General features: G+C 37.2%; 1 annotated feature.

The window, feature by feature from the left end:
- Positions 24,911 to 25,421: an enhancer, noted in NCBI's record as "NANOG hESC enhancer chr9:83279636-83280146 (GRCh37/hg19 assembly coordinates)". NCBI's record gives its function as "activates a minimal SCP1, AML or CMV promoter by ChIP-STARR-seq in naive H9 embryonic stem cells {active_cell/tissue: H9 hESC(naive)}" and the evidence as "EXISTENCE:reporter gene assay evidence [ECO:0000049][PMID:30033119]".

Here is a 72,089-nt window from a genome sequence, read left to right on the forward strand (position 1 = left end):
GAGAAGTTTTTGAGGGAAAGCACACATAAATTTCTTAACCTCAAGTGCCAAAGAATGTCTCCTATTTCTTAGGGATCACAGTAAAATCCTCTTGGTATAAATTCTAGTTGTTGCTTGATGCTAAGTTCAATGTTTACTAAGCACCAGATTTCATTCCATAGAGTGGGTTCAGTAATTCTTAGCTAATTTTTTTGTTGCTATTATAAAATCTTAAGTTGAAAAAACCTTTCAGGTACTGTTACGAAAAGACATGTGAACAGGATGGAGGCGCCTGAAAATTTTACCCAAGATTATGTTTCTCGGAATTGCTAAGAAGTACTTCTTAGCAAATACTAATTTAACAAGTCTTCTAATAGGAAGTATTGCACTACACAATCAAGTTGTTTTTAACTAGGAATCATTTCATTTTGAAATAAATCACAGGTTTACATATAAACACACACACACACACACACACACACACACACACAGCCCACATATGTATGTCAGCTTAACCATATGCAGCTCTGATAGCTCTGATTAAATATATGCTTCCAACCCTATAAACAGCAAGATCCACAGTCGCTTCCATGAAATAGTTATTTCACCGAGACTGGATAAATGGTAAAGCTTTTTCCTCTCTTCCAGCTGTAACCATTCCCTTTCTTTCTGGGATCCTCTGTCCTCCTTCCTTGGAAAAGCACCTTCCATAACATACTGAGAGTAAAGAGTACAGTGCTCTTGTGAAGGCAGAATAAAAACTTGGAGGTACTTACTGAGAATACTAGAGCTGGGTCTGAGAGCTCCATGAATGTCGATGACAGAGCAGGCCACTTCAAATAGATAAAACTGCATTAGTGCTTTTAAATTTGTCCTTGGGAATACGCTCATCTGAAACAATGATTGCAGATACAAATCAGATGAATGCTGCTTTCGGAACTAAATGAATGCTCTAAGAGAACAGCTCTGAGAAGAATACATTGAAGAGTCTGGAAAGTAATTTCATGGAAAATAGATTGGGTGCCCAGTTTATTTGAAGAAAGATGGGAGTAGAAAAAGCAAAAAGAAGAAAATGATTTTAAAGTTTATTTGGACATGCCACAAATTATGCCTATATATGTTTTATGCATGAGTTAAATATCTGACAGATAATTATTGATCACAGAAATTCTATATAAAGGATGTACTCCCAAATTGAATATCTCTACACAGTAAGCTTATGTAATTCAAATCTTTTTCTCATATCATATGTTGTTTGTACATATAAAGGCTTGCATTATTCTGAAAGGGGCACATTAAAAATACAAACTCAGCCAAATGACTGAGAAGAATTTAGGATGTACACACTAACGTTAAAAACCAGTGCAAAAAATTAACTATCCTCTGAATGGGTTATGTTTTCCCATATAGTTAGGCCCTGCTGGATAGTTATTTAGATGCCTTGAGAACTATCTTCATGTCACCCTCAAGACTCAGGCCCTGGGGCTGCAAAGAGCTATTTCATCCCAGGATGATCAGAAATGGGAAATATGAATCAAGGATGATTTCTGGCAGAATTGGGTCTGACTCATGAATGGCAATGCCTTTTTTCTTCCTTTAACTTATCTTTAAAGGATATCCTTTGAAGGAGATAACTTTCAGGAAAATGAGATACTCGTCTATGAAAAAGTCAAATTATTCCAGGTAACAGAGCTCAGAGCAGTCTTCCACAAGGCTTGACACTTCAAAACAAACAATAAGAAATCCACTTAAAATTCCTTAACTTTCCTCTTTCACAGAATGATATTTTACCTCAAGGGTATTTATGTAGCTACAGAAAACAAGGGTAGAGGCCCCAGGCTTCTTTCACAAGGTGTTGATTGATACTATAACTTTCCTGGAGCCCAAGAGGAGAGGACTTAAAATGCACCCATGGGTTCTTGTCTTGGTATCGTCAGAAGAAGGAGCATCTCACTGGTGACAGGGTTCCTTTGGGCAACTTTTTACTGCTCAGAGGTAGAAACAGTTTATCAAGCTACTGTTTCTTGGGGTGACTTGTTCAAAGTTTCCTTTCACGTAATGGGATGCAACATGAGATGAGAAGTGACAGCTGGAAGCTGAATCTTGCATACAGGATAGGTGCTCACATATCTTAGTGTGATCATACAAAACTTTTTGAGGAGTGAGATTGTTTTTGAGGCCTACTGATTCAGCAAAGTGCGCTTACTCAATATTTTAGGTAGTTATTAAGGAAGCAGTCCTGAAAGCACTATAAAGCAATGCATATAATTAAAATGTCTTTGACTCAAGACATGGAACCAACCCAAATGCCCGTGAATGATAGACTGGATAAAGAAAATGTGGTACCTACACACCATGGAATACTATGCAGCCATAAAAAGCAATGAGATTATGTATTTTGCGGAGACATAGGTGAAGCCGGAAGCCATCATCCTCAGCAAACTAACAGAGGAACAGAAAACCAAACACCTCATGTTCTCACTCGTAAGTGGGAGTTGAACAATGAGAACACATGGACCCAGGGAGGGGAACAACACATGCCAGGGCCTGTTGGGATGTGCGGGGCCAGGGGGGTGAACTTAGATGATGGGTCAATAGGTGCAGCAAACCCACCATGGCACACGTATACCTATGTAACAAACTTGCATGTTTTGCACATGTATCTCGGACCTTAAAGAAAAATAAAAGTTTGAAAAAATGTCTTTAATCCATATTTGGAAAAGTCAATGGAATCTCAGGCTCCTCAACCCTTATTCTTCAGAGTTCTTGATGCCCTACCTCTTCTTTGTGGCAATTGTTATCTTTCCATGTATGTGTTACAGGCCCTTCTGTTGTCCATTCAGTAACTAGCATTTACTTAGTATCAGTCCATCAATCCCTAATACTAGGCTTGGTTGACGTCAGTCTAGCTCTTCTCACAACTTCAGGTAGGGCCTCATTCTTATTGGATCTCCGGATGGAAAGAGCCACTTTCAGTGTTCTTTTATTATATGACTGTTCTCTTAGGTCTTGAGGAAACACTCCCTAGGACTATATCAGAGAAGACTCTAGTGGCCCCACTGATTGTTAAAGCCAAGCGTGTCGGGTCTCACCACTGGACTTGTCTCAGAATCCTGTCCAGGGCCTGGATTTGGCTCCATCATAGGCTCAATGCACTGCTGCACACTGTAGTGCTTTCTGCTGAATGTGTGGCTTCCCTTTTTGCTTAAGACCAGACCAGGGTTTCACCGTGGGTTTCAAAAAATCTTACTATGAGCTCACTATATTCTCATTCAGTTAGGATATACAGAAGTAAGGTGGCCTTTCGGCCTGGCAAAGGATACAGATGAGTGATGTTTCAGTTTGATAACTAGTAATTTATAGACCCTGTTAAGAATTGCCAATTAGTATGAGAATAGAGAGACCAATTTTTTTAGCTCATATTTTCTGAATTTTTCTATATTGAACAATTAGTAGTATTTTTATAGGAATTAAGGCCTGGTTTTTCTATACATCTATAACATTCTTAATTTTAACTATATATATATATATGACATTTTGTATTTAACATTTATGTAATTTTATTTTTGTCTAATAATTCAAGATGAATAAAATAAAGAGAACATCTATAAGTAAAAAAGTTTTAACGACTTTTTCACCCATTTACATATTTGATATTAAATTTAATTAATTGATGCATTAGGTAGCTATTTCCAAATGTGTGGAAAATTGATGTGAAATAACAATGAAGTATGTAGGTTTCTGAGCAGCAATAGCAGGCAGGGACTTTGAGAACAGTATTACAATATCTCTACTTGAGGCTGCCTGCTGTTCGGCCTAAAATGAATATGTAATGATAAATTATGCCCAAAATGGTGTATTGATTTATTCAGGGAAAAAGATTTTTATTGTTAACTGGTTCAAGACCATTTCCAAGATGTCTTTGTCATTCCCATGAGGGCCAGCTTAATACAAAGTGGGCAAATGCAAGATATTGGAGTTGATTTTACTTTATTAGATCCATACACAACTCAAGAAAATTAAAGCTGACTTTCATGATGTGTCACATTAAGTTTGAAGGATAAACTCTCAAGCTAGATAACTTCTAGAATTATCAAAAAATTACTTGGGATATAAATGTAGAATAATTGCACTGATATTGTATAAAGAAAAGTAGATTATTTTCTTCATTTCAATTAGTATCAACAATTTTAGTCACTTAGGCTATCAATTGTTAATGGTAAACAAAATTATCATTCACTTTTCTATGGTGATTGAGCCAGGTCACTGCCAAGTTTACATATTTACATTGTGTAAGTTAAACATTTAGTAACACATTGCTCTAAACATCATGTGTCTAAAATAGGTACACACACAGAGAGAGAGAGAGAGAGAGAGAGAGAGAGAGAGGGAGGGAGTCTCACTCTGTTTACCATGCTGGAGTGCAGTGGCACAATCACAGCTCAGTGCACTCTTGACCTCCCAGATTCAGCCTCCCAGGCAGCAGGTGTGAGCCACCACGCCCAGCTAATTTTTTTTTGTATCTTTTTGTGGAGACAGGGTTTCACCACGTTGCCCGGGCTGGTCACCTATTCCTGGGCTCAAGCAATCTGCCAACCTCTGCCTCTTACAGTGCTGGGATTACAGGCATGAGTGACTGTGCCTGGCTGATAAAGCGTTTCTTTCACCAGAAAGAAATCTGCTCTAACATATTAGTTTTATTTTATATAGGCGGAATTGTTTATTAGTCCAAGTTTTAATGTCATTATCTGTCCACATACTTCTGTATGGAAAATGGGTAGACGTTACACAAATGCAAGGGGTTCGGTCTAGGTCCTCCTGCTTGCTGCACAGAACACCAAGCACTGGGACGAGTATTGCCAAGGATGAAGGCTTTAATCAGGTGCTGCAGCTGAGGCAGACCTCCTCAGCTGTTGTTTGTCTCCCAAGCAACTAAAATTGGGGGCATCTATATAGTGGGGAAGGCAGGAAAACAGGAATTAGGGAAAGGAAGGAGGCTGATATGGTTTGGCTGTGTCCCCATTCAAATCTCATCTTGAATTGTAGCGCCCATAATTCCCACGTGTTGTGGGAGGGACCTAGTGGGAGATAATTGAATCATGGGAGTAATTTCCTCCATACTATTCTTGTGGTAGTGAATAAGTCTCACGAGATCCTATAGCTTTATAAGGGGAAAGCCCGTTCGCTTGGTTTTCATTCTCTCTTGCTTGCCGCCGCCTAAGATGTTCCTCGTTCTTCTGCCGTGGTTGTGAGGCCTCGCCAGCCATGTGGAACTGTGAGTCAACAAAACCTCTTTCCTTTATAAGTTACCCAATCTCGGGTATGTCTTTATTAGCAGCATGAGAAAAGACTAATACAGAGGCCCTCATGATGGATAAGGGCCCTGGCAGTCTTGTCTGAATGCAGTGATCTGGGGAGTTCCAGTCCCTTGCCTGAAGTTTGGTTTCCTGAGGGAGGAACTCAGATGGGACAATGTGAATTTCAAGTTTTGAGAACCAGAGAGTCCGTTTCTATGTTTATTTTTTTAATGTAAATATTAGCTCTATGGGACAATTGGACCAGTTTCAGATGGAGACCAATAGCAAGTAACATTTCTAAGCCAACATAAGAAGAACCTAGGTTTTGTTTTGTTTTTAGGATTTTCATCTGTTTGGTGTAATTATGTGTAATGTGTAAACTTGGCTAGGCTATAGTACATAGTTTTTAATCAACCACTAATCTCAGGTGTTGCTGTATAGATAGTTTGTAAATGTAGTTAGCATTTTAAATCAGTTGACTTTAATTAAAGATTATCCTTGATAGTTAAGTGGACTTCATCCAGTCAGCTGAAGGTTTCCTGAGAAGAAAAATTCTACTTCAAGACTCAAAATCAACTCCAGCCTGAGTTTCCAGCCTACCAGCCTGGCCTATAGATTTCAGATTTGCCAGTCCCAACAATTATGTGAGCTAGATTCCTTGAAATAAATATCTTTGAATTTATTTAGGATTAATAGGATACACAAACACACACATATATATTCTATTGATTCTGTTATATGTTATACAACATGATTCTGGAGAACCCAGCCCTATAATAGGTTTTTAAAAATATATCTTTGCACTACTATGTGTGTACTATTTATCCCAATATTCCAAAGTATATATGAGTAGATATAGACATCACTGTATGCAATAGTAGAGGTTAATATCAATAGCTATAATTTATACTGTATACTATATATTCCTCTACTTTCATTCATTTTTCCATGAACAAATATCTTTTGAGAATCTGCCATCTACCAGGCACTAGCCAAGGTAAGTATAAAACGATGAAAGACAATTCTAGAAGACAAGTATTATCTGCCTTGTTTCAAAAATAAGAAAACTGAGCCTTGGAAAGTTTAGGGAATTTTCTCAAGATAACATAACAAGTTAGATGGCGGAGCTAGGATTTCAACCTTTTCTATCCGACTCTGTCACCCCACCCCACCCCACCAACATTGTTTAAGCAGTGGAGACTTAATAAACTTTAGGATTGAAAAAGAGCACTATATGTACATACGTGTGTGTGTATACACTTAGTGTTTTAAGACAGTCTTGCAGATCAGGAAACTGAAACCCACAGAGATTGATGATTTGGGTTAGTCATGAACTTTACAGTACTCTTCAGAAAACTAGGTTCTCAGGACTGTTTGGTTGTCTCTTTAGAGTTCATATTAAGTGTATTTGGGGAGGTAAGAATACAGTGAGTGATTTCTGAAGTAACCGAAACACGTTTCCTCTGTTCCTGCCTTTTTCTTCTCCCTCCTCTTTAGTCAATGAAAACAAATTTCTTTTCTCTTTAAATTAAATATATTATGAATCAAAGGATAAAAATTTGCTTATATACACACACATATATATAGAGGTCATCTATTAGCATCTATTAGTTAACATATATATACATATATAGACAGCTTATATATCTATAGATGATACATAAATTGAATGTAATCCACAAGATATACTGTATATATAATGTGTGTATGTATATATGTATGCACAAAGCTGTGAATATGTTTACACATAAATCTATCAGTATTTAAGTATTGAGGAAGTTTGATTATTACACTGTAGTTTTTATAAATTCTCTGTAAATAGTTTTTACTAATTATTAAAAAGAAAATACAAAGGGACAGCCGCTAAACTTTTTGTGTGTGTGTGAAAATCCAGATTGTTCAAATGAAGGGGCAGCAGTTTTAGAATATAGATTGAACATTCTTAAAATCAATTATTTGGTTGGATTTAGCTATAGCTCAACACAATCCTGGATGATAAATATGTAAATATCTGATTCCCAGGTAAATAGTAGAAAGATTCAAGATGCTGTGGACCACTGCAAAGCAGAAAAACGTAGTTGTATATGTAAATGAATTAGCCACGTTACACAGTTAGTGAGCAGCAAAGCCCAGCTTCCATAACTCCTGAGACAATACTTTTTACACTTCAAAACACAAATATGTTATTTTTTTCACTTGACCAAAGCCATGTGAGAATAGTATTGACTTTATTACCATTAAGATGTTTCTAAAACTCTGTCACACACACACAGACACACACACACACCCAATACATATTTACATGAACTGTAAACTGAATATTCAAACTTTAAGGAAAAGGGTTCTTTTCCCTTAAATTATCCATGTAATTCCCTTGATTTTTTTCCTGTTGACAGCCAATATATCTTGCAAATTCAATTAACTCTCGGTTTTCTTACTCCCCTCAGTTTCCTCTTCCCATTTGATAGTCTTGTGAAAATCCAATCTTTTCAAGATAATAAATTTGATAATCCTCAGAGGTGTCTTGTCATTTGCAGCACAATATTTTTCTTTGTCAATTATTATCAACTTTAGGCACTGTTTATCTATTTTGAGCACAGCAGGAGATGTCCTTAGCTCAGCTAACCTAGGCTATGTACAATTAGATAAGACACAAAGCAGTATTGGTGCTGAGTAGCCAATTTCCTGCCCCTGTTGTGTTCATAATCTTTATAGAATTATACGGTAGTGTGCCCTCTCAGTTCTATTTGTCCATATGAATCTTAGCTGCCCAAGTGTTTAATGCACTATTACCATAGGGTGGATTCCAGAGATTTATAGCATTGTTTACTACTTTCACATAGCATACAATAATTAAAAGGATACAATTCCTCATTAAAGCATACAATAGTGGTAAGAATTATATTTCTTTCCTAGGCAACCAGTATTCACTCTTGATCAACTTCAGGCATAGTTTTCCTTATAAAATAAGTTTTAGTAGGCAGAAAGATAAGTCAGATGTACTTGGCATCACAATCTCAGAAATAATATATGGTGGCTGTAGGAAATGAAGTTTTCAATGGTTTTCTAAGTATTCATTTACAGAGGAAAAACACCATACAATGTATATAGGCTAATTTTTTCTCTGTAATGTTAATCAGGCCTAAATCACTGCTAATAGCTTCACCCATGACAGCATTCTGACATTATGGTGTTCATTTTTGTATTACTTTCTTCTCTTTTTAGTTTTTGAAAAACTCAGGAAATTTGAATTGTTGCCAGTAACTCAACTGCACATTGTAACCAGAGTTTTGTAGGTTTATTTTTATAAAAAGTATTTCTTCAGTTTGCCTTCTCAAACTTTGAATATTTCAAGCATTCACCTCTGAGATATGCATGATGATCTTCAGTGAATTATCCAGACCCCTGGTGTATTTCATTCTAACTTGAATATTGCGCTTGGAAGATCAACATTATTCCATAATGACTCACCTGCTACAGTCCCCAGAGACTATTTCTCCTTCTCTGGATATATAAGTCAATCTCTACAAGAGAAACCTTGGATTACAATTAGCAATTATCATGGTAAAAGTAAGGGATAAAGAAAAATTTTAAAGAAATAGCCCCCATATAGGAAAGGAGGAGGTAAATTAAAGGGATTATATACTGTTAAGTTATTCATTGTATTTTTGTAACTCCCCTAAGAGAAAAGGAAAAAAACAGCATAATAAGGGAATCAAACTTTGTTGCATCTTTCACATCACTCAAATTACAGAATAAAACATGCATTCTAATCATTAACTTTTAATAGCTATGATTTTGGTTTAAAAAGTTGGTGTGTGGGGAATTTGTTGTGGTCATTGATAAAAAATTATACATTACATCAAGCTGGGAGTGCTTAAAGGGAGATTCCATGTGGCCAGAGAAACCACATATCTCTTACTAGAAACATAAAGAGACAATAAACAGCTGTCCACTGTGAAAGCAGTTATATTTTAGCTCTCCTAAGAATTTAGGAGTGGATTATTTAGTCTCCTAGCAGGCCAGAGGTAGGAATTCAGAATTTCCACTTCAAAACGTTGCTTCATCAGGATGAAAATGAATAAATGTGAGGAATGCTCCAGTTCCAAGCTGAAATCCAGGAAATTGCATTCAGCAGGGCTTTCTGAGCCAAGGCCTTAGTCACCAAAACACTTCATGGGAGTCTCCCAGCCAGTCAGGACCAACCTGTTGTTATTGGGCAGAGAAGGTCTCAGCGTTGGGTGGATTTGTATACCTCTATCCAGAGAAAGCTGATTCAGCAGTTGGAAGAAGTCAGGGTTGGACAACTAGGGTCCTAAGTGTTGTCGTTTATAGCAGCATGTTATAACCATAGCAGCATTAAAAGGAGACATGAATGAGTCTGCAAAGAAAGGAGAAAGCTGCTAAAATTAGTAAAATACATTTGTAAACAGTGGGAGATAAAATAGATGATTCTTTCTGAAGTCAATATCACAGATGACTGTTGACCAAGTGTCTACAGTTGCCCATTTCTTACCTTATGCCTTGGATTGACCAAACTTTAGACTTCTTTCGTTAACACAGGGCCCAGAACTTTGGCTTGCCCCCAAATCTGGCAAGCACTAAAATGCAGAACAGTCCCCAGCTCCAGCTTCCCATCTTGAGAATCAGCAGAGCACCGTGAGGAACACTTCCCATCAGAACTCCTCCCCTTGATCACTTTCCCTTGAAAGTCCCTGATTACCCCTTCCTTTAAAAGAGAAGCCTTTGTTTCTGTTTGATTTTTTGAGACATTTGCAGATCTTGAGACTGAGACATTTTCCTTCTTGCCATGGTCTTATTGAATAAAGTCTCTCTTTATCTAAGTTTGGATCTCACATCCTAAAGATGGGAAATGGCCTCTTTTGATTAGAAAATATGCCGGTTCTGTCTGAGTAACTCTGTTGACTTAACATCTATGCTCATTTTGTTTTCTCTCATTTTCCGGTGTTGGAGGCTGGATTCTCTTCCACCTTTTAGTGCCAATCATTCTTTTTGTATGTTATTTTCTTCTGGCTGATTTTGATGTCTTGAGTAATTATATTCCTTCTGAAGAAATCTGTAAGTGCCTGGGGATCCTAACCTTCTTCTCCAGGGTCTGATCATCCCTGAGACGACAAGATTGAGATACTGAGGACCTGAGCTTTGTTAGAGAAGTGTGAAGGGAGACAAAGCAATTCAGCGAAAGGTGTTTGGAGGCAGCATATACTGTTTTACGCACCATCTTATCTGAATTTTGAAGTTGTATGGCCTTGGAATTTTACTTAATCCCCCTAAACGGCCATCAAATAGGAATAAGAACCTCTATGTGCTAAGGGTTTTATGCAGACTAAATGTGGAAAATTGGTGTCCTGCCTATCATAATAGCTGGTACTAAGAGATGGTCAAGCAGTGGTGGGTATATTTAATGAGTTAAGTCCTCTTGACTCAGTGTCCCCTTATTTTCATTTCCCCTGCTGCTGTCTAATGTCTTCCCTCTACTAGACTGACATTAATTCCTTGAAGACATCTTCATCCTTTCTAGTCCCAAAGCCTGGGTCAGAAGAGTCACCCAGCTAACATTTTTTGAATGAAGTTTATTCATGTTTGTAATGTAAAATCAGAAATCAGATTCATCTTTCCTGATACCAGACAGGTTTTACTGAAGTCTCCTCGATTTGATTGCAGAGACACCACAAATATATTATGAGGGAAGTTGTATTAGATGTCCTCTAAAGTCCAATTCAAGACTAAGACTCTCTAATACTTTAGGAAAAAAATGTACTGGGTTATGATAATGTTTCATATTTTCTTACTCCTAAGAGTACTTAGCATCTACACCATTGTTCATATTATATGATGCCAAACAACCAGATGAAAAAGTGAGAAATGCTGTCAGGCATCCAGATATTTTACATAGTTGGTGCCAAACATCTGGGTGTTTAGAAACACTGACTAAATTTTTCACTTTTCACCTGGGTGTTTGGCATTGTACAGACAGAGCAAATGGCAAGCAGACATCTTGGCAGAGCAAACACTGAGACATACGGACGTGGGTGATGGTGTCATAGAATTCAAGCTGTTTGCCACAGAAGGAAAAGTTCACAACGGCATTTTGATCAACATGATATATTTTTGTTATTGAAGGGACTTTTCCTGCAAGAGAGGCTCTTGGCCTGCTTTGGAGTTGTGATAACTCTTTGGCTTTATATCCTTGTAGCCCACAATACTAGGCCGGTTAACCACTCCATTTAGAAAGCTTCCTAAGACTCTGGGAATCAGAAGGAGCTCAATGACTCACTGCTCACACTGAGGCAGTTTTGCTGAGTGACTTGTTCTTATCTTGTTTCCCGTGTGTTTTGGCCTTGCCTGCAGTTTATACTGTAACTAAATCTCTGAAATTTTCTTAACTAACTCTAGAAACTAGTCTTTGCCTCATAATTATAGTAACTGAACTCCAGCTTCTTCCAGACTCCTGAGACCCTAGAATGAATTTCCTAGGCCTATAGGTTATCTTTCCTTACATATACCTGTCTGTGTCCCTCTGCCAGTCACCTTGGCCATCCTAGTTTAAACACTGTGTTAGTGGAGACATGCTAGATGCTGCTGCTGTGATAAACAACCTTACAATTTCTGTGGTTTAAAACAACAACGTTTTCTCATTCACACTATTTACTGGGAATATAGGATATTCTTCAAGGCAAACACTTCTACGTTAGCTAGTACTTTGCTGACCAGGTTTCTGGGTTATCCCCTAGATACAGAAAATCTGGAAGAAGGGTTCCTCTCAGTCTTACAGCAAAAATTAGCCAGACTAACTTCAAAATCACGGACTAATAGAGAGCTGATGTTGCTCAACAACCAACAGACCCCAAATCTAAGGAGAAATGGTGCTTACAGGAAGGAAAATGTGAATATACACTAAGCTGCGGTAGAAACAATCAGAAATGCTAAGAACTCAGCAAAAATAGATGAAAAATATGTGTGCAGTAATAATACATTTTATTGTTTTATTTTAATTTATTTTAATTTTATTATTTTACTTTAAGTTTTAGGGTACATGTGCACAACGTGCAGGTTCGTTACATATGTATACATGTGCCATGTTCGTGTGCTGCACCCAGTAACTCTCATTTAGCATTAGGTATACCTCCTAATGCTATCCCTCCCCCCACACCTCACAACAGGCCCCACTGTGTGATGTTCCCCTTCCCGTGTCCATGTGTCCTCATTGTTCAATTCCCACCTATGAGTGAGAACATGTGGTGTTTGGTTTTTTGTCCTTGCGATAGTTTGCTGAGAATGATGGTTTCCAGCTTCATCCATGTCCCTACAAAGGACATGAACTCATCATTTTTTATGGCTGCGTAGTATTCCATGGGGTATATGTGCCACATTTTCTTAATCCAGTCTATCATTGTTGGACATTTGGGACATTTGGTGTATATGTGCCACATTTTCTTAATCCAGTCTATCATTGTTGGACTTGGGTTCCAAGTCTTTGCTATTGTGAATAGTGCCTCAGTAAACATACGTGTGCATGTTTCTTTATATCAGCATGATTTATAATCCTTTGGGTATATACCCAGTAATGGGATGGCTGGGTCAAATGGTATTTCTAGTTGTAGATCCCTGAGGAATTGCCACACTGACTTCCACAATGGTTGAACAAGTTTACAGTCCCACCAACAGTGTAAAAGTGTTCCTATTTCTCCACATCCTCTCCAGCACCTGTTGTTTCCTGACTTTTTAATGACTGCCATTCTAACTGGTGTGAGATGGTATCTCACTGTGGTTTTGATTTGCATTTCTCTGATGGCCAGTGATGATGAGCATTTTTTCATGTGTCTGTTGGCTGCATAAATGTCTTCTTTTGAGAAGTGTCTGTTCGTATCCTTCACCCACTTTTTGATGGGGTTGCTTTTTTCTTCTAAATTTGTTTGAGTTCATTGTAGATTCTGGATATTAGCCCTTTGTCAGACGAGTAGGTTGCAAAAATTTTCTCCCATTCTGTAGGTTGCCTGTTCAGTCTGACGGTAGTTTCTTTTGCTGTGCAGAAGCTCTTTAGTTTAATTAGATCCCATTTGTCAATTTTGGCTTTTGTTGCCATTGCTTTTGGTGTTTTAGACATGAAGTCCTGCCCATGCCTGTGTTCTGAATGGTATTGCCTAGGTTTTCTTCTAGGGTTTTTATGGTTTTAGGTCTAACATTTAAGTCGTTAATCCATCTTGAATTAATTTTAGTATAAGGTGTAAGGAAGGGATCCAGTTTCAGCTTTCTACATATGGTTAGCCAGTTTTCCCAGCACCCTTTATTAAATAGGGAATCCTTTCCCCATTGCTTGTTTTTCTCAGATTTGTCAAAGATCAGATATTTGTAGATATGCAGCATTATTTCTGAGGGCTCTGTTCTGTTCCATTGGTCTATATCTCTGTTTTGGTACCAGTACCATGCTGTTTTGATTACTGTAGCCTTGTAGTATAGTTTGAAGTCAGGTAGCTTGATGCCTCCAGCTTTGTTCTTTTGGCTTAGGATTTTCTTGGAAATGTGGGCTCTTTTTTCATTCCATATGAACTTTAAAGTAGTTTTTTCCAATTCTGTGAAGAAAGTCATTGGTAGATTGATGGGGATGGCATTGAATCTGTAAATTACCTTGGGCAGTATGGCCATTTTCATGGTATTGATTCTGCCTACTCATGAGCATTGGAATGTTCTTCCATTTGTTTGTATCCTCTTTTATTTCATTGAGCAGTGGTTTGTAGTTCTCCTTAAAGAGGTCCTTCACATCCCTTGTAGGTTGGATTCCTAGGTATTTTATTCTCTTTGAAGCAATTGTGAATGGGAGTTCACTCATGATTTGGCTCTCTGTTTGTCTGTTATTGGTGTATAGGAATGCTTGTGATTTTTGCACATTTTGTGTCCTTAGACTTCGCTGAAGTTACTTATCAGCTTAAGGAGATTTTGGGCTGAGACAATGGGGTTTTCTAGGTATACAATCATGTCATCTGCAAACAGGGACAATTTGACTTCCTCTTTTTTTTTTATTATACTTTAAGTTTTAGGGTACATGTGCACATTGTGCAGGTTAGTTACATATGTATACATGTGCCATGCTGGTGCGCTGCACCCACTAACTCGTCATCTAGCATTAGGTATATCTCCCAGTGCTATCCCTCCCCCCTCCCCCCACCCCACAACAGTCCCCAGAGTGTGATATTCCCCTTCCTCTGTCCGTGTGATCTCATTGTTCAGTTCCTACCTATGAGTGAGAATATGCGGTGTTTGGTTTTTTGTTCTTGTGATAGTTTACTGAGAATGATGATTTCCAGTTCAATCCATGTCCCTAAAAAGGACATGAACTCATCATTTTTTATGGCTGCATAGTATTCCATGATGTATATGTGCCACATTTTCTTAATCCAGTCTATCATTGTTGGACATTTGGGTTGGTTCCAAGTCTTTGCTATTGTGAATAATGCCGCAATAAACATACGTGTGCATGTGTCTTTATAGCAGCATGATTTATAGTCCTTTGGGTATATACCCAGTAGTGGGATGGCTGGGTCAAACGGTATTTCTAGTTCTAGATCCCTGAGGAATCGCCACACTGACTTCCACAATGGTTGAACTAGTTTACAGTCCCACCAACAGTGTAAAAGTGTTCCTATTTCTCCACATCCTCTCCAGCACCTGTTGTTTCCTGACTTTTTAATGATTGCCATTCTAACTGGTGTGAGATGGTATATCATTGTGATTTTGATTTGCATTTCTCTGATGGCCAGTGATGATGAGCATTTTTTCATGCGTTTTTTGGCTGCATAAATGTCTTCTTTTGAGAAGTGTCTTTTCATGTCCTTCGCCCACTTTTTGATGGGGTTGTTTGTTTTTTTCTTGTAAATTTGTTTGAGTTCATTGTAGATTCTGGATATTAGCCCTTTGTTAGATGAGTAGGTTGCGAAAATTTTCTCCCATTTTGTAGGTTGCCTGTTCACTCTGATGGTAGTTTCTTTTGCTGTGCAGAAGCTCTTTAGTTTAATTAGATCCCATTTGTCAATTTTGTCTTTTGTTGCCATTGCTTTTGGTGTTTTGGACATGAAGTCCTTGCCCATGCCTATGTCCTGAATGGTAATGCCTAGGTTTTCCTCTAGGGTTTTTATGGTTTTAGATCTAATGTTTAAGTCTTTAATCCATCTTCAATTGATTTTTGTATAAGGTGTAAGGAAGGCATCCAGTGTCAGCTTTCTACATATGGCTAGCCAGTTTTCCCAGCACCCTTTATTAAATAGGGAATCCTTTCCCCATTGCTTGTTTTTCTCAGGTTTGTCAAAGACCAGATAGTTGTAGATCTGCGGCGTTATTTCTGAGGGCTCTGTTCTGTTCCATTGGTCTATATCTCTGTTTTGGTACCAGTACCATGCTTTTTTTGTTACTGTAGCCTTGTAGTATAGTTAGAAGTCAGGTAGTGTGATGCCTCCAGCTTTGTTCTTTTGACTTAGGATTGCCTTGGCGATGCAAGCTCTTTTTTGGTTCCATATGAACTTTAAAGTAGTTTTTTCCAATTCGGTGAAGAAAGGCATTGGTGGCTTGATGAGGATGGCATTGAATCTGTAAATTACCTTGGGCAGAATGGCCATTTTCACTACATTGATTCTTCCTACCCATGAGCATGGAATGTTCTTCCATTTGTTTGTATCCTCTTTTATTTCCTTGAGCAGTGGTTTGTAGTTCTCCTTGAAGAGGTCTTTCACATCCCTTGTAAGTTGGATTCCTAGGTATTTTATTCTCTTTGAAGCAATTGTGAATGGGAGTTCACTCATGATTTGGCTCTCTGTTTGTCTGTTGTTGGTGTATAAGAATGCTTGTGATTTTTGTACATTGATTTTGTATCCTGAGACTTTGCTGAAGTTGCTTATCCGCTTAAGGAGATTTTGGGCTGAGACAATGGGGTTTTCTAGGTATACAATCATGTCGTCTGCAAACAGGGACAATTTGACTTCCTCTTTTCCTAATTGAATACCCTTTATTTCCTTCTCCTGCCTAATTGCCCTGGCCAGAACTTCCAACACTATGTTGAATAAGAGTGGTGAGAGAGGGCATCCCTGTCTTGTGCCACTTTTCAAAGGGAATGCTTCCAGTTTTTGCCCATTCAGTATGATATTGGCTGTGGGTTTGTCATAGATAGCTCTTATTATTTTGAAATACGTCCCATCAATACCTAATTTATTGAGAGTTTTTAGCATGAAGGGTTGTTGAATTTTGTCAAAGGCTTTTTCTGCATCTATTGAGATAATCATGTGGTTTTTGTCTTTGGCTCTGTTTATATGCTGGATTACATTTATTGATTTGTGTATATTGAACCAGCCTTCCATCCCAGGGATGAAGCCCACTTGATCATGGTGGATAAGCTTTTTGATGTGCAGGTGGATTCATTTTGCCAGTATTTTATTGAGGATTTTTGCATCAATGTTCATCAAGGATATTGGTCTAAATTTCTCTTTTTTGGTTGTGTCTCTGCCCGGCTTTGGTATCAGAATGATGCTGGCCTCATAAAATGAGTTAGGGAGGATTCCCTCTTTTTCTATTGATTGGAATAGTTTCAGAAGGAATGGTACCAGTTCCTCCTTGTACCTCTGGTAGAATTCGGCTGTGAATCCATCTGGTCCTGGAGTCTTTTTGGTTGGTAAACTATTGATGATTGCCACAATTTCACCTCCTGTTACTGGTCTATTCAGAGATTCGACTTCTTCCTGGTTTAGTCTTGGGAGAGTGTATGTGTCGAGGAATTTATCCATTTCTTCTAGATTTTCTAGTTTATTTGCGTAGAGGTGTTTGTAGTATTCTCTGATGGTAGTTTGTATTTCTGTGGGATTGGTGGTGATATCCCCTTTATCATTTTTTATTGTGTCTATTTGATTCTTCTCTCTTTTTTTCTTTATTAGTCTTGCTAGCGATCTATCAATTTTGTTGATCCTTTCAGAAAACCAGCTCCTGGATTCATTAATTTTTTGAAGGGTTTTTTGTGTCTCTATTTCCTTCAGTTCTGCTCTGATTTTAGTTATTTCTTGCCTTCTGCTAGCTTTTGAATGTGTTTGCTCTTTCCTTTCTAGTTCTTTTAATTGTGATGTTAGGGTGTCAATTTTGGATCTTTCCTGCTTTCTCTTGTGGGCATTTAGTGCTATAAATTTCCCTCTACACACTGCTTTGAATGCGTCCCAGAGATTCTGGTATGTTGTGTCTTTGTTCTTGTTGGTTTCAAAGAACGTCTTTATTTATGCCTTCATTTCGTTATGTATCCAGTAGTCATTCAGGAGCAGGTTGTCAGATTCCTTGTAGTTGAGCGGTTTTGAGTGAGATTCTTAATCCTGAGTTCTAGTTTGATTGCACTGTGGTCTGAGAGATAGTTTGTTATAATTTCTGTTCTTTTACATTTGCTGAGGAGAGCTTTACTTCCAAGTATGTGGTCAATTTTGGAATAGGTGTGGTGTGGTGCTGAAAAAAATGTAAATTCTGTTGATTTGGGGTGGAGAGTTCTGTAGATGTCTATCAGGTCTGCTTGGTGCAGAGCTGAGTTCAATTCCTGGGTATCCTTGTTAACTTTCTCTCTCGTTGATCTGTCTAATGTTGACAGTGGGGTGTTAAAGTCTCCCATTATTAATGTGTGGGAGTCTAAGTCTCTTTGTAGGTCACTCAGGACTTGCTTTATGAATCTGGGTGCTCCTGTATTGGGTGCATATATATTTAGGATAGTTAGCTCTTCTTGTTGAATTGATCCCTTTACCATTATGTAATGGCCTTCTTTGTCTCTTTTGATCTTTGTTGGTTTAAAGTCTGTTTTATCAGAGACTAGGATTGCAACCCGTCTTTTTTTGTTTTCCATTGGCTTGGTAGATCTTCCTCCATCCTTTTATTTTGAGCCTATGTGTGTCTCTGCACGTGAGATGGGTTTCCTGAATACAGCACACTGATGGGTCTTGACTCTTTATCCAGTTTGCCAGTCTGTGTCTTTTTATTGGAGCATTTAGTCCATTTACATTTAAAGTTAATATTGTTATGTGTGAATTTGATCCTGTCATTATGATGTTAGCTGGTGATTTTGCTCGTTAGTTGATGCAGTTTCTTCCTCGTCTCGATGGTCTTTACATTTTGGCATGATTTTGCAGTGGCTTGTACCGGTTGTTCCTTTCCATGTTTAGCGCTTCCTTCAGAAGCTCTTTTAGGGCAGGCCTGGTGGTGACAAAATCTCTCAGCATTTGCTTGTCTGTAAAGTATTTTATTTCTCCTTCACTTATGAAGCTTAGTTTGGCTGGATATGAAATTCTGGGTTGAAAATTCTTTTCTTTAAGAATGTTGAATATTAGCCCCCACTCTCTTCTGGCTTGTAGGGTTTCTGCCAAGAGATCTGCTGTTAGTCTGATGGGCTTCCCTTTGTGGGTAACCTGAGCTTTCTTTCTGGCTGCCCTTAACATTTTTTCCTTCATTTCAACTTTGAATCTGACAATTATGTGTCTTGGAGTTGCTCTTCTAGAGGAGTATCTTTGTGGCGTTCTCTGTATTTCCTGAATCTGAATGGTGGCCTGCCTTGCTAGATTGTGGAAGTTCTCCTGGATAATATCCTACAGAGTGTTTTCCAACTTGGTTCCAATCTTCCCATCACTTTCAGGTACACCAATCAGACGTAGATTTGGTCTTTTCACATAGTCCCATATTTCTTGGAGGCTTTGCTCATTTCTTTTTATTCTTATTTCTGTGAAGTTCCCTTCTAGCTTCATTTCATTTCATCTTCCATCGCTGATACTCTTTCTTCCAGTTGATCGCATCTGCTCCTGAGGCTTCTGCATTCTTCACGTAGTTCTCGAGCCTTGGTTTTCAGCTCCATGAGCTCCTTTAAGCACTTCTCTGTATTGGTTATTCTAGTTATACATTCTTCTAAATTTTTTTCAAAGTTTTCAACTTCTTTGCCTTTGGTTTGAATGTCCTCCCGTAGCTCAGAGTAATTTGATCGTCTGAAACCTTTTTCTCTCAGCTCGTCAAAGTCATTCTCCATCTAGCTTTGTTCCGTTGCTGGTGAGGAACTGCATTCCTTTGGAGGAGGAGAGGTGCTCTGCGTTTTAGAGTTTCCAGTTTTTCTGTTCTGTTTTTTCCCCATCTTTGTGGTTTTATCTACTTTTGGTCTTTGATGATGGTGATGTACAGATGGGTTTTCGGTGTGGATGTCCTTTCTGTTTGTTAGTTTTCCTTCTAACAGACAGGACCCTCAGCTGCAGGTCTGTTGGAATACCCTGCCTTGTGAGATGTCAGTGTGCCCCTGCTGGGGGGGTGCCTCCCAGTTAGGCTGCTCGGGGGTCAGGGGTCAGGGACCCACTTGAGGAGGTAGTCTGCCCGTTCTCAGATCTCCAGCTGCGTACTGGGAGAACCACTGCTCTCTTCAAAGCTGTCAGACAGGGACATTTAAGTCTGCAGAGGTTACTGCTGTCTTTTTGTTTGTCTGTGCCCTGCCACCAGACGTGGAGCCTACAGAGGCAGGCAGGCCTCCTTGAGCTGTGGTGGGCTCCACCCAGTTCGAGCTTCCAGGCTGCTTTGTTTACCTAAGCAAGCCTGGGCAATGGAGGGCGCGCTTCCCCCAGCCTGGCTGCCGCCTTGCAGTTTGATCTCAGACTGCTGTGCTAGCAATCAGCGAGACTCCGTGGGCGTAGGACCCTCCGAGCCAGGTGCGGGATATAATCTTGTGGTGTGTCATTGTTTAAGCCGGTCCGAAAAGCGCAATATTCGGGTGGGAGTGACCCGATTTTCCAGGTGCGTCAGTCTCCCCTTTCTTTGACTCAGATAGGGAACTCCCTGACCCCTTGGGCTTCCCAAGTGAGGCAATGCCTCGCCCTGCTTCGGCTCGCCCACGGTGCACGCACCCACTGACCTGCGTCCACTGTCTGGCACTCCCTAGTGAGATGAACCCGGTACCTCGGATGGAAATGCAGAAATCACCGTCTTCTGCGTCGCTCACGCTGGGAGCTGTAGACCCGAGCTGTTCCTATTCGGCCATCTTGGCTCCTCCCTCGACTTCCTCTTTTCCTAATTGAATGCCCTTTATTTCCTTCTCCTGCCTAATTGCCCTGGCCAGAACTTCCAACACTATGTTGAATAAGAGTGGTGAGAGAGGGCATCACTGTCTTGTGCCAGTTTTCAAAGGGAATGCTTCCAGTTTTTGCCCATCCCGTATGATATTGGCTGTGGGTTTGTCATAGATAGCTCTTATTATTTTGAGATACATCCCATCGATACCTAATTTATTGAGAGTTTTTAGCATGAAGAGTTGTTGAATTTTGTCAAAGGCTTTTTCTGCATCTATTGAGATAATCATGTGGTTTTTGTCTTTGGTTCTGTTTATATGATGGATTATGTTTATTGATTTGCATATATTGAACCAGCCTTGCATCCCAGGGATGAAGCCCACTTGATCATGGTGGATAAGCTTTTTGACGTGCTGCTGGATTCGGTTTGCCAGTATTTTATTGAGGATTTTTGCATCAATGTTCATCAAGGATATTTGTCTAAAATTCTCTTTTTTTTGTTGTCTCTGCCAGGCTTTGGTATCAAGATGATGCTGGTCTCATAAAATGAGTTAGGGAGGATTCCCTCTTTTTCTATTGATTGGAATAGTTTCAGAAGGAATGGTACCAGTTCCTCCTTGTACCTCTGGTAGAATTTGGCTGTGAATCCATCTGGTCCTGGACTGTTTTTGGTTTTTAAGCTATTAATTATTGCCTCAATTTCAGAGCCTGTTGTTGGTCTATTCAGAGATTCAACTTCTTCCTGGTTTAGTCTTGGGAGAGTGTATGTGGCAAGGAATTTATCCATTTCTTCTAGGTTTTCTAGTTTATTTGTGTAGAGGTGCTTATAGTATTCTCTGATGGTAGTTTGTATTTCTGTGGGATTGGTGGTGATATCCCCTTTATCATTTTTTATTTGCGTTTATTTGATTCTTCTCTCTTTTCTTCTTTATTAGTCTTGCTATCGGTCTATCAATTTTGTTGATCTTTTCAAAAAACCAGCTCCTGGATTTGTTGATTTTTTTGAAGAGTTTTTTGTGTCTCTATTTCCTTCAGTTCTCCTCTGATCTTAGTTATTTCTTGCCTTCTGCTAGCTTTTCAATGTGTTTGCTCTTGCTTCTCTTGTTCTTTTAATTGTGATGTTACAGTGTCAATTTTAGATATTCTCTTCTTTCCCTTGTGGGCATTTAGTGCTATAAATTTCCCTCTATACACTGCTTTGAATGTGTCCCAGATATTCTGGTATGTTGTGTCTTTGTTATCATTGGTTTCAAAGTACATCTTTACTTCTGCCTTCATTTCATTATGTACCCAGTAGTCATTCCGGAGCAGCTTGTTCAGTTTCCATGTCGTTGAGCAGTTGTGAGTGAGTTTCTGGATCCTGAGTTCTAGTTTGATTGCACTGTGGTCTGTGAGACACTTTGTTATAATTTCTGTTCTTCTGCATTTGCTAAGGAGTGCTTTACTTCCAACTATGTGGTCAATTTTGTAATAAGTGCAGTGTGGTGCAGAGAAGAATGTATATTCTGTTGTTCTGGGATGGAGAATCCTGTAGATGTCTATTAGGTCTGCTTGGTGCAGAGCTGAGTTCAATTCCTGGATATCCTTGTTAACTTTCTGTCTTGCTGATCTGTCAAATGTTGACAGTGGGGTGTTAATGTCTCCCATTATTATTGTGTGGGAGTCTAAGTCTCTTTGTAGGTCACTCAGGACTTGCTTTATGAATCTGGGTGCTCCTGTATTGGGTGCATATATATTTAGGATAGTTAGCTCTTCTTGTTGAATTGATCCCTTTACCATTATGTAATGGCCTTCTTTGTCTCTTTGGATCTTTGTTGGTTTAAAGTCTGTTTTATCAGAGACTAGGATTGCAACCCCTGCCTTTTTTTGTTTTCCATTGGCTTGGTAGATCTCCCTCCATCCCTTTATTTTGAGCCTATGTGTGTCTCTGCACATGAGGTGGGTTGCCTGAATACAGCACACTGATGGGTCTTGACTCTTTATCCAATTTGCCAGTCTGTGTCTTTTAATTGGAGCATTTAGCCCATTTACATTTAAGGTTAATATTGTTATGTGTAAATTTGATCCTGTCATTATGATGTTAGCTGGTGATTTTGCTCATTAATTGATGCAATTTCTTCCTAGCCTCATTGGTCTTTACAATTTGGCATGTTTTTGCAGTGGCTGGTACTGGTTGTTCCTTTCCATGTTTAGTGCTTCCTTCAGGATCTCTTTTAGGGCAGGCCTGGTGGTGACAGAATCTCTCAGCATTTGCTTGTCTGTAAAGTATTTTATTTCTCCTTCACTTATGAAGCTTAGTTTGGCTGGATATGAAATTCTGGGTTGAAAATTCTTTTCTTTAAGAATGTTGAATATTGGCCCCCACTCTCTTCTGGCTTGTAGAGTTTCTGCTGAGAGATCAGCTGTTAGTCTGATGGGCTTCCCTTTGTGGGTAACCTGAGCTTTCTTTCTGGCTGCCCTTAACATTTTTTCCTTCATTTCAACTTTGGTGAATCTGACAATTATGTTTCTTGGAGTTGCTCTTCTCAAGGAGTATCTTTGTGGCGTTCTCTGTATTTCCTGAATCTGAATGTTGGCCTGCCTTGCTAGATTGTGGAAGTTCTCCTGGATAATATCCTGCAGAGTGTTTTCCAACTTGGTTCCATTCTCCCCGTCACTTTCAGGTACACCAATGAGATGTAGATTTGGTCTTTTCACATAGTCCCATATTTCTTGGAGGCTTTGTTCATTTCTTTTTAGTCTTTTTTCTCTACACTTCTCTTCTCACTTCATTTCATTCATTTCGTCTTCCATCACTGATACCCTTTCTTGCAGTTGATTGAATCGGCTACTGAGGCTTGTGCATTCATCACATAGCTCTTATGCCGTGGTTTTCTGCTCCATCAGGTCCTTTAAGGGCTTGTCTGCTTTGATTATTCTAGTTAACCATTCATCTTATTTTTTTTCAAGGTTTTTAACTTCTTCGCCATTGGTTCAAACTTCCTCTTTTAGCTCAGTGTAGTTTGATTGTCTGAAGCCTTCCTCTCTTAAATCGTCAGTCATTCTCCATCCAGCTTTGTTCCGTTGCTGGTGAGGAGCTGCATTCCTTTGGAGGAGGAGAGGCACTCTGATTTTTAGAGTGTCCAGTTTTTCTGCTCTGTTTTTTCCCCATCTTTGTGGTTTTATCTACCTTTGGTCTTTGATGATGGTGACGTACAGATGGGTTTTTGGTGTGGATGTCTTTTGTGTTTGTTAGTTTTCCTTCTAACAGACAGGACCCTCAGCTGCAGGTCTGTTGGAGTTTGCTGGAGGTCCACTCCAGACCCTGTTTGCCTGAGTATCAGCAGAGGTGGCTGCAGAACAGCGGATATTGGTGAACCGCAAATGCTGCTGCCTGATCGTTCCTCTGGAAGTTATGTCTCAGAGGAGTACCCGGCCGTGTGAGGTGTCAGTCTGCCCCTACTTGGGGAGGGGGTGCCTTTCAGTTAGGCTACTCGGGGGTCAGGGACCCACTTGAGGAGGCAGTCTGTGCATTCTTAGATCTCCAGCTGCATGCTGGGATACCCACTACTCTCTTCAAAGCTGTCAGACAGGGACATTTAAGTCTGCAGAGGTCACTGCTGCCTTTTGTTTGTCTGTGCCCTACACCCAGAGGTGGAGCCTACAAAGTCAGGCAGGCCTCCTTGAGCTGTGGTGGGCTCCACCCATTTCGAGCTTCCTAGCCACTTTGTTTACCTACTCAAGCCTCTGCAATGGCGGGTGCCCCTCCTCCAGCCTTGCTGCTGCCTTGCAGTTTGATCTCAGACTGCTGTGCTAGGTATGAGTGAGGCTCTGTGGGCATAGGACCCTTTGAGCCAGGTGTGGGATATAATCTCCTGGCGTGCCATTTGTTAAACCCATTGGAAAAGCGCAGTATTAGGGTGGCAGTGACCCTATTTTCCGTGTGCCGTCTGTCACCCCTTTCTTTGACTAGGAAAGGGAATTCCCTTACCCCTTGCGCTTCCCAGGTAAGGCGATGCCTCGCCCTGCTTCGGCTCATGCACAGTGCACTGCACCCACTGTCCTGCACCCACTGTCCAGCACTCCCCAGTGAGATGAACCTAGTACCTCAGTTGGAAATGCAGAAATCACCTGTCTTCTGCATCGCTCACACTGGGAGCTGTAGACTGGAGCTGTTCCTATTCAGCCATCATGGCTCCACCCACCCTTCTGTTTCATTTTATTGATAAAAGTTAAATGCAGGCTGTGAGTTAGCATAAAAGCTCTGGGAGGTAAAGAAATTGGTAGAGTCTGCATCATCTTGTAGGCTCTTCCTTCACAAAATCTACTGAGTACTCATGGCACAGATTGGAAAGAGAACTAAAAAGTACTTGTGGTGCAGGCCAGGAAAAGGGAGGAGCATGTGCAAGGAAAGGACAAGAAACGCTGACCACATCCTTCTTTCAAACTTCTGCAGTGGAAAAAAAAAAAAGCCTTAATATGTGACAAAAGGAGAACAGGCATTGCTGCAGTTGGGACACTAGTCAAAACTTACTGCAGCCAGAGTAGGCAATAGAAGAACCCTGCCACTAGGATAAGGCTAAGATGATTAATGAAGTCCATAAACAAATTCAGGGCATAGGTGCTAGAACCAAGAAGGCTACACACTAAGACTGAGCCTTGCTCAAAACGACAAAGATTGCAAATCCTTCCAGCCCCCACCACTCCAAATAACTCCCATCACCAAATTAACGTATTTAACAAGTAAAAGCAGAATATTGCTGGGGAAGGGCAAAATGAGTAACAAAAGCATGTGACAAGACTTTCTCTGAGACAGAGTACAAAGAGATGACCTTAACAGGACAATCAGACTCTTACTGTGCTGGTGAATCAACCCCAATGTAAACACTAGGTGTCTCTACAGGAATTGGAATCCTGTGTTGCACTGAGGTTAACCACACCTACAATAAATCTAAAATCTAGGTAAACTCCTCATCGTCTTAATTCAATCTCCTTCATGAAAGACCTAGTGGGAAGAAACTCTTTTTACTATTGTTAGTCTTTGGATAGTTAATTATAACTTGATTGTTCAATTAACCCTAAAATATATCTGTAAGTAGATTTCTGAAATCTACTCATTTGAAGCATCTGGGGTGAATTCTGTTTCCTGCTAGAACCCTGACACTTATATGTGCAGTGGTAAACCATACATTTTACTGTTTCTCAAACTTTTTTTTAAATTTGTACAAATTTATGGGGCACATATGAAATTTTGTTACATGTATTAAATGCATGGTGAACAAGTCAGGTTATTAAGGTATTCACCAACCAAATACATTTTTAGTAACTATAGTCACCCTACTCTGCTATCAAATGCTGAATTTATTTTTTTTTATCTAACTGTATGTTTGTACACTTTAACCCATTTCTCTTCATCCTTCCCTCCCTGTGTCACTCACCCCTAGCAGTCTCTGTTATCTTTCTACTTTCTGCCTCCATGAGATGAACTGTTTTAGCTTTCATGTATAAGTGAGAACATGCAATATTTTTGTGTGTGTGTGTGTGTGCCTGGCTTATTTCACTTAAGATAATAGCCTCCAGATCCATTCATGTTGCTTCAAATGACATGATTGTAATCTTTTATATGGGTGGGTAGTGTGTCATTGTGTGTATATACCACATTTTCTTTATCCATTCATCCATTGATGGACACTTAGGTTGATTCCATATCTTTGCTACTATAAATAGTGCTACAGCAAACACATAAATGCAAGTATCCCTTTGATATATTGATTTCTTTTCCTTTGAAAAGTAATGGGATTGGTGGACAAAACAGTAGTTCTATTTTTAGTTTTTGAGAGGCCTCCATACTGTTTACTAGAGTTGGTGTACTAGTTTACATTCTGACCAAGAGCGTGTAAGAGTTCCTTTTCTCTGCATCCTTGCCAACATCTATCATTTTTTTTTTTTGCGTTTTTAATAATAGTCATTTTAACTGAGGTAATATAATACCTCACTGTAGTTTTATTTGCATTTTTTCAGATGTTTGGTGCTGTTGGCATTTTTTTGTATACCTGTTGGTCATTTGTATTTCTTCTCTTGAGAAATGCCTATTCATGCCTTTTGTCCACTTGATAATGGGATAATTTTGTTTTTTTTCCTGATGAGTTATTTGAGTTTCTGGTGCATTCTGGATGTTAGCATCCTGTTGGAAAATAGTTTGCAGATATTTTCTCCCATTCAGTAGGTTGTCTCCTTCATTCTGTTTATTATTTCTTTTGCTGTACAGAAGCTTTTTAGTTTAATTAAGTACTATTTGCCAACTTTTATTTTCTGTTGCCTGTGCGTTTCAGGTCTTAGTCAAAAATTATTTGCCTAGGCCAATGACTAGGAGATTTCCCTTGGCTTTTTTCTAGTAATTTTGTAGTTTTTGGTATACATTTAAGTCTTTAATCCACTTGGAGTTGATTTTTGTAGATGGCGAGAGACAGGGGTCCAGTTTTATTCTTCTGTGTGTGGATATCCCATTTTCCTAGCATCGTTTATTAAAGAGGGTATATTAGTCTGTTCTCACACTGCTATACAGAACTGCCTGAAACTGGGTAATTTATAAAGGAAAGAAGCTTCATTGACTCACAGTTCCGCATGGATTGGCCGGGGGTGGTGGGGGGTGCTCAGGAAACTTACAAGCATGGTGGAAGGTGAAGCAAACATGTCCTTCACATGGCAGCAGGAGACAGAAGTGCTGAGCAAAGGGGGAAAAGCCCCTTATAAAACCACCAGATTTAATGATAACTCACTATCATGAAAACAGCATGAGAGTAACCACCTTATGATTAAATTACCTCCCACCAGGTCCCATCCCTATCGCAACATGTGGGTACTATGGGAACTAGAATTCAAGATGGGATTTGGGTGGAAACACAGCCAAACCATATCAGAGTATCCTTTCCTTAATGTAAGTTCTTTTCAGCTTTGTGAAAGATCAGTTGACTGTAAATATGTGGCTTTATTTCAGGGCTCTCCATTCAGTTTTGTTGGGCTTTCTTTGTTGATATCAATACTATGTTATTTTGCTTACTATAGCCTTGTAATATATGTTGAAGTCAGGAAATGTGATACCTATAACTTTGTTCTTTTTGCTTAGGATTGTTTTGACTATTTGGAGTCTTTTAAATTCCATATGAATTTTAAGATTGTTTTTTCTAATTCTGCGAGGAATGATGTTGGCATTTTAATAGGAATGTCATTGAATCTGTACATTGCTTTGGGTAGTATCATCATTTTAACAATATTATTCAGATCTATGTGCATGGGATGTCTCCATTTTTTGTCTCCTTTTCTGTTTCTTTCATTTCTCTGTATGGTGTGTGTGTGTGCGTGAGTTTTGCAGAGGCTTTTCACCTCCTTGGTTAAATTTCCTAGGTATTTCATTTTTGGTAGCAATTGTAAATGGATTGCCTTCTTGATTTCTTTCATGGCTATATCATTATTTGTATATAAAAACACTACTAATTTTTGTACCTTGATTTTGTATCCTGAAACTTTACCAGATTCATTTAGCAAATCTAGAGTATTTTTGGTGTAGAGTCTCTAGGTTTTTATAAATATAAGATTATGTTATCAGTAAAAAGGCAATCTGACTTCCCCTTTTCCAATTTGGATGACTTTCATTTCTTATTTATTTTTTATTATACTTTAAGTTCTGGGATACATGTACAGAACGTGCAGGTTTGTTACATAGGTATACATGTGCCATGGTGGTTTGCTGCACCCATCAACCCATCACCTACATTAGGTATTTCTCCTAATGCTATCTCTCCCCCAGTCCCCCACCCTCTGACAGGATCTGGTGTGTGATGTTCCCCTCTCTGTGTACATGTGATAGACTGGATAAAGAAAATGTGGCACATATAGGCCATGGAATACTATGCAGCCATAAAAAAGGATGAGTTCATGTCTTTTGCAGGGACATGGATGAAGCTGGAAACCATCATTCTCAGAAAACTAACATAGGAACAGAAAACCAAACACTGCATGTTCTCACTCATAAGTGGGAGTTGAACAATGAGAACACATGGACTTTTATTTCTTTCTCTTGCCTGATTGCTCTGGCTAGAACTTCCAGTACTATGTTGAGTAGAGGTGATTAAAGTAGGCATCTTTATCTTATTCCATTTCTTAGAAGAAATGCTTTCAACTGTTTATTTTGTCTCTATTTTTTTAGTTCTGCAGTAATCTTCATTATTTCTTTACTTCCACTAATCTGGGGTTTGGTTGGTTCTTGCTTTTCTAGTTCCTGTAGGTGCAACATTAGTTTATTTGAATTTTTCTTGCATTTTTGATGTAAGTGTTTATTGCTATAAACTTTTAGCACTGCTTTTGCTGTATCCCATTGGATTTGGTATGTTGTGTTTCAATTTTCATTTGTCTCAAGATTGTTTTTCTTTCCTTGATTTTTTTCCTTTACCCAATAGTGTACAGGAGCATCTTGCTTAATTTTCATGTATTTGTAAACTTCCAAAGGTCCTGTGTTATTGATTTCTAGTTTTACTCCATTGTAGTCTGGGAAGATCCTTGATAAGATTTTAATTTTTTTTTTTTTTTTTTTTTTTTTTTTTTGAGACGGAGTCTCACTCCATCACCCAGGCTGGAGTGCAGTGGCACAATCTCGGCTCACTGGAAGCTCTGCCTCCTGGGTTCACACCATTCTCCTGCCTCAGCCTCCTCATTAGCTGGGACTACAGGCGCCTGCCACCACGCCTGGCTAATTTTTTTGTATTTTTTTAGTAGAGATAGGGTTTCACTGTGTTAGCCAGGATGGTCTTGATCTCCTGACCTCGTTATCTCCCCACCTCAGCCTCCCAATGTGCTGGGATTACAGGCATGAGCCACCACGCCAGCTGATTTTAATTTTTAAAAAATATGTTCAGACTTATTTTGTGGCCTAATGTATGGTCTATCATGGAGAATGCTCCATGTGTTGATGAAAATAATGTATATTCTGCAGTTGTTGGACAGAATGTTCTGCGCATCTGTTAGATTCATTTAGTCTAAAGTCCAGTTTAAATCCAGTGTTTCTTTGTTGATTTTCTATCTATATGGTCTGTCTAATGCTGAGAGTGGGGTGTTGATGCCCTCCACTATTAATTCATTGCCATCTATTAGATCTAGTAATATTTCCTTTATGGGTACTCCAATGTCGTGTGCATATATATTTGTAATTGTTGTATCTTCTTGCTGAATCAATCCCTTTATCATCATGTGATAACTTTGTCTTTTCTCTTTTTTTTTTTTTTTTTTACTCTTTTTGATTTAAAATCTGTTTTATCTGAATAAAGAATAGCTACCATTGCTTGCTTTTGGGTTTTGTGGACTATCTTCTTCCATCCCTTTACTTTTATTCTGTATGCATCCTTCCTGGCCCACTGATGATACATGCTGTGTTGGTATTGGTAGATTATGTTGGCCTAACCTCAGACCCCAGGAGGAGTGTTCAGATGCCAAAAGTGGTGGATTCAGCTTTGGGAAATTTGGGCAAATGTGGTGGGCAATTTCCAGGCCCCTGGAAGATATGTTTGAATACTACGGGCATGACACTGTGCTCTGCAGGACTTGTTCTCTGGCACCATGGTAGTGCATTCAGGCACTGGCTGTGATAGGCAGGGACAGGATGGTCTATAGGCCCCTGTCAAAATGCTTTGCTGTGGGCAGTGGCAGTTGCATTATACGCCTGCCACTGGGGAGGGCCAGGCTACTCTCAATGGCAGCAGCATAGGCAGATAGCTGTGAGAGAGGTGTTTTCCCCACACCTTGGTCCTGCAGTAGCCCACAGAACTGATGGTAGAATTTGTCCTCACAAAGTGTGAAAGGGCCTGCCTCCCTTCTCCCTCTTTGGCCTGGGAGCAGTAACATCAGCATTAGCTTTGACCCGAAGGCAAGACGCAGGCCTTTGGAATCCAGGTTCTCAGAATTGTATCAGCTGCAGGCCTATGATTGGAGGATGAGTGGTGGGGGTGCCCTCTCTCAGCTGGAGCAGCATAAGTGGGTAGCAGAAAGGAGTCCGGTTTGCTTGTGCCTTGGTTCCACAGAAGCCCACAGCAACAGCAGTGGGATTTGTACTTACGGTATGTGAAAGTACCTGCCTCTCCTTCTTCCTCCTTGGCCAGGGAGGAGAGCAGCAGTTTTGGCCTCAAGGCAGGACACAGTCTCTTGAGAGCTTAGTTCTCAGAATGGCACCAAGCTGCAGCAGCTCAGGACTCAAAGCCTGTGGGATGCAGTGTGAGTTCTCTCTCTCTCTAAAGCAATGCCATGGTATAGCCTCTAGGCAACTCCATATGTTAGTCCTGAGGCCTGCATGGATTGAGGGGTTCTCCTGTAGCTAGGACTGTAAAAGTTCATGGCAGAAATGCGGAGCCCTGGGAGACTGTCACTTACCTTTTTCCCTCATCCAGCTGTTTCTCCCAGTTCCCAGCTCGTCTCTGCTGAGCAGGGTGCCTAACTTCCCTCTCCTTTGTTTTTGGTGGTTCCCATTGCTTCTCCATTGAATTCCATTGTTCTCTCTTAGACAATCTATTTGAAATGAGAATATTTACTTGATATTTTGGTTCGTTTTTGTGGAGGAGGCACGCAGTAGCTGCAGCTAGTCAACCACCTTGAACCCCTCTCCCTACTTCTAAAACTTTCAATATTGCATTCTTTTTAAGATTTGCATAATAATTTTTTATTTTGAGCTCATCTTTATGGGTATTTTCAGAGGGCATTTATATTTACTTTATTATAGAGCTATCCTTTATAGCAGAAATTTGCTGTTATGTCCACTTCTTCCTAGCTTTGTTAACTGATTTTTTTTTTATGTACTCTTCTGTAGCTATATTTTACTTTGCAGAACAAGCTATGTTCTGTCTTTAATCTGGGCATGTGGATATGTTATTCTATATTTTCTTATTTTGGTATTCAGTTAATTTCAATGAATTCTTAAGATCTCGATTCCTTCAGGAAGTCTTCTAGGACCTTCTCCCAAACCCAGGGGATCCCCATATGGGCAGCATACACCTTACTTTCATAACATTTATCACACTGTGCTGTACATTTCTCTGTACTGCTATGTATCTCACATTAAAATCTGATATTTATAGAAAGAGGGATTATGCCTTCCTTTCACTCTGCCTAGCATAGTGTCTGGATTGAGTAAATAATTAATAGATGCTATTTTCTATTACATTCCTTTAACGATGCAAAGGACTGGCAAACGAAATGTGTCAGCCTCCAAATTTAGTGTGAAAATTTCTAGGAGGAAATTAGTAGGTTTGGGATATAACATTTCTGTATACTTAACCCAGACAAACCCATTGCTCAGCATTGATAGATGCTAAGGAAGTTGAAGATTCCAAGGTGACATGGTAAGAGCTCTTAACACTTAGTAATACACCAAGAATCAAGTTATTTATAGATTACTACTTCAAAGGTTCATGTTTTACACTGGCATTTTGCTAAAGGTCTTTTAATGGTATTTTGTTAATTATTTACAAGATTGAATGATTATTTGACAGGCATAGGTTGGCTACAAAATTTGTTCAAAAGACTAATTGATGAAACAAAAGGTTTTTTTTTTTTTTTTTTTTTTGAGACAAAGTGCCACCCTGTCACCCAGGCTGGAGTGCAATGGCTCAATCTTGGCTCACTGCAACCTCTGCCTCCCAGGTTCAAGCGATTCTCCTGCCTCGGCCTCCTGTGTAGCTGGGATTACAGACGCATGCCACCACGCCCAGCTAACTTTTTGTATCTTTAGTAGAGATGGGGTTTCACCATGTTGGCCAGGCTGGTCTCGAACTCCTGACCTCGTGATCCACCCACCTCGGCCTCCCAAAACGCTGGGATTACAGGCTTGAGCCACCACAACCAGTCCCAATTTTTTTGAAACCTAAATTTTATTGATTCTTAAGATAGTCAAATCTTCTTTATATAATACCTACTATCACTATAATGTTAATTATAACTTATTGTAATTAAAATTATCATCATTATCATCATACCACAACTCAAACATTCTGTGCTAAGTTTTAAGTACCTTGGTAAGTATTTTTCTTGGATTTTCTCATTTTGCTTGGAATTTCTACAGCAGTACTATGATGTGGGAAATGTTCTTGCTGTTTTCTAAATAATGGCACTGAAGCTTAGCTAGTTCATGTAACTTATACAATGTCACATAGGTAGTGAACAACAAAACAGAATCAAATCACAGATAAACTAACTCCATAGATCTTAAGCGCTATACTAGAGCTAAATTGTAGAACATTCTAAAGATATAATTAAAATAAGCCTTAATTCTTACCATCCTGATACATCCACTATGAGTGCTGTGACATACATTAGACTATTTTCTGTAACTATAATTTTGTGCCTTTTTTAGATAGATTGATTGTACATCTTTCATCCATCTTTCCAATTAAGTTTACATCTTATTTTTCTGCTCTTTGTATGGGAAATACTTGCATAATCTCTAATGACCACATGCTAACCCAGGATATGAACCTATCATTGTTTAAAAAAAACAAAATATGTTATTAATATAAAATGAGCAATATCCCTTTAGGTGGCATGTGTGTGTGTGTGTACACACAAGATATGAAAAATAATAAAATTTTTAAAATCCAACTTTTTAAGGGAATAGAATACTCTTTTTTAACTAGAAATAATGTATTGGGCATTTAATAACCACATACTTACCATTCTATTACTCTTTCAAAACTTATTTTCTTTTTGGAATTGTTACTTAGACAAAGTTTTGGTCTCTTTCTAGTAGATGGTGTTCTTTCATGGGTTTATGTAGAACTCTTTCGCTTTACTATGAGAAAGTATGTGTATAATATTTTCTATGGTATCAAGGTTATATTCTTATATAAATGTTTTGTGAATGCCCAAGAGTATTTTGCTCTTAGACTTATATATGGATAAAGATATAGATTACATATCTATAAATCTATATAAATATTATTTACATATGTTACATATAAATAATTTAGGAAAATATATAAATTTATAAACACATATATGCATATGTACGTGTATGTGCATGTGTATGTTAAAGTTTCTTTCATTAGTTAGATAAATAGATTTTGCTTTTTATCTAACTTAATACTTGTTCATTTTTCATTATCCTGATCAATATTGTCTGTCTTAAATCTTGTGCCTTGAGAAGGAAGTGCCTGCCTCTGTTTAAATAACTTTACATGGTATTTAATTCTCTGATGTTCACAGAGCCACATAAATATTTTAAGATAAGATAATGGTAATGTTATAAGTTATTGTAGAATATGTGTTGGCTCTACTAGCTTTTTTCCCCCTGCTAAGTTTTGTTCAAGAGAATCAGTAAGGATTTTCCTGGGTCTGAAGCCAGCACAGTTAATTGGGGAGCATCTGTTCTGTGTTAATTATGTGTAGTTTAATGAAAGTCCAAATTGATCTGGTCCTTCTCCATCTCTCAAATTTTTCCATTTACCTCTTCAATGTGCAGAATTTGGAGGCATTTGAAACCTGATTTGTAACTGAGCAATTGACATTAGGTAACATGGAGTCTTAAGGGAGCTTTCAGGAGGATTTAAGTCATAATTGAGCATCTGAGGGGTTGGGGTGAGACACTTCATCCCAGTGGAGCTGACGACATTAGGAATGCTTATGTGGCATTATCTGTAATTCCAATTCCAAATCCATCTGGATTTTTTTAAAGGAAAATTACATAGAAAATGTGATCATTTTCAATAAATGTTATAACTAATTTCCTGCCTTAGGATGGAGGATTTGTTGGAGATAAAGTTAGCTAATTCATCCGTTTCCCATACTTGGGCCCATTAACATTGTTGAATACTTTAAATTCCTGCCACAGGTATTTATCTGAGACATATATCTGATTGATCACAAATATATAGACATATATTAAGTTTCAAAGATTTCTTTTCCCCCCTAGTCTCTGACAGTAAACAGCGATTTGAATTTGGAGCTCCGCATGCAGAGTGCCCACCCTCCCCTCCATCTTACCCCCAACACGGTTCCCCAGACAAAGTTGCTCAGTTAAGTAGGCCCACTAAGTACCAGAAAATGTGCCAGGGATCCCACTCACACAGACCTGGGGTGGGTGGACCCAAAGTGGAGGCAAGTGTTTACTTGCAATAATGATGAGGATTTAATTGTGACGGTTAGAGGAACATTTGGAGGAGGTGAAGAGTAAAATCACTTTAGGAAGGGAGAAGTGCCCATGTAAAGGCTAGGAGATGAAACAATCATGGTAGAATTGAGGGGCTGAAAGAAGACCAGGCCCTAGAATGCAAAGCATGAGGAAGGAGAGGATGGAGCTAGATAATACAGGGACATGGTCCTGGGTTAAGGGTTATCCAAAGGTTCAAGCAGGAGTAATGTCTGATTAGATCCTTCTTTTACCAAGACCACTCTGGTTACTTTAGAGAGTGGTTTGGAGGAGGGTGAAACCAGGGACTCCTGCAATAACTCTATTAAAAGATAATGGGTTATAAAGGATATTAATATATAGACAGTTCAATCTGTGCAGGAACTCTAATTTTCTGATCATCTTTACAAATTTGACCCTTGCATCTGGACATTGTCTGGTCCTAAAGCAATGTACTTCATCAACATTAAAAACTCAGTGACACACCCTTCTTTCTCAAATGTTTTCCATTTATGGACATTTCTGGGGAATCATATATCTCTTCCTCTGGAAATAATATTGTCATTGAAATAACAGAGGGGAAGTGGCTTTGGAGAGAAGATAGAATATTTTCTCTCAGTGGTAATGATGTTTTTTGACTATCTGAAAGCCTCGGTATGATAACTCTCCTTATCTCAGCCCATAAATTAATAAATAATTTAGGGATGGTGATGTAGATAAGTGGTAAATCTTTTCAATTTCAAGCAGTATTATAAAGTCATAATGATAAGATTCTTGAAAATCTTCCCTATGGAGGAAATGAGGAAATATTTACCAGAAAAAACTGTAAGAGATGGATAGAGATGGGTAACCAGAACGACTGTGATCATTCAGTGAGGTCAAAGCATATCAAGCATTTCTCTTACATAGATTTTCTGACAGTTTGAAGCAGATAATCATATAGGAAATTGTAACTGAATAGCTAGATCACAGGGAATCAGAGACTTTAAAATAGAAAAAAAAAAATGGTCTTGAGAGAGCTAAAGTTATCCATGCCATCAAGAAAAGCCCCTAGGCCCCATAGCCAAGAAATTGTAACTGAATAGGTAGATCACAGGGAATCAGAGACTTTAAAATAGGAAAAAACAAAAAGGTCTTAAGAAAGCTAAAGGTATCCATGCCATCAAGAAGGCCCCTAGGCCCCAAAGACAAGAAGACCATGTTTCGAAAGGAAAGAAATAGACAATTAATTGTCCCCTAAACTGTATCTGGCAATCTACACTCAGGCCAGACTTAGGTTAAAATACACTCAGAAACCTTCACCTTATGAACTAATCTATTTATATGAGTTTGCATATATTTCTCTACATTTCCCAAAGCAATTGCCACCTAATGATGCTGATTCTGTCCATTTACATGGCAGTAGGCAAGGATCATCTATTACTCATCTGCTGTTCTGAAAAATATAGCTATTTCACTAATCAGGGGCAAAAACATTTATACTATATGTTTATTTAGACATATTTATACTATATATGTCTAATACTGATATCACATCCATTGGTTCATGAAATGAATTGAGCAATTATTTCTCCTAAAGACATTTTATTTTTGTCAAGCAAAAGGTTTGTATATTTTAAAGGTAGTCAATGGTCTATAACAAATTGCAGCCTCTTTTGCTGTCAAAGGATAATCTAATTTCCCTTTTGGTTACTGACAAAGCTTGTGTTGAAATTCATTATTTTAAAAGCCTTTGACAATGGTTAATATAGATTAATATGGGCATTGTTTTTATTGTTATTCTCTAATATAACAGCCCTTAACTCATGCACAAGCACATTCATGGAAATTATAAATGAAAATTTGCATATGTTATATTAATTAAAACTTAACTTCCTTCTAACACTGAAAATATATACCCATGTGTTAATAGCTTTTCCAAATGACATCAGTACATAAGTGGATCTGAACGTACTTGATAAAAGCTGGTCAGTGTAGATTCGAGAACTATTGTTTAACCAATATCATGATGATTGATATTCCCCTCCAAAAAGGTTACTGAGCTGTTCCAAACGTCTTGATTTATAAAACCTGTGGAATTTCTAGTATACATTATGGCCACATCTGTGTATTTTATGGATATGGACAATAATCAAAGACTTCATTTAACTTATTCTTTCTTTGTAGCAAGGCCTTTATTTATCCTGCCAAAAGTGAGCCAAAACTCAGATGGATGAGGTTAGACTAATTAGAGAAAAAAATATAATTGTAAAATTTGGCATACAATGTAGGGCCCACGTGCATTTCAAGGTCCTTTACTAAACCATTTAGTATTTTACAAAATCAATTCAATAGCACATGTACACACAGATATAGGTCACAGATGTCTCCACCACAAGTACTTACATATTTTTAAATGTTATAAGATAAAATATCTAGGGATTTAGTGACTTTAAGCTGAATAGTTCAATAAAAACAACCATGTAATATATAATAACTTGGCAAAAATTGCTATATAAAAACTTAGACTTTATTTGTAGAAGTATAGCAGTATAGGCCAGACACAGTGGTTCAGGCTTATAATCCCAGTACTTTGAGAGGCCGAGGTGGGAGGATTGCTTGAGCCCAGGAGTTTGAGACTAGCCTGGGCAAGATGGCATGACCCCATCTCTACAAAATAATAATAATGGTAAAACATTATCTGGGCATGGTGATGCCTGTGGTCCCAGCTACTCGGGAGGCTGAGGCAGAAGGATCCCTTGAGTGCAGGAGTTCAAAGCTGCAGTGTACTGTGATCTCACCTCACTGCACTCCTGTCTGGACAACAGAGCTAGACTTCGTCTCTTAAAAAAATTAAAAAGTATAGCAGTGTATCATGGTGTTTAAGAAGAATGGTTCTATCGGGAGTTGGAGGTTGCAGTGAGCCAAGATCATGCCATTGCACTCCAGCCTGGGCAACTCCATCTGAAAAAAAAAAAAAAAAAAAAATGAAAAAGTGGTTCTAGAACAATATTGCCTAAATTCAGTACCTGAAAATTCAGTTCCATTCATTCGCTGTGTGACATTAGGCAAGTGTTTATGTTCTTGTCCTCTTGAGACTCAATTTTCTCATTTGTAAATGGAGATATTAATATGCTTATGGCTGAAGTTTATGTTGAGGTTAACTGAATTATTCCACATCAAGCAGTTAGTGATGAAAGCTACTATATCATAAGTTCTCAAAAAAATTATATACTTATACATTATTTGGTATTTATTTAAATGTTATTGTATAATTATAATGTCTTATTTTTTATCAGAGCCCTTAGATTGGGGCAATAATTAACTGATCAAAATGTATCTGTATTGGTGCACAACACACTTCAAAAGAACATTGTAAACACTGGGTCATTTTCAGAAGAAAATGGACTAAGTAATGAAATATGGGTATATAATGTTATAAGAAGAATTGCTAAAAAGTCCACAGTGTTAAGGCATATTAAGAGATAATATACCTTCAAATGTTATAAGCATAGTACCATTTGAGAGAATTATATTCATTTAAAAAAAAACTAGGATCAAAGGATAGAATAATCATCATAGAATGATTTAGTCACTTATTCAAAAATATTAACTGAGCATCCTCTATGTGTTAGACACTGTGCAGTCTTAGTATAAAAATGGAAAAAATGTTTGCTTTATGTATTTATGCTTACTGAGAAAAAATAGGCATTAATTCAATAATCATAAAAATGAAATACAACATTTTTACCATAAAGTAGATAGTATTTATACTAGGAGAGTATTTATACTAGGAGAGCATACAGTAGAGGATTTTACCTAGTCAGGGAGCTAACAGGAGGGCTGATATGAATTCCAAAAACTGGTAGACATTGAAACACTGACTAGCAAAGGGAAGAGTTTTCCAAGATGATGGAACAGTATATACAAACATCCTGAAGCCAAAAGAACAAATCCACGAAACTCAAAGGTTGGTGTGGTCTTAGGCAATGCACAAGCAGGGGTCACATTAAGGACCTCTGCCTTTATCCAAGAAGCAAAAGCATTACAAGACTTTAAGATGGCTGGGCGCGGTGGCTTACGCCTGCAATCCCAGTACTTTGGGAGGCCGAGGCGGGTGGATCATGAGGTCAGATGATTGAGACCGTCCTGGCCAACATGGTGAAACCCCATCTCTACTAAAAAAAAAATAAAAAAAAAAATTAGCCGGGCTTGGTGGTGCATGCCTGCAGTCCCAGCTACTCAGGAGGCTGAGGCAGGAGAATCGCTTGAACCTGGGAGGCAGAGGTTGCAGTGAGCCAAGTTTGTGCCACTGCATTCCAGCCTGGCGACAGAGTGAGACTCCGCCAAAAAAAAAAAAAAAAAAAAAAGACTCTAAGATAAGTGTAATATGATCGGTTTCATGTTGAGAAGATTGCTTTTCCTGTAGTGTGAGAAAGTGATTGGAGGGTGACTACAGTAAGTCTAAGTAGAACTAGGTAGAGCAGTGGAAATAATTTAACTTTCTTCTCCTGTCCCCCAAATGTTTTCACTGAAGTGATCATTATAGAAATGAAGTTGTGAATGGATTGGAGAGAAAGTTTGGGTTTTCAATCGTTAAAAATATTCTAGCAGCTGGGCACAGTGGCTCATGCCTTGTAATCTCACCATTTTGGGAAGCTGATGCAGGGGGATCACATGAGCCCAGAAGTTCAAGGATACAGTGAGCTGTGATCATACCACTGCATTCCAGCCTGGGCAACAGAATGAGACCTTGTTCAAAAATAAAAATAAAAAATCGAGTACAATACCAGTGAAATTCTTGTCCCTGGACATGTTCAGGCAGAAGCTGAATGATTGACTTACTTGTTGGAAAAGAAGGAATGTAAATTACTGAACTAGATCATGACTGACCTCTCAGGTTCCTTACAATGTTGTAATTGTACAATGCTCAATCCATTTATCCTACAAAATAAGTTCAGTACAAGAACAGGCTCTACAACCTACACAAGAGGCTCAATTTCCTATGATGTTTTCTCCGAAAGACAAAAAATTGCAGCCAAAGATAAAATAAGAGGAAAACATTTATTTTTGCCAGAACTTCAAGATGCCCAGTGGAGATGGCAAACCGAGATATAAAATGTGAGTACAGATGGAATATATACCTCATATTCATACTTGAATGTGTATGAGTAGGTGTGTATACGGAAGAGCAGATTGGAAAGGAAATTTCAAGTCATAATGACTTGACCTGGGTTTGCATTCCTTGTCTGGCATTTAGTAGATAATGTGGTATTGGTGAGGATGCAACCTTTCCAGACCTCAGCTTCTTCATCTGTAAGTCAGGGAATTAATACTCACATTATGGTTACTGTGATGATCCAGGAAAATAATGATATAAAATAAGGTTCAATTATTATTAACATTTTTTAACATTTAAAATTAAAATATTATCTATTAGGATTATTTTTCCTGCTTAAATAAATGTAGAGTAGACTTAAAATCATCAGAAGTTTCTTTAGAGAGTGTACATAAATGTATATAATAGTTTTTTGATTCATTAAGTGTAGCAAGCAATGGAGATGAGCTTCTCTAAAGCCACTGATAATTATCCTTTTTATTGTCAGTCTCTATCAAAAAGGCTAGAGAGCTAAAGTATTCACCTTGTCAGACTACCTTTGCAACAAGGGATGATTTTTTAGCACATTTTTGTCCAATGAGCTGTAGCATAAAGTTTTGTGGAGGGTTCATTTTTATAAGACAAAGCCTCCTAGAGTACAAGGCTTTTAGACTATCTACTTTCTTTCTGGTTGAAAGAAAACAGATGCACAGAGATGCTTCTGCTATCCTGCTACCAGGAGAACAAAAGCCACAGAGTAGAAGGAGAAAATGAGTGTGGAATCCTGATGACTTCATTTAAACTTAATGTAGCTGGACAGCTCTCTGGGCTGCTTTTTGTGTGGTGTAACTAAACATTTTACCTTTTTAAGTCATGTTTTCTATTGCTCTCACCTAAACACAATCCTATCCCATACATTGTAATGGCAAGGTTACTACAGGGCAGATTGGGCTATCTAAATTAAGAGCATGCCTCCTAGATTTATATACATGTGATGTTCCATTCCAGGATACATCCAGGTTCTTTCAAAGTTATGTTTTGATATAAAAATGGATTATCTGCCCTGTTCCCCTTTTTAGCAAATGGCTAGTAATCATTTGGCCAACTGCAGCCTAGTTTGGTATAATGAAATAGCTACCAGCAAGCAACAAAATCACATTCCAGTGAAGAATGTGATGAATATATATGCTGCCTAATATTCACAATCAGAAAATCTGTGCAATCCACTGGCACCTACTATTCTTCCATTGATGTAATATTGAAGGTCTAGGTGGTTAAGCAAGACATCTGGGTTTCAATCAGAATACAGAAAAAGTTGTAGATTATAAAATACTTTTGTGAGAATCCATAACAATGGGTAATGTCTAATAAAGAAAATGGAATTTCACACTAACACTTTTAAGGACACGGGAAATACACTTTCAGCTTTCACTATACTCATGTGCTACCTCATTCATTCAAATACATTTTGCCTTCCACCACAGAAACTGAATTTGGAGATGGTACAAAACTTTAGGGATAATCTCTTTTAGGATGTTGAATAACCCTACATTGCCTTTTCTCATCAATGGCAGATCAGAGACATGCCCTCAAATCAACTATGTTTCTTAAATCTCTCTAAAGTTAAAATTTTGGAGATATAGATATGTGAAAATATTTCAGTAGAAATTCATAATAGCACTGCTTCATAGAATAAATTTATTTCAATATTCTTGAATAATTCTCTGTAATAAGAATTGTTCAAGATACTTAGAGACAAAAAAGTTCATCTTTAACTGAATAGAGATTGGAAACAGGCCCATTCACATGTAAAAACTTGATGTATAATGAAGGTGATGAAGAAATAACTGGGAAAGGAAATCAGTAGATAGTATTATCTCAGGAAGTGAAAAACATTTAAAATATAGAATATACCAAGCAACACATTCAAACATGAGCTTCAGCTGTGCTAAAAGCATAAATATTAAAGGTAAATTATAAATAATAGAAGCTCATATATTGGGATGTCTTTATGGATCTACGGTTGAGAAATGATTTCTTAAAACCTCTACAACACAAAAGGCAAAAAATTCTGCTTGTTTTCATTGAAGTGTTGTGTTCAATAAGGCACATCACTAACAACAAATACAACGTATTGGAAGAAAATATTTACAATGCTTAAAAACAAAGGAATTAATATCTGGAATATGTAATGAACTCTTAAAAATAAACACATAAAAGAAGGCAATCAAATGGAGAAATAGACAAAGATTATAATGTGGTAGTTGGTAATTACCAGAAGAACTATATTGCTAATAACCATATGAAGAACCTCACACTCATTAGTACATAGATAAATGCAAAGGAAAGACAAAGAGAATTTAAAACTCATTAAAGATGTAAAACTGGTTGATGACAAAGGCTGACAGAAACCTAGAGGTACAGGAATCCTCGAGCACTGCTGGTTGGAGAGATGGTTCCTAGATTGAGTTATGGAGAACTTGTGATCCAACAAACTTATTTCAGAGCATATAGTCCAGAATAGTCTGCCCAACCCCAACCTCATCTCAGATTTCTGCGGGAAAATGTGTGGCCATACTGCAACATTGCTTATGGTAGTGGAAATTTGAAGATAATCTAAGTATTTGTCACTGAAAAATTATGGAATGCTCTTCAAAAGTTAGAAGCAGTGGACTAGATATTCACACATCAATCTTAAAAACTAAAACAGAATTAGAACATTGCAAGATCTATAATGTATTTTAAAATACACACACATACAAACAAAACCACGTATAAGATATGTACATCAATAAAAAGAAAAGACATGACAACTGAAATAGTTCCTTGGGCAGAGAGAAAGGAATAAGGATAAAATAAATAAATTTTAAATATATATAAAACAGTTTAGGGGCCTTGCATAATGGAACGATGTTATCAGGCCATGAAGAAAGAAATATTATTCATTCAACTTTTTGTATCTGATGTTCCCCCACCAAAATAAACAAATAGCAAAAAAAGAAAAATCTGGAACACAGTGTTATCACAGGAAACCAAGAATAAAAATTCACCATGCCAAGGATAAAGCAGAAAAATCACAGCATAAACAACACATGTAGCCAGAGTAAAAGACATAGGAGTACATCTCATAGTCCATTTTTTAAAGCTATATAAAGCTTGGGGAAAGAAGCAAACTCCAAGACTTAATGTGATTTTTTGTATGAGAAGTAATGGAAGGTAATAAGAACACAGGCTTTCTTCTTATTTAGACATCCTTGTTTTCTAATTCAGATTCTATCTTTTTCTATGTATGTGATCTAAGTAAGATGATTTTAATTAAAGCCAACCCTTCGCTTCTTTTCATTTTATACATAAGAATGATACTGCTTGCATTGCAAATCTATTGGGAATATTATACAACAGTGTATTTCATATATATATGTGCATATATATGTGCATATATATGTGTGTGTATATATATGTATATATATAATTTTACCTCTCCAGAGGAATATGTTTTTTACTTGAGCTATAGAAATAAATCTATATTAGTAAAAATCCAGGATTTATCTAATAGTGAAACATAAAAGTTATTGCTGAATGGAACTTTAAAGTATTACTGCATGATTTCAGGTATTTGTTAGAGAGCTTTAAAAGGCCAGAGACTCCTGTGAGGGTATGAATCATGGGCAGAATCACATCAAATTTCAGGCTAAAATTAGACTTTAGGGATACAACATGGTCACGAAGTCCTGAAAATTTTATCAACTCTTTTAATCTACCTACATAAAAAATATCTTAAAGGCTACCTCTTCAGAAAGCTTTAATTTTTGGTCATGAAAGTACGAATTTGAGCCCTTCTTTATGGATTTAAACATCAAATACTAGTTGACTTGCCTTTGCTCTTGTCTTTTCCTCTAATCTGATATTGATAGGCCACATGAGGCCTTCATCTTTTTCCTTGTCTGTTTTCTCCTAACTTCATTTGCTTGCTCCTTACCTAAGGTATGACTATGAGGATATTGGATCCATTAGATGGGAGGAGTAGATATTATTAAAGGGTGTGAAAGGAGAAACAAAAAACCTGGTTCACAATATTCCCTTCATCTGGAAGATTATATGTATATACACAATCTCCAGATTATGTATGTATATATATTTATGTGTGTGTGTCTCTATATATAGATACACGCATGCATATATAATGCTTTCATAGGAAAAATCACTGATTTAAAAAATAATTATTGTGATATTCCATTTATTGATAACATGAAACATTCTAATTGGTCCATCAAGTCAGGTAGAGAATGTAAGTACTTAAAATATCTTCAAGTGATAGATAGCCCAGAGCTCAGATTTAAAATCCTTTGTACAACCAAAGATGGTCTTATCAAGAATTGATGACAGTGGATTTGTAATATATTTTGAAATCAGGAAGTGCAATGTCTACAGCATTGTTTTCCATTCTCAGGATTGTTTTGGGTATTTGAAATCCTTTGTACTTCCATATGAATTTTAGGATATTTTTCTATTTCTGTTAAAAAATGCCATTGTGATTTTGATAGGAATTTCACTGAATTTGTAAACTGCTTTGGGTAGTATAAACATTTTAACAATATTAAGTCTTCTAATCCATGAACACAGGATATCTATTTATTTGTGTCGTCTTTAATTTTACTCATGAATTTTTTTTGCAATCTACAGTGTGCAAGTTGTTCACCTTCTCAGTTAAGTTTATTTCTAAGTACTTTGTTCTTTTGATGATATTGTAAGTGGGGTCATTTTCTTAATTTCTTTTCATTGTTTGTACATAGAAACACAACCAATTTTTGTATGCTTGTTTTATACCCTGCAACATTACTGAATTTGTTTATTATAATAGGTTTTTACGGTAGAATCTTTAGGGTGTTCTACATTTAAGATCATACCATCTCAAATAGATATAATTTTACTTCTTTCTTTATGACTTATATATTCCTTTTATTTATTTTTCTGCTTAATTAGTCAGGCTAGGACTTCTAGTACTATGTTGAATAGGATAGACAAGTGTGGGCATCATTTCCTTGTTCCTGATGTTGGAGGAAAAGCTTTCGATTTTTTTTATTATTGAATGTGATGTTAGTTGGGGTCTTTTTATGTATTTTCTTTCTTATCTTAAGTAAATTCTTCTACTCCTAGTTTGTTGAGTTTTTGTCATGAAAATGTGTTGAATGTTTTCAAATCCTGGGTTTTTAAAATCTAATTAGACTATCATGTTGTTTTTATCCTTTATGTGATTACTGTGGTCTATCATGTTAATTTTCATACGTTGAACCCCCCTTGCATCCAGGGATAAAGGCTACTTGGTGGTGATGAATGATGAAAGGCTACTATGCTGTTGAATTTAGCTTGCTGGTGTTTTATTGAAGATTATTTTTATCTAGCATAGAGGCAGACATATTGACTAATGGAACAGAATAAAAACTCTAGAAATAAATCCATGCATATATAAACCACTGATGTTTTACTATGGTACCAGGAATATACAATGGAGGAAGGATAGCCTCTTCAACAAATGATGTTGGGAAAACTGGGTATCCACATACAAAAGAATGAAATCAAGTACTTATCTTATACCATACACAAAAATCAAGTTAAACTAGGTTAAAGACGTAAACATAAGACCTGAAACTGTAGAATGCCTAGAGGAAAACATAGGAAAAATGCTTCATGAGTTTTGTCTTGTCAGCTTCTTAGATATGACCCCCAAATCACAGGCAACAAAAGCAAAATTAGACAAGTGGAACTAGATAAAACTAAAAGGCTTCTGCATATCAAAGGAAACAACTAACAGTAAAAAGACAACCTACAGAATGTGAGGGAGAAAATATTTGAAAACTGCATATATACGATATGGAGTTAATATCCAAAATATATAAGGAGCTCCTAAATTTCAATAGTGAAAATAATCAAATAACGCAATTAAAAATGGGCAAAGGATTTGAAAAGGCATTTCTCAAAACAGACATACAAATTGTCAATAAGTACGTAAGAAAGTTCTCAACATCACTAGTTATCAGGGAGATGGAAATCAAAACCACTATGAGATATCATCTCACACCTGTTAGGAAGCTATTATGAAAAAAGTAAAAACAAATGTTAATAAGGATATGGAGAAACTGGAACCCTTGTACTTTGTTGCTGTGGATATAAAAGGTTGCAGCCACTATAGAAAGCAGCATGGAGATTCCGCAAAAATTAAAAATAGAAGTACTATATGATCCAACAATTCAACTTCTGGGTATTTATCCAAAAGAATTGACATCAGGATCTTGAAAAGATATTTACACTTCCATGTTCTCTGCAGCATTATACGGAATAACCAAAATGTGGAAACAACCTAAATGTCCATCAATGGATAAAGGGATAAAGAAAATACTCTGTGTGTGTGTGTGTGTGTGTGTGTGTGTGTGTGTGTGTGTGTGTGTGTTTGTGTGTATGTGTGTATGTGTGTATGTGTGTGTGTGTATATACATATGAATATTTAGCTTTTAGAAAGAAGAAAATTCTTTCATATGTGATCACTATTATGAGTTTTGCCTCCAGCAGCAACTCTGCCAGGTCCTCACAATGAATTTCAGAAAAGATTTCCTTGTGCTTCTGGCCCAGAAGGGGAAAGGAAACAACTTTTAAATATGTCAAAGTATTCTGTTCTTCTTAACCAGGTCTGCCTTCAGGAGAAACTGTAACCAAAATAATCAACTGAGATTTTAACAGAGCCTAACTGATTTGGGAGAAGAGGAATATCCAACTCGAACCTACTCTAGCTATCTTGTTCTATATAGGACTTTTCTTTTTGGAATTTCCACTATATGTATGTTTCACCTTTTGTAGTTGTCTCACAGTTCTTGGATATCCTATTTTGTTGTACTTTTGCAGTACTCTCACCCATCTATCAGAAATGTACAAATCAAGCAGGCAGAAAATTAGTAAGGATCTAGTTGAACTCAACACTATTAAGTAACTTGATATAATGGACATCTGTAGACTATTTGATTCAGCAACAGGAGAATACACATTCTTCTCAAACTCCTGTGGAACATTCACCAAGATAGAGCATATTCTGAGTGACATAAAAATCTTAACCAATTTAAAATAATAGAAATCATATAATGTCTGCTCTCAGACCACAATGGATTTAAACTAGAAATTGATAACAGAAAAACAGTTGGAAAGTTCCAAAATATTTAGAGATTAGATAGCATACTTCTAAGTAATATAAGAGTCAAACAAGAAATCTCAAGAAAAAATTTAAAAATATTTTGAACTAACAGAAAATGAAAAATATAACTTATCAAAATGTGTAAGATGCGGTGATGAGAGAGAAATTTATACCACTTAATGCATATATTAGAATGGAAGAATGCTCTAAAATAAATCATCTAAGCTTCCACCTTAGGAAAATAAAAAAAAAGAATAAATCCAAAGTAAGTAGAAAAAAATAAATAATAAAAGCCAGAGTGAAAATTAATAAAATTGAAACCAGGAAATCAAGAGAGTCAACAAAACCAAAAGCTAATTATTTGAAAAATCATTAAAATTAATATTCCTCTAGTCAAGCTAACTATGAGAAAAAGAGAGGACACAAATTACATCAAAAATAAAGAGTCACATCACTTCTGATCTCATGGATATTAAAAGGATAATAAAGGCATTCTATGAACAACTCTATGCCAACTAATTCGATAACCTTGATGAAATAGGCCAATTCCTTGCCAGACACAATCTGCCGTAATTCACACATGAAGACATAGACAATCCAAATAGGCCCATGTTTATTAAAGAGATTGAATCAATATTTCATAATCTCACAGAACATAAAGCTCCAGACCCATACGGATTCATGGGTGAATTTTATCAAACATTTAAGGAAGAAATTATATTCTGCACAATCTTTTTCAGAAGGTAGAAGCAAAGGGAATACTTTCTAACTCATCTTAGGAGACTAGAATTGCCATAATACCAAAATCAAAGACATTACAAGAATGAAAAAACTATAGACCAACATCTCTCATGTATATAGAAGCAAGGAATTCTCAACAAAATAGCAGCAAATCAAGTCAAATAATGTCTAAAAAGAATTACACACCATGATCAATCCCAGGTAGGCAGAGCTGATTCAACATTTGGACATCAATTAATCTGTTACATCAACAGGCTAGAGAAGAAAAAAAGTCACATGATTATATCAATAGATGCAGAAAAAGCATTTGACAAAATCCAACACCTATTCTCTACCTTCTTACTGGCCATACCCACTCAACACACATACTGCTACGTTGTTATTGCTTGGCAGCCTATGTTAAGCTTGTGACAGGAGCAGGGAATTTCTCTATTCTTCTGGTCGAGATTCAGTTGTAGAGTCTTTGTGTCTAAGCATGGGAAATGGCATCTCTTTATTATTCCTTCCTGTTCCTCCAGTGACAGGCAAACTCCGTTATGTATCATTAACAGGTCTTGGGCAGGAAAGATTTTTTTGCCCCTCCATCAGCAGTAGCAAATGCTGCTATATATCATTCAAAATTCTTGTCCCTAGAGGAGCTTCTATTTCTACCCTTTTGCCAGAAGCTGTGACTCTTTGCTTGGTTTCTCAGGCAAAAAGGAGTGTTTTCTACCCTTCCTCCAATAGTTTTGCTTTTGCCATTTTCCAGCAGTCCTGTGAGTGGGAGATTTGCTGCCCCCGTCTCAATGGCTTGGGATTTTGCTTCTCATAAAAGTAGGGTCTGGTGAATTAATATTGTATGTTTGTCCCTCAGTGGTAGCCAAAAACCTCTTTCATATGTGTGCCACTGAAGGGGGCTCACTCTGTTCTCCTGCCTTGGACCCATCTTTTTTGTGAGTCCCATGATTTTGTGAGTGAGTGAGAACTACCATTGTTCGTGTAGCTCTCAGTTCTTCTAAACGAATGTGCTAACTCACAGTCAGTCTCTTCTATTGCATTACGATTTTAGCTGACTATTACCCACTTATTTGGCAGTCATCTGTCCCTCCTATGTTCTTTCAAAGATTAAATAGTCCAGCAGTCTCATCTCTTTGAAGGTGATTGTTATTCCTTGGAATTAAGTCTGCTTGAATGTCTTGTAATCTCAAGTTTCTGATGAATTCAAGAATGGTGTGCTTTTCTAAATTATCCACCTTTTCCTTGTTAAGATAGGATGGATGTTCTTTTGTAGCTTTCTATACCTTAAGCAGGATTGAAATTGGCAATGGTCTTTTAAAAGGCATTTAGCAAACAGCGACCCAAAGCAGTGGACTCAAAACACAGAATATACACATAGTTTATTTTTCAAGCAGAATACAAATCTGAAAGCATACATTTTATGTTGTCACTTTTTTGCTTAAAACCTCTACAATGATTTCTTATCGCTCTTAAAATACAAACTTCAGGCCACAACCCATAATTCCCTTCATCATCTGGCTGCTGTCTATATCACCACTCAACTCATATTGTTCTCCTTCTGGCTCACTCTGATGAAGCCTTATGGCATAGGTAGCTCTTATTTTCAACACACTAGACTCCTTCATGTCTCTGAGCTTTTTACCTCTAGCTGAAATATGCTTGCTTCTAATTTTTGTATGATTGGTTTCTTCTTCTTTTAGTTCATATCTGAAATGCCTACTTTCCCTTAGTTATTCCATGATCTCAAATCTCATTTTTTCATGTGACAATTCTCTCTACAATCATATTTATTTTTTGCTTATTTCTCAAAAAATAAGCCCCATCAAAGAAGGGAAATTTCCTCTACTAGTCACTTCAATATTTCTAGCACCCAGATCATTAATCGGCATATATTAGAAACTCATTACCACAGCCCCTTCACCCCATCTGTAGGGCATATGTTCCAGGACACTAAGTGAATGACTGTAACTGCAGATAGTACTGAACCCTGCATATGCTGTGTGTTTTTTTTTTTCTTATACATACATACCTATGGGATTGCTTAAGTTAGAATTTGGCACCGTAAGAGACTAATAACAATAATAAAAATTTATAACAATAGACTATAATAAAAGTTATATGAATGTGGTCTCTCTCTAAATATCTTGTTGTACTATCCTCACCCTTCTTGTGATGACATGAGAATATAAAATACTTACATGATGAGATAAAGTGAGGTAAATTACATAGAGAGGCATTGTGATGTAGCATTTAAAGCTTATTTCTGGAATTGTTTATTTCTGGAATTTTTCATTTACTATTTTCAGACCATGATTGACTATGAGTAACTGAAAACACAGAAAACAAAACTGAGGATAAGTGGGGACTACTGTAACTACTTACTGAAAGAAGGTTGGGTGAATTAACACCTGTGTATTATGTTAATATATGCAATTTTAAAAAATTCATAATGCTTTTGTGTGTGTATTTGGTATCTCTAGATTATTGAACAATGGCTTGGCATTAGTAAAAATTTACTAGATATTTAGTGAAAAAACTACGGAAATATAGATCTCAGATCAATGAGATATGGATTCAATAGTTTCATGGGGAAAATTTTTAAAAACAATAAAGCCTATTACAAATGTTGACATAGTCTGGATGGGTGTTTCTGTCCAAATCTCATACTGAAGTGTAATCCCCAATGTTAGAGGTGGGGCTTGTGGGAGGTGATTGGATTACGGCGAAATTTCTCATGAATGGTTTAGCACCATCCTCCATGGTACTGTTCTCATGGTAGTGAATGAGTTCTCATGAGTTCTGGTCATTTAAAAGTTTGTCGTACCTCCCTGTTTGATCTCTTGCTCCTGCTTCTGCCATATGAAGTACCAGCTCTAGCTTTGCCTTCAGCCATAAGTAGAAGCTCCCTGGGGCCTCCCCAGATGCAGATGCTGCCATACTTCCTGTACAGCCTGAAGAGCCATAAGCCAATTAAACCTCTTTTCTTATAAATTACCCAGTGTCAGGTATTTCTATAATAGCAATGCAAGTGTGGACTAATACAGAAAATTGGTACTGGGAGTGAAGCATTGCTATAAAAATACTTGAAAATGTGAAGTAGCTTTGGGATTGGGTAACAGGCAGAGGTTGGAAGAGTGAGGAGAGCTCAGAAGACAGATAAGGGAAAGTTTGGAACTTTTTAGAGACTGGTTAAATGGTTGTGAGCAAAATGCTGACAGTGATATGGATGATGAAGTCCAGGCTGAGGAGGTCTCCGATAGAAATGAGGAACTTACTGGGAACTGAAGCAAAGGTCACTTTGTTATGCTTTAGCAAAGAACTTGGCTGCATTTTGCCTCTGCCCTAGGGATCTGTCAAACTTTGAACTTGAGATTGATGATCTAGGATATCTGGTGGGAGAAATTTCTAAGCAGTAGCGACTTGGCTGGTTCTTTTTTTTTTTTTTTTTTTTTGAAATGGAGTTTCACTCTTGTCACTCGGCCTGGAGTGCCCTGCTGCGATCTTGGTTCACTGCTGCAACTTCCCCTTCCTGGGTTCAAGCAGTTCTCCCGCCTCAGCCTCCCGAGTAGCTGGGATTACAGGCACCTGCCACCATGCCCAGCTAATTTGTGTATTTTTAGTAGAGATGGGGTTCTACCATGTTGGTCAGACTGGTCTCGAACTCCTGATGTCAGGTGATCCACTGATCTCGGCCTCCCAAAGTACTGTGATGACAAGTGTGAGCCACTGTGCCTGGCTATGACTTGACTGCTTCTATCAGCCTATTTTCATATCAGCCTATTTTCATATGTGGGAGCAAATAAATGACTTAAAGTGGCAACTTACATTTATAAGGGAAGCAGAGCATAAAAGTTTAAAAGATTTGCAGCCTGGCCATGAGGCAGAAAAAAAAAAAAACAGCTTTTTCTGGAGATGAATTCAAGTGGGCTATGGAGTCACCACTTGCTAGAAATATTTGCATAACTAAAAGCTAAGTGCTAACAGCCAAGATAATGGGACAAAGGCCTCAAAGGAATTTCAGAGAACTTCATGGCAGCCCCTCTCATCACTGACTCAGAGGTCTAGGTTTCCTGGGTCAGGCCCAAGATCCCCACTGCCCTGTTAGCCTCAGGACACTGTTCCCTACATCCTGGCAGCTCCAACTCTGGCTCAAAGGGCCCCAGATATTGCTCAAGCCACTGCTTCAGAGGGTGCTAGCCATAAGCATTGGCAGCTTCCATGTAGTGTTAAGCCTGTGAGTACACAGAGTGCAAGAGTTGAGGCTTGGGAGCCCCTGCCTAGATTACAGAGGCTGTATGGAAAAGCCTGGATGTCCAGGCAGAAGCCTGCTTCAGGAGCACAGCCCCATGGAGAACCTCTACTAGGGCAGTGCAGAGGGGAAATGTGGGGTTGGAGCCCCCACACAGAGTACCCACAGGGGCACTGCCTGGTGGAGCTGGGAGAAGAGGGCCACTGTCCTCCAAACCCCAGAATGGTAGATCCACCGACAGCTTGACCCTGTGCTTGAATAAGCAGCAGGCACTCAATGTCAGCCATTTGGCACAGCTATGGGGGCTGAACCCTGCAAAGCCACAGGGGTGGAGCCGCCCAAGGCCTTGGGGGCCTACCCCTCACACCAGTGTGCCCTAGGTGTGGGACATGGAGTGAAAGGAAATTATTTTAAGGTTTAATGACTGCCCTGCTGGGTTTCAGACTGCATAGGGCCTGTAGCCCCTTTCTTTTGGCTACTTTTTCCCTTTTAGAACAGGAATGTTTACCCAATGCTTGTACTCCCACTGTATCTTGAAAATAACAAACTTGTTTTTGATTTTACAGGCTCATAGGTGGAAGGGACTAGACTTGTCTCAGATGAGACTTTGGACATAAAATGAGTTAAGACCAGAGATTATTTAGAAGGCATGACTGCACTTTGAAATGCAGGAAGGACGTGAGATTTGAGAGATACCAGGAGCAGAATGATAGAGTTTGGATGTGCATTCCCACCCATCTCATATTGAAATGCAATCCCCAAAGATGGATGTGGGGTCTAGTAGGAGACGGTTGGATCATGGGGGTGGTTTCTCATGAATGGTTTAGCATCTTCCCCTGTGGCACTGTCCTTGAGTTGCAAGTGAGTTCTCATGAGATCTGGTCATTTAAAAGTATATGGCACCTTCCAGCTCACTCTCTTGCTCCTGCTCTGGCTATGTAAGATGCCTGCTCCGGCTTTGCCTTAATGAGGCCTTCCTAGAAGCAGTTGCCCCATGCTTCCTGTACAGCCTACAGAACCATGAGCCACTTAAACCTCTTTTCTTATAAATTACCCAGTCACAGGTATTCCTTTATAGCAATGAGAGAACAGACAAATATAACTACCTTTAGTGATTTACTTGTCCAGTGTTCCTTCATTAGGTAACACACTCTTTCATGGGGCTATTCTTATTCTAGCCAAAATGAAATGTTAGCTATTTTTATTCACATTGTAAGTGACTGAAACAGCATAAATGATTCCATCTTAGGGGAAGTTATGCTTTACAAAGGGATAACAGCTTCAAATAAAGAATTCACTTCTAACAAATGGATTTTCAGGTTCCAGCCAATGTCAAGAATAGGGTGATTTGCAAGAGACAGTTCTCAGATTCTCAGAAATTTCCTGAAGGGTTTGACACACAAATGGCATACATGTTCAATCTTCCTCCTCTAGGAGCCCCACAATCCAAGTCTCAGACACCTCCAAATTAGTACAATTTTTACACCAACATGTCAAAGTCTCAATCTTGTTAGAGTATCAGGTTTCAACTTTCAATGTAAGGGTGAAGAAAGCCTTTTCTTTTCTCTCTCCTTTCCTTCCTTCCTTCTTCCCTCCCTTTCTCCCTCCTTCCTTTCCTCCTCCTTCCTTCCTTTCTTAAACTCCTTGGAAAATTTCTTACACACATTGTAAATGTAATTTGCTTCCCTTTCTCCTTTCTATTTATAAAGGAAGCTGACCCAGAGAGCCTCCAGCTACATTTCATAAACCACCAACCCACTGGATTTTATAGCTATAGTCAGTGTAGTAACAATTCAGTGTCACAAATAATGTCATACTACTTGCTAGGGCCTTCAAAACAATTTTTTTTTTTTTTTTTTAGAGTCAGGGTCTTGCTCTGTCGCCCAGGTGACCACGACTCACTGCAAGCCTCAAACTCCTGGGATCAAGCTATCCTCTTGCCTCAGCTTCCCATGTAGCTGAGACTACAGGTGAATGCCACCATGCTCAGCTAATTTTTAAAATTATTTTTAGTAGAGATGAGGTCTTGCTATGTTTCACAGGCTGGTCTGAAACTCTTGAGCTCAAGCAATCCTCCCATCTCTGCCTCCCAAAGTGTTGCGATTATAGAAGTGAGACACTATGCCTGGCCAAAGGTTTTTGCTCTTTCCCCAGGTGAAATTTGTAAGTCAGTTATTTAAATATAATCAATAGACAAAAAGTGAGAGAGTGAGAATTGATAACAATTGAGTTACATTGTGTCCAGTTTGCAAATGAAAAAAAATCTTGATGAATGTAACATGCAAATCTATTATGAACTTTCTAAGTCAATGTGAATAATTGCTTCAATATTCCTTTTAGGATTTGCTACTATATACTTTTCCATATTTTTTGCAAGTTATGATTTTCTAACATTCTTTATACCAACAGTTCTCCATCCTAATAATAATGACAGTTTAAATAAGCACATGAGATTGGTAAAAATGAATTTTATAGAATTATTAAGTTGCTTACCTTACAATTTGAGGGAGGTTATTCAGTAAATGTTTTTCAGAACTAAAAAAAAAAGTTGTTATTTCTCTGATAAGAAGCAATAAAATATATGCATCTTTTTCATATTTGCCATTTTCTTAATTTTTTTCATATAGCTTGTTTTGCATTAAGTCTTGAGTGTACATTTATTAAGAATTATTTAAGCACTGGAGCATTGTTAGAGTTCTCTGATATAAAATATAAAAATTTTTGTTCATATAACAAACCTCAAATATTTGGCACCTAAACAATGGCATCTTTAAACAAATGAAATTCTAGGGAATACAAAATTTGCAGGCAGAATTTTGGAAGCACTACTGAGAAAAGCCAAAGAAATGTCATGATTGGTCAGGTCGCTGTAAGATCAAAGTGTCCTGACATTGGCTGGAAAGACAAGCATGCAACTAAACCCATTCTGGCACATGAGGTCACAGTACAAATGAGTGTTGAAGCTGCACCAAAGAGAAGAAGGAAAACAATGATGAGCAGGAAAGAGAAGGAGACAGGAGTAGGAGGAAGGAGAAATATCAGTGATAAGGGAAGAAGAGTAAAAACATGATTGGTATAAGCTACACCATTTTGAAAAAAGCGAAAATAAAACATTAACAAAGGAAAGCAGACAGACAATGGTGTGGAAAAAGAAGAAACAAAGATATGGAAGATCAAAACCAAGCAAAAAAGGAATTTTATCCAGGACATCCTCCTATGGTATAATGCCTGAATATTAAGGAGTAACTCCATTTAGTCAAGTTAGTACAACGCTAGCAAATAGAGGCACTATTTGAAAAGAGGAAAACTAACATTCGTTGAGTGCCTAATCAATTGCAAAACATTTTGTCTCATGAATTACTCCATTGTTCCTTAATGGCAGTTCTGTTAGTCACTGTCATCACGACTGTGTTTACAGATTAGAAAACGAAGCCGCAGACAAACTTTAAGTAACCTGTCCAAGATGACAGCCTTGTAAAATGAGAAATTAGATTAATATGTAGCTGTTTTCAAGAATCATGGTTCAATTATGCCATTTTGCTCCTATCTTATGTTTATATTACATCAAAGATGACATTGATACAGTCAAACTTCCTTCTCATCAATTCCCTCAAACTCTTTATGTAATAAAAACAACTATGTATGTCCTTTGTAATACCTTTCATCTTGTCTCATGTTCCTTCAGAAATAGGATTAACTGGTACGTAGGTATACAAGACTCCTTGATTATTAACAGTCTTGGCATTGGTGTTGGGTTTATGTCCTTGATGAAGAAATGCCTGTCAATTTTGGCCAAAAAGTACAAATTGAAGTCATCTTCCTGGATTTCCAAAATGATAGTAGACATTTAAAACTCTATGTTTATCTAAACACTTTGAGTATATCTTCATGATAAATGCCATGTGACATTTTATGATACCAGTCACAGAAATGTAGCTTTCAACACTCAAATCGTATTACACTAGCCATATTAGCTAATTTATATATTCTATCATGGATTTTAGATTTTGTGATGCCAAAATGGCTCACTGAAATTGTTAACAGTAGGTTTACAAAGATCTGATTCTCATTAGGTTGGTCCTGATGGATTTACAGGCATAGGGCATATGACCCATACTTATGTTTAAGGCTAGATGCATAAATAAACTTTAAGATTAGAGAGAGAAGATTATTGTATTTTCACATTTTTTTTGATAATTAAAGCCAAGATTTCCCCCCCTAAATTGCTACTTGCATTATTTATTAGAAAATTACTTTGAAAGCAATGGTTGCTCGAAGTATTATAGGAAAGGAAAATTGAGTATTGAACAAAATTTACGTAAAATAAAATGAATACTAAAACATGTAGGAGAAAACTGTTTCATATCTCAGAGACAAACATCAATACTAAAATTTGTGTCTTTCATATATAATATCTGTGAGCTAATAAAAGTGGTAAGCCTGTCAAAACAATTGGAACTCTCCTTCAATGTGTAGCATAATCAAATACAATAACCATGAGGAATACACCATATAATGATATCAACAGTGTGAAGAAATTTATTCCATTTTATCTGTTTTTCATAGAAATGTAACATTCTAGAGGTGGTAGGATATAAAGCAGATGCACTTTAAGTTTAAATTGTAAGTGGGGAAACAGATGAGTCATGTAATTTGCCAAAGGCCATCAAGCAATTGAGATGATCCAAGACTAAAACCTAGGACATTTCATTTCCAGTCAGATCTTTCCCATTGTTTCTGCTAAGATAGAAGAAAGTGTTTCTGTATATAAACAGGAGCTAAGGCCAGGCATAGTGGCCCATGCCTGTAATCCCAGCACTTTGGGAGGCCAAGGCGGGCAGATCACCTGAGGTTGGGAGATAGAGACCAGCCTGACTAACATGGAGAAACCCCATCTCCAGTAAAAATACAAAATTAGCGGGGCATGGTGGTGCATGCCTGTAATCGCAGCTACTCGGGAGGCTGAGGCAGGAGAATCGCTTGAACCCAGGAGGCAGAGTTTGTGGTGAGCTGAGATTGTGCCATTGTACAAGAGCAAAACTCCATCTCAAAACAAAAAAACAAAAACAGGAGCTAAAAATGTACACACTACTTATTAATGTTTTCAAATCAGTAATAGACATATAGGGTAGCAAAGCCCTGGTTTTATTGTTTGTTCACACCTGACATCTAAATTTTGACATTGAATTACATTAATACTGTTGCCTCCATGGTGGAAGTTAACTGTAGGAGAAGTCACGATACCTCGATTAAGTGAAAAATACGTAGAGTTTATCTTGTTAGCAACAAGACTCTTTTTAGAGACAGAAAAGGTACAGCTACTCTGAACTTGAGCACCCCAGAAAAGGGTTCATTGGAAGAATAAAAAAAAGTTGTGTAAACTGAGTATGTTAGGTCATTCTTGTGTTTCTATAAAGAAATATTTGGAGCTGGGTAATTTACAAAGAAAACAGGTATAATGGGCTCATGGTTCTGCAGGCTATACAAGTGTCTGCTTCTGGTGAGGGCCTTGGGAAACACAATCATGGTGGAAGGCAAAGGGGGAGCAGGCATCTCACATTACCAGAGTGGGAATAAGAGAGCAAGGAGGGAGTTCTACACACTTTCAAACAACTAGATCTTGTGAAAACTCACTCATCACCAAGGAGATGGTGCTAAGCCATTCATGAGGGATATGCCCCCTTGATCTAAACACCTCCCACCAGGCCTCCCCAACCTCCAACACTGAGGATTACATTTCAACTTGAGATTTGGAGGAGAAAAATATCCAAACTATCTCACCGAGGAAACTGCAGCCATGATATGGCCAATGGCACAGGAAATTTGTTTTTCCTCCAGCATTACCAATGATAATTTACCTTGCAAATAGAATGACCAAGTGCAAGTTCCTTTCCATAGAAATCATTTAGCAAGGGAACAGCACCTGTTCAAGAATCTGTGAATTTCTAAGGGAAAATTTACATCTTTATTTTTTTACATCTTGAAGATTTAGCATTTTCTTTAATCATGACTGTAGCTCTAACCGCAGTAATATTAGAAGCACCTAGTCATTAATATAAATCAGATATTTTTATATCACCTTACAGTTTATTAACATATTGTTTACATTAAAGTGTATTATTTAATGTATTGACATATTTTAAAAACATTTTGATTACATTTGAATATACTAGTTTTTTCATTCTGTACATTTATTTATTTAAAAACATTAGTTTGAGAGACGTTTTTAGACTGACAACTAATCCATTGTGCAAGAAAGATGGAGAATTTCTGATCTAGTCTAACTGCCCTAATCCAAAACATCTTAATCTCAGTCCTAGTTAATTATTATTTTCCTCACTGATTTTACTCCTTCCATTCTTGTTACTCTAGAATCAATTCTACTTCAAATACCAGGGGTCTCTTTAGAATATGTAAGTACTGTCTCACTCACTCTCTTGCTAAAAATCTTCTGATGCTTTCCCAGTACACTGACTCAAGTCCACATTCCAAACCATAGTCCAAATGTCACACATCTAGTTTCTTCCAGTTTCTCTGACCTGACCAATTACGCTTTTCTTTACCTACTCTCCTGGCTTTCTTTGTATGCCTCTGTCATAAATTTGATATTGTCTATGGCCTTTGTTTGGCTTTGGTCCTTAGTGCTGGCTGGAATTCTCTCCTCCAAACGCTTCTCCCTACCAGATACTTGTATGGCTTCCTTCAAACCCACCAGGTTTCAACTCAAACACCACCTCCCAACATTATCCTTGATTACCCAAACTAAAGCAGCTCTTTCTTCCCCAGGTCCCTGTGTCATGTCACAGAATTGGCTTCAGAATTGTTCCCACCACCTGAAATTATCTTCATATCCACATATCTATTATATTTCTTGTTCAAGAGTATAAATTCTAAGAGGGCAAAGACTTGCCTGTTTGGCCTACCACTTTAAATTCTGCAGTACATAATGGGAATCGTATAAATATTTTTGACTGAGCCTCATTAGTTTATTGATGAGGAAACTAGGGCACAGGGTGCCTGATGAGTTTCCTTGTCATTTCATATCATAATGCAGACACTGTAAACACCTGTAATTAAACTTTTAATGGTCTGCTGGTATTTTATTTTTGATTACAGTTAAACAAATTATTCTATTATTGAAAAATACAACTTCTCTTGTATTGAATGAGCTTTTAGTGATTTGTCACACTACCTCCTAAAAGCTTACTCACCTAAGCACAAAACCCCAATTATTTTTACAGCACTGGTTAATTTTCTCTAAAATTTTTCTGAAATTGATGTCCCAGTTTCTGAAACTGTATCTTCTTAGGCATAGATTGTTCCTTGGATCATTTTTAGAATAATAGTGCCCTCTATGTTTAACCAACATTAGATAGTCCACCAAAGACTTCTTGGAAGGTTTTTAAAAGACAACTCATTGTTTATTTAGTCTCTGGTTACATTAAAAAATGAAACTCTATACTACAATTATAGTTTAATTTCAAGACCATTGATTTGTTTAGTTGCCAAGCTTTTGTAAATACTTGAATATATATTTCATTAGCTTGCCATTCATTTAGAGTTGGAAAAGTTAGAATTTCCTCTGCATGGAAAGAATCTGCTCTACTAGATCCAGTTTGTTTATTTTCTTGAAATAGTTGATGCAAATAAACAGTCTAGTTGAAAACAGGACTTTGGCTGGTCTTTAAAGCCAGCTGAACTAATAAACCAACTTGTCAGTGCTATTCTCCCAGATCATATTTTCCCTTGATGCTGTTGAACTATAGGGACACTCATTTATTATAGGATTTGCGTTCGTAATACCAGTCAAATCATCTGAAAATCTAGATCTTTTGGACAAAGTAATAAACAGATGACCTAAGTGGGATTACACTTTTACAAAAGAGCTTTCTCTGCTTTAGTTCCAGATATGGTTGGTTTTCAGCCTGGTAGTGTGATCAAAGTCAGATATCTCTGGAACAGAGTGAAGGAAACTAATGACTGCCACACAGGATAAGCAATAGGCAAGTCAGGCAGGTATGCAGAGTTGTCATGGACACAGTGATGATTATGTTTCATGTTGTTAAAATAGTAAGAGTGAATCTGGACGGTAAAAAACCGAGTCATGCCAGAGCACTTGAGTCAGCTATGTGTATGCCTGCTAGGGAGTTTTCCTTTGTTCTGCATAGAGGCAGTCAGCTTACTTTAGTGGCTTTTCCTTGCATGGCATAATCACCAGCTATGTGATTAACCATGTCTAGTTAAGTTATTTCATCACATCAAAAGTAGTGTAAAATAGCTCTTCTGTTGACTGGAAAGCTGAGTTCAGTGGTTATGAATGTACCAGACATCAAAGAGCTCCATTATCCACAGACTATATGGAAGCAGGCCAGCAGCATTCAAAGTTTCCCCTCTATTGCTCTTTCCTTTAAGTGGAGTCAGCACCTACTAGACTGGAGGGAAGGAAGTGATTTCCATAATAATCCATTCCTGCACTCTTTAACCAAATAGGAAGGATGGTGACCAGCTGTTCTGTATCTCCACCAAAGGCAGATAAAGGGGAAAAAATGTGTTCATTTTATAACAGGAAGACACCACTGGGTACTGGCTAGAAAAAAGAGAAAAAGCTTCTAATTCTGGCTTTTACCGCTATTAAGTTCTACAATTATGGCTAAATTGTTTAGCTTCTCTTGAAGCATCTCTGAAAGACTAGAACTAGTTTCAATAATCTGGAAAGTTCTTCAGGGCACAAATCATATGCAATTTTAAATATTTGATTCTATGTGTTACCTAAACTTGAAACAAGTGAATGAAAAATATCCAAATATCAACTCCAGGAAAATTTTAGTATAGGGAATACAAACCATGTCAAAATGTGCCTTGAGAGTGCAAAAAAAAAATACTCAATAAAGTCTAAGTAGATTATCCTGATGATTACAAGTGTTCACATTTTTAATGTATGCTTATCTCAGCTTGGGTTCCCCAGAAGCAAATCCTGGGATGAGGTTTCGTACAAAAGTGATTTATCAGGAAGTGTTCCCTGGAAAAATTGGTGGGAATATGAGAAAATGGGATGCTGAAGGGAAAGAAAAACAAAAGTGTAATATCAAGCAAAATGCTATAACATAATCAGTTCAATCCTCCAGAGAAATAGAATTGAGATTCAGGCCATGTTTGGGAAGAAAATGATAGGAAAATCCAATAGAGGAGTGATATAAAATAAAAACTATGTTTCCTTATCAGAATAGTTTGTTTCCAGATTTCATTAGATAAGACGATTCTAACAAGTTAAAGTCTTCTGCTTCAGGTATACATAGATATTGTATTATCTCACCAATACCTACTTTATCATCATTAAGCAGGAATTATGCTCTGATGGCAGCTTCCAACTTGGATCATTACTATTAGATAAGAGCAAGATGTCAACAGCATGATAGAATTCCTGAAAACTCATGGTGCCTTGTGTAAGTTTTACAAAGCATCCAAGAAAAAAAAAGTAACATGCAACAAATGAAATTAACATTTCTTATGTTATTCTTCCTTTGTTCCCTGTAGATGTAAAAATCTGGAACCAAAACTCTGAGGAATTTAAGATTAATTCCATAAAAAGCAAGTCTGAGTTCCTACCTTTTTTTTTCTCATATTTCATACAAGAATGGCTGAAGTAAATGTTTCTTCACTTTTTAATAACATCAATGTGCCAAAAATATACTTAAAAATGATTCATTAATTTGTTACATCATACTGTAAGAATTTTTCCTATCTATTTTGTCCAAGGACAAAATGACTAACAAAGCATGATGTTGCACTTACATGCTTCTTGATAGCAACCCAAGCTCCAATTCATTAAATATATTCTGATATTTGATTCTTAATCCAGTATCTTCTTATTTGTTTTATGTCTTCAAAAAGTTGAAAAGAATCCCATTCTTCATCTTCTCCTCATCTTTACTTTAAAATTCAACCTCCACCTGGACATTGACATGAAAATGCCCTTCCCTAGAACCCTTTAAGAACAGCATAAACAGTTTGCCTGAATAACAAAAATAGCAAATGAGTAAGGTAAGGTGGCAGGTGAATTCTGAGAGGACGAAATGTAAGGAGAAATTGACAACATCTAAGATTGGCTAGGATATAAAAGGATTATAGCATGGAGGGAAGAGACATTTGTGGGAACATTATTTTCAGATGGATGCAGCAAAAGTGGGGCTGGGTGATTGTTATGGTTACTTTGTTGTTGGTTTAATAATGTTGCGGCCAAATGTATACAAAAATGGCCATTCTATTTTTAACTTGGGAAACTTACTTATTCTCAAATTATTGGTACCTTCACCCTGTAAGATGGGCTAAAGATATTTACCTTGAAGGGTTTTCGTAAAAACTAATGTGCGCAGAGTGCTTAGCATACCTAAAACATTAGATAAATAGTAGCTTCTGTTTTTATCTTTTGGCTGTGACATAAGTACTAGTGCTTCATTTGATATAATTGTGTTCCTCTTTGCCATTGTCCTATTATGGAATATTGTAAGAACAAGAAAGCTGCCTTATTGATCAAAAAGAATTGCACACTTTAACATTTACATATCAACGTCTATGAAGCAGTTTGTGGCACATATTGAGACCTTAAATTAAGATGATGTTTAAATAGATGGTAATCTAGTAAAATAAGCAGTTAGAAAAATTAGTATCAGTCAACCAAGGTAAGAAATTTTTACTTTGTCACATACTCATCGCATGAGATGTTCCTGCAGGATATGACCATTGTCATCTTCCATAAGCTTATCAATCCAATTGATTAGTTATAGCCCTATTAGGGCACATAATTGTGTCTAGTAGTGTTTTCATAGTTACTCTAGTAAGTAGTCATCCAGATTTCTTCTGCAAGTTGTGGAATTTAACACTGTTTTGTTAATGATTAGTGAAAGTATTATTTTCATGTGAGAAGGATAAAATATTCCAATTTGAAAATGTATCCAAGTAGAATTTATAGTAACATTATAACTTTCTCTTTCTTTTGTCCTATTAGGCAGTTAAGTTCAAGTAACCACAGGGCTTTTGCTCTTAAAGAGATCTGGCTCAGAATGAATACCAGGTTGAAGAGGCTGAGACAGAGCAGACTTGCTGAAGGATTTGGGGGATATTTAGGAATAATGTTAAAAATAAAAAAAGCCTTAGTTGTTGGTGAAGCCAGAGAGACAGGAGAAGAAACATGCTGGTTGTGCCGGGAGTTTAGCTATTCTGTCTCATATAATCCTCACATCTTTCAGAAGATAAAAGGGATACTCAAGCAGTTAAGTAACTTGCCTGGGGTAAACGGTTGTCAGAATTCACTTTCAGCAGTGTCTGACTCCAAAGCCTTGTTTTTCCCTCTGTATCTTTTTCTATACTTCAATTATTAAAAGAATTTCTTATTTTAAAATGTATTTAGCTCCGCATTTTTAGATATGTTTGTATCCCTGGAAACCAAATGACAGAGGGTTTGTCTTCTTGAGGGTACTGTTTTATCCTACAACATCAGTGAAGCACCCTGCTCATATATTACTGTCATAAGTCTCTGGCAGGTATGCCAAGTTATCTTCCTTTTCCTGAAGCATGGAAGGGAAAACAAAAGGTGTTGGCAGGTTAAACAGAGGCAAGAGAGCCAGAAAAGAGAAGGCAACTGTCAGACAGCAGGATAAGACTGGCAAATGAGAAGAATTACATAGCAGGTGAACAGAAAGACTTGAAGGAGCACAAATTGATGCTAATAGAAGTATGGAAAAGCAGGGGTTATTAGACCTTTGATACTTGTTAAAAGTCAAATATATTTTGATTATTTGGTGAAGAAAATTGTAAAACAGCCCTTCAGTGACTGTGAGTGAGAGAATTGTGTTTCACTTCCCTGAGTTCATTGGTTTATATTGATGTATGAGGTCTCTTAACATATTAACACAGGCATTTCACCACTGCACTTTTCTACACTAACTGAGAAAGCCAACTCCATGAATCTCATCTTTTAGCACCATAATGTTTTCTAACCAATCATGTCAAAACTCAATGACTTAAAACAATAAGCAAATCTGTGGGTTAATAGGACAATTTTTCATATCCAACTTTGTGGGAATTGTTCCCATGTTATAGGGGACGGCTGGCTTTTGGCTAATCTGGGATGGCCTTGCATAGAATGACTGCTGTGACTTGGCTCTGTTCCTGTCTTTCCTCCTCAAGCAGCCGTGCTCTTATTTTATATGGGCAAAGTGCAGAAGCAGGTAAATCCCGTATGTACACACTTTCCAAGCCTCCCCTTGGCCATGTTTGTTAACATTCCATTGGTCAAAGAAAATCACCTAGTCAAAGCCAAAGCCACAGCCAGAGTAGTGGGAGGGCTCTACACAGATAGATGGCAAAGACAGGCATTCAGAGGAGAGCAGAGACTCTGAAACGTTGTTGTGACCTACAACATGACATTTGGACACACATTTTAAGTTTCTGCCGAGGCCAAAACAGACTGAAACAGCAGAACACACATATCTAGGAAAACATATGCAAACCAAGAATTTCACCAAATATAAGTCACAATCTGCAAAACCACATTGTTTCTAATAGCAAAAGCAACACAACTGCCTTTGATTTTTTTTCTTAACAGAGAAAGAGATAGGGGATGTGTAGCTCTGACTTTAAAAGTTACTGCATTTACATTTATTGTAGTCACTGATGTATTTCTATCATTATGTATTCTGACTTTTATTTACTGCTATTGTGATTCATTTTATCTTTCTTGATTAACATTTTAATTTTTTTTATTTTTTTCATGTCTGGTTTAGAGGAGATACATTCTATTTAATTTCAAAAACTTCTAGCAAACATGCTTATCTTAATATTTTACCCAATGTAGAATTAAACAAACCACATCCTCCTTCTTAAAGGTCTACCTCAGTATTCTTCAACCACCTCATGAAATCACTCTGTCTTATTATATATTATTTTCTAAAATTTAGTTCAAGTATGTTTTTAAATATTCCAAAGGTTGTTGTTTATAGTTAATATTGCATTATTTATATTTTTGAAACTCCCCTGCTTAAAATGTTTTAATAGTTTCCAGCTGTGTTATAATTATAAATATTTCTTTAAAATTTTTGAAGAGGAAAACATAAATAGGATATAAAAGAAGATGTTATAAAATTCAGAAGGTCTCCTATTCTGCCATAGACTCCAAATCCCCATTTTAGAAGCACACGTTAGCATTTATATATGTTCCTACATATTTTACACAAATATTTGTCTACATACCTATTTGTGTGTTTGTGCGTGTGTGTATGAATATTTTTATTTGATTTATTAACAAAGAGACTATTACATAAAATATACTGTCTTGAATAGCCCTTTTCATAGCTTACTTCACAGTATTACTCTTTGCAAATATTACTTCCTCTTCAAATTATTATTGTAATTTTTTCACATTTAAATGCAGTATATAAAATTCAGCTCATTCTTTTGATTCGCTATTCCATTATAATAATGTACCATAACTTATTTAACAGAGTTTCCTATTAATGGATATTCCATTTGTTTTCCATCTTACACTTAGATGCTGCAATGTATAGTGTCTGTTCCCTGACAATGATAAATCAATCTTTTTGATTTTTGCCGGATTGATGGGTAAAATTGGGAATTTTATAGTTTTAATTTGCAATTTTAATATGAGTCACAGAGTATCTTGTAATATGCCTAAAGCTATCTGCATTTCATTTTTATTTTTAAATAAATTGGCTGTTCATATTATTTCCCCATTTTTATATGGGTTATTGGTCTTATTAACTATATGTGATTACTGACTAATAAAGGATATTAGCTATTTTCTGTAATGTAAAAAACAATATTATTTTTCATTTTACAATTTGCCTTTGGCCTTTGCCTATATATGTTTTATAATATATTTTTTAAAACTTTAAATGGTAAAATTGGTCAATAAAATAGATAATGATTCCTGCATTTTTGAAAATATTTTGAAATGTTTTACCAATTCTAAAATTATTTTTCAATTTCTTGTTTCCTTCTAACAAATTTATAATTTACTTTTTCATATTTAAATATTTGATCTGTATGAATATTTCTTGGCATAAAACCATTGTGATAACACCCTCCCATGTTATCACAATGTATTTATTACATAATCTAATTTTTTCTGCACTGATGTGAAATTGTACTTTCATAATGAATGCATGCACATACACATATACACATATGCGGAATTATGTATGAATTTTCTGTTCTGTTTCATTAATCTGTTATTAGCAAACACCTTAATATCCTAAATGTTCACTTTACCGTTTTCACTTAAGAGAAACCCAAATCTCCCACAAATGCACTTCTTCCCTGGAAGCCTTCTCAAGTAATGACAGATTTTGCCATCATATTTATTAGCCACTTCTAACTCTGCGGGACAGTATTCTCCATGCTCCTTATTGCTACTCACTGTCACCATGCTGACTCATTTCACTTTAAATTCATGACCTCTATCCTTTCATGAGCCATTACTGCAGACTGGGGTTCATACCTGCCTTTTTCTCCTCAAGCCTTCAGTCATTCTTACGTTATCTTCACTATCACTCCATGACCTTATATTTTATTCTACTAAAGATAGAGGCCATCAAAAAAGAGAATTTCTCTATAAGTTCAAACTACCGCATCTATCCATTTGACAACATCTATGCTCATGCTGTTTCTTCTCTTCTACTACTATGAAAGCATTTTCTGTATTCTTTTTCCAAGGCCAACCCTAACAGTGAAGCACCTAATTTAGTGCCTTCCACACAGCCAAGGACATTTTCTCAGACATTATCCCAACTATTTCTTATGTCATCTATGTTTTCCTTCCAATATATTTTCATCAGCATAAACATGCTATGAAATCTCTTACCTTGAAGAAGAAAAATATATCCCTTGACCCCACATATACCTTCAGTTAAAACCACACATCTCCTTTGGTTGATAGTAAAACTTCTCAAAAGGGTAGTCTGTAAACTTTTTGTCCTCCTGTTATGGATAGAAGGCTTTCGAATCAAAATTTTACTAATTTAACTCAATGAAATTTTATTTTCTCAAGTGAACTATAATTTCCATGTGTTAAAAAGAAACCTCCATTCTCATTCCTCATATTACATGATTCAGATAATCACTACCTACTCCTTGAAACATTTTCTTCCCTTGGCCTCAGCATTGACTTCTGATACAACTATTACGAGTTATGTCAAACTGCACAAGTTAAGAATACAGTTCTCCATTAGTCTACCCTCACTTCAGACACAAGCCACAAGCCTGGAGTTCCCCAGACCACTCTCACTTCTGATCCGCTCTCTACAAATTAAGGAGTTCACACTACCCTCTAATAATTCACTAGATATAATGAATTCACTAGAATTCACTAGAGTAATTCATTAGAATGCCTGACAGAACTCAGGAAAGTGCTGTACTTACAAATATAATTTTAATAGCAAAAAGATACAAATCATTACCATTCAAAGAAATCTGCTCATAGGGCAAGGTGTGGGAGGGTCCCAAACAAACAGCTTTCTTGTCCTCAGGACTCATTACTCTCCTAGAACATCAGTGTGCAATAACATGTAGAGTACTGTCAATAAGGGAAGTTCATGTGAGTCTCAGTGTCCAGAGATTTTATTGGGCTTTCATTACATAGGCCTGATTGATTGAACCATTAACCCATTCAGTTTAATTTGATATCCAGCCTCCCTCTTCCCACCAGAGGTTGCATTGATATCACATGACTCAAAACTCCTCAACCCTCTAATCACATGGTTGGTGTTTCTGGTATGGCTCATTTCAATCATGACTCATCTTATTGGCATAAGATACCTAGAGACCCAACATGAATAACATGTTCTTGTTCAAAAAATTTATTGAATAACAAAGACACTCCTATTACTTCAGAAATTCCAAGGATTTAGAGATCCCCTCTGAGGAACTTGGAATAAAGGCAGTTAAAATTATTTATTACACAGCCTCCCACATTTTCTTGGTTTTCCTCTGTCTTCACTGGCGGCTCCTTTCTCAGTTCTCTTAGCTGGTTATTTCTAAACTCTCCAGTATCTACCAGTGGACTGTCTCAGGATTTAATCCTTGTTACTCTATAATTAGCCAACCAGTTTTATGTCTTTAAATATTATCTACATGCTAAAACATTGCCAAATCTATATCTACAGCCCAGATTTTCCTTTTAAATGTAGAATCATACCAGAAAGTACATATGTGACATTTTACTTTAATGTCTCATAGGCATCTCAAACTTTACAAGCCCCAAATTTCACTTCTGATCTTTTTTCCATTAACTTACACTACTCGTTCTTACAACTACCTCCTCTGCATTCTCCCTCTATTGCTACTACCCTTGTCTATTTTAAAATCATATTTTACCGATATTATTAAAACATTAACCTAATTCATTTTCTTACTTCTGACTTTCACCCTTCAACAGTTTATTCCCAATACAGAATATAGAAAAGGTCCAAACCTGTGCTCTAATTCTTCTCCATATTAGGTCTGCATTATAACACTTGCACTTTCTCTTTGAAACATTAATCTACCCATCACACTAAAAATGATTTTTTTTCATTGTTTACTTCACTGGAGTGCAAGCTAAATGAGCTTATGTCTATCATTCTTGCTCACAACTATATCATAGTGATAGAGAAGTTCTCAGTATATTTAATTTCAATTGAGATTAATTGAATAAATATTTGGCTTCCTATGGGACTCAGAGATCCTGGAGCTCCAGTGTTGCACAATGTAATAATCTCCCTGAACGCTCCCTTTCCTTACTGTAAAATGCTAGAGCATCTAAAGAGGAGATCATCACCAAGATGGGCAGAGAGAAATGAGCATTTGAAAGAAGTTGTAGAGTAAGATGGCAGACTCAAAATCTAGGAAATCTCATATTCAAAACATTTGAAGGCTGAAGCAGGAGAATGGCATGAACCCGGGAGGCAGAGCTTGCAGTGAGCCGAGACACTGCACTCCAGGCTGGGCGACAGAGGGAGACTACGCCGCATAAAAAACAAAAAACAAACAAACAAAAAAAACATTTGAAAGGAAAGACAGGTTCCTTCTTTCTGTAGCCAATAATAATTTTTTGAAAGCCAGATAAATCAAAATCAAACATATTCCATAAAATATTCCAATGATTAATGGAAATAGTATATATTCTTAAATTTAACTAAAATGAAATATTTAATTGAAATTTAACCAGAAATCAAAACCAGATCAAATCTAAGAAGCAAAAAGTTGCCAAAGATGAGATCCAGAAAAATTAGGCTTTTTTTATTTCTTGGAGAAAATTGTCTGGATCATGGTGGTGACATGTATTACTAATCTACTTTTTATAAAACAGCCATTGGAAAGCGGATTTCAGCTGATCACTGGTACCCTATGTCTCAGTGTTGTTGTGGCTATCTGTCCCAGTGTCTGCAAGGTCTTTACTGTAGTAGAATCAGCACTGGATATATTTCAAGAGTAAAAGGACTCCTAGAGCTATGAAAGCAAGTTAGGGATGTTATTTAGAGATTAAAATATAAGGGGTAAATCCTCACTTTTAAGCAAATTGTAGGAAATTATACTATACAAATTGTAGGAAAACATATCACTCATAGAACGATTAAAATGCTGCTTATAGGTGTTCTGTAAACTGAGCCATTCTTCATTTGAATATATCAATCTTGTAAGTATAAAATGATCTTGTCTTCTCTAAAACTCTGATAAATATCAGATCTAGCATGCAGTCTAGCTCATATTTGCTTTGATGAAACTTAAGACCTCTTAATTCTATGTGGGGCTCTTTAATTTAACTTGGGGTTTGTGCCACGAGAGGAAAGATTCCTGAAATTTGAACATCCTATGGTAAAGAGAGCTGATTTTAGGCAGCCAAAGCTCTTCTAAGGGAGCTTTTATAATTCTCTCATTGAAGCCTCAATTTTAAGTGACTTAATTAGATTGTATTTTATGTTTGGTTTTAGTAAGAAAAAAAACAAAATATTGGCATCTCATGGAGAATGCAGTGAAGTTACTAGAAAGATTATTGGAACCATGTATACTTTAAACATTTAACATTATTCTGTGTTTTTTGAAGGGTATCCATGCCCAAAAAAAAAAAAAAAACCGAAAGACTGAATAAAGCAAAACTAATATGAAAAGCAACTATGAACTAGATTGTACGTTCAAAAATTGTATTATAAGATTATAATGTTTAAAATTTTTGTATGCAACTTCTATTCACCTGTATAAAGAAGACATTCATTTGCACATATTTATAAGTAGGAGCACGTATATCAACATCTCTTTGGTATTTATATTTCAGAAAAACACATAAAAACTTGAGCTCTTTTTATTTTTGCATTGGTCTCACTTCCATGTGTCCCTAAAGTATTTTCAAAATGTTACCCGTTGATTTATAAAGTGATAAACATTCAACCATAAAAGGTTGAATTTAGAGGCAGATGCCAGCAGTGCCCTGCTCCTAACAAGTTCATGCACTCTCCATCAGATAGCAAATGCACCTTCCTCCTCTCCTCTGTGTCCCCTGTGCACAGGAGCATGCTCTGCTCACTCATAGGTCAGGCTGGGAGTGTTAGGAGGTAGGATAGATAGTTAAGACTTCTGGGAGCAGCCCTCAAACAATGAGGAATAGGAGTTTGTAAATAAATACAGCCTCTTCCTCACCCTTTGGGAGAAATTACTCTGAGAGATGCTCTCCCTTGTCTCCCAGAAATCCCCCTCTGGATGGCACCTCAGTTGATGACAACTGGTTTGTTGACAGCTCCAGCCTGCCTGCCTTCTCTGTCTCACTACACCATTGCCCTACTGGTGCTTCCCTGGGATCAACTCCCAAATAAACAGTTTTTTTCTCACATCCTCATTTCAGGGTTTACTTCTGGGAAGAACCCAAAGCTTTTATGAAAATGTAATCATCTGAGAAAGTAAAGGTGGGAGACGGTAGAGAAGGAAATACTGGAAAAGGAATAGCCACAAAATGAAGAAATAGCCAAGTTAAAATATGATACTAATGAAAAATTAAGGAAGGAAAATACGAGATAAACCAGTGTAAGAAGAGGAAAGACACTATGGAGGCAAGCAAAAAGGGGAAGGCAAAAGTGATAATAAATTAGATTTAAAATACAAAAGTGAGAGAGAGTAAACAGTTAGAAAAAAAAAAAGAACAAAATTATTTTTTACTAATTTCTTCTAGCTGCCATCCTCTTGTTATCCTGGCCAGGAAGCCAGGTAATCCAAACTACTGTGGTCACTGAGAAGCTGGAAGAGAATATAAGAGCTCAGATTCAGAGTTCTTTGGGCAGCCTAAGGACAGGCATCATGTATGAAAGAGAATCCAAGCTTCAAATCAGAAATGTGTGTTTAATGTGTATGTCAAAGAAATGAGGAGTCAGTGTACAGAGAACCAAAGAAGATGGACATGAGGGAGATCCAATCAGCATGACTGCATAAACAGTATACCTATACAAATCTCAGAAGAACTGGCTAATGAGCCTCACTTGACTTAAATTTCCATGAAAAAAAGAAACTGTGTCTCTTTCTCCTCGTGGGCATTTGTTTTTGTTACTCTTAGATAGTTTGGTAAGAACAGTAGTTTGGTAAGAATAGAATTGCAGAGTCTTAGGGTAAGTATATGACTACCTTCATAAACTACCAATCAGTTTTCCAAAATTGTTACACCATTTTACACTCCAGCCAGAAATGTACGAGAGTTCCAGTTGCTCCACATCTGCACCAACATTTGGTGCTGTCAGTTTTTTAACTATAACTGCAGTAGTGGGTGCAAAGTAATATTTTACAGTATAAATGTTAAATACAACATTTGCATGTTGAGAACATTTTCATGTGTCTGTAAGCTACTTATATCTCTTATTTTATGAAGTGTTTATTTAAAAGTTTCATTCTTTTTTATTGTTTTTCTCTTCCTTTTGGCAAGAAGACTTATAGCCCTGGTGATGATAAAGCAAATCTTTTTCATTAAAAACCACAAGAAATGTTTTTTTCAAAGGTAACCACATTGTACTAAAATTGCATTTTTATTTTAGTTGATATAAAACAATTTTAAATGTAAAATAGGTTTGTTGCAGATGCACAGTGCTTTTAAAATTTTTAAGGATTGTTTAATGTATGTATTGGTACCAACATAGAAATAAATCCTTGTGTAATTTCTAGCTTCCCACGGGCCTGATTTAGATTTTTTGTCTCAAATCTGACAAGATGAACAAGTCTTAAGTGTTATTCCTTATCTATTTCTCAAATTTAACAGATAGCTCTATTATTCAAACTCCAGTACCTAAGGATCTTAGACATGTGTTGTTTCTTACTTCTTTAATAACAAACTCGTTGCCC

This window comes from Homo sapiens, chromosome 9 (genome assembly GCF_000001405.40).
Source record: "Homo sapiens chromosome 9, GRCh38.p14 Primary Assembly".
NCBI classification, from domain to species: domain Eukaryota; kingdom Metazoa; phylum Chordata; class Mammalia; order Primates; family Hominidae; genus Homo; species Homo sapiens.